This window comes from Nomascus leucogenys, unplaced genomic scaffold, assembly GCF_006542625.1.
Source record: "Nomascus leucogenys isolate Asia unplaced genomic scaffold, Asia_NLE_v1 000683F_127431_qpd_obj, whole genome shotgun sequence".
In the NCBI taxonomy this organism is placed as follows: domain Eukaryota; kingdom Metazoa; phylum Chordata; class Mammalia; order Primates; family Hylobatidae; genus Nomascus; species Nomascus leucogenys.
Genome location: NW_022096908.1, coordinates 1 through 59,568, shown reverse-complemented (window position 1 = coordinate 59,568; position 59,568 = coordinate 1). Strand labels below are relative to the sequence as shown.

Sequence of the window (59,568 nt, the reverse complement as noted above, 5' to 3'; positions counted from 1 at the left end):
AGGTTATTTGTGTTTTGTTATGTCTTTTTCATCTATTAGTTGTTATAAACAGGCACAGATTCTTAATTACTTCCTTAGATAAATCAGTAACGAAACTGCTGAGTTAAAAGTATGTACATTTTTCGGGCTTTAAATAAATCAGTTAAATTGTCCTCCGGAAAGGCTGTACCAATTTCTTTCCTACTAGGAGTGTTTAAGAATGCCCATTTGCCCAGCACCCAGCATAGATCAGTACAGACATACAATAAGCAATATCTCACTGTATTAATGGGCCTGTTTTTGCTACTGAAGTCACACTTTCTTTTTCATGGGGGGTGGTGGTGGGAGGAGAGGACATTTGTATTTCTTCTTTTGTGAATTACCTGTTGCCATTTATCCATTTTTCTACTGGTGTGTTTGCCTTTTTTTTTCTTGCTCTGTAAGAGTTCTCTATATATTAAGGGCATCCTGTTGTCGCTATATGCGGTGTAAATAAGTTTTTTCAACTTATTATTGCTGTACATGTCTAACTTCAATCCCTGGGAGAAGAGACAGATTTGAATCCTCCACGGCACATAGCTCAGTCTCTCTTCTGTGGCAGGCGCTCAACATATATGCCAAGATGGGCGAATTATTTTTGTCCAAGCTACTTTATGAAACTCATTCTGCCCCACTCCAGAAATGGAAGGGATCCGTCAAACGTTCAGACTCCCCTTGCTCACAGCAACATCAACACTGTCTCCTTGTTTCCTTCATTCATCTAACAAATGTTTACTGAGCCCCTGGTATGTGCCAGGTACTGTTCTTGGCACTAGGAAAACCATAATGGGCAAAATCTTTCATTCTAGTTGGGGACACAGATAATAAAGAAAACGAATAAAATATGTATGATGTTCAATTGTGATCAGTGCTATAAAGTACATCAAAGTACAGATGGGGAGACTGAATTTGTAGGCAGCATGGTCATGGTAGAACTCGCTGAGAAGGGGCGTGAAGGTGGAGGTAGAGGGTTTAGACAAGTGGATAGGTAGAGGAGAAGGCTTCTGAGCAGACTAAGCAACGCACAGAAAGGGCCCAAGGCAAGAGCAGGCCCGGTGCATTTAAGGGACAAGAAAGACGTCCGTGTGGCTGCAGTGCAGTGAGCAAATTCAGGAGGCAGGGGAGGGGCGCAGGTCGTGCATGGCTTTGCAGCCGTTGTCAGAACTCTGCTTTTCTTCTGAGTGAAATGGGAGGATTGGAGCAAAGAAGTGGTGTGGTCTGCCTTATGTTGTAAAAAGACAGCCCTGGCTGACACATTGGGACTAGACTGGGGTGGGGGCAGAGCTGGAAACAGGGAGACCTGTAGTAGTGCAGGTGAGAGATGATGGCATCGTGGACCATCTCGGTGGTAGCACTGGAGATGCTGAGGAGGGGCCACATTCTGGGCATAGTTTGATGGCAGTAGAGCCAGCAGAATTTCCCAGTGCAAAATGTGAGATAGGAATAAAGAACGGTGCCGCGGATTTCAGCTTGAGCAACTGAAGGATGCAATTGACATTAACTGAGATGGGGAAGATGCAGGTGGGGCAGGTCCAGAGGAAAAGATCAGAACTTTGATTTTAGAAATGTGGAGGCCGGGAGTGGTGCTCATGCCTGGAATCCCAGCACTTTGGGAGGCTGAGGCGGGTGGATCACTTGAGGTCAGGAGTTTGAGACCAGGCTGGCCGACACGGTGAAACTCCGTCTCTACTAAAAATACAAAAAAATTAGCCGAGCATGGTGGCGGCACCTGTAGTCCCAGCTACTCAGGAGGCTGAGGCAGGAGAATCACGTGAACCCAAGAGGCGGAGGTTGCAGTGAGCCGAGATCGTGCCACTGCACTCCAGCCTGGGCGACAGAGCGAGACTCCGTTCCATCTCAAAAAAAAAAAAAGAAAAGAAAGAAATGTTGAATGTGAGGTATGTATTTCATCAACATCCAAGTGGAGAGATTAAGAACTGAATTGAATACACAGTATACACTAATAATAATAGCTGTATATAAGGCTGGGCACAGTGGCTCATGCCTGTAATCCCAGCACTTTGCGAGTCTGAGGCAGGAGGATTGCTTGAGCTCAGGAGATCGAGATCAACCTGGTCAACATGGTAAAGCCCCTTCTTTACAAAAAAAAGTACAAAAATCAGTCAGGTGTGGTGGCGCACCTGTGGTCCCAGCTCCTCAGGAGGCTGAGGTGGGAGGATCACTGGAGCCTGGGAGGTGGAGGCTGCAGTAAGCCATGGTCGCACCACTGCACTGCAGTTTGGGTGAGAGTGAGACCCTGTCTCAATTTAAAAAAATAAATCGTTGTGTCTAAGTGATGGGATTATAGAAAAGTTTTTCTTTCTCCTCTTCCCACTTCTTACTTTGCTTGGTCTTTGGAATTTTTCAAAATTTTGAAATCATAAACAAGTTTTACTTTTATTTTAAGTTTATTTATTTATGAGACAGGGTCTTGCCCTTTCGCCCAGGCTGGAGGGCAGTTTCGGGATCTTGGGCACTGCAACCTCCGCCTCCCGGGTTCAAGCGATTCTCCCGCCTCAGACTCCCTGGTAGCTGGGATTACAGGCACCTGCCACCACGCCCAGCTAATTTTTGTGTTTTTAGTAGAGACGGGGTTTCACCATGTTGGCCAGGCTAGTCTCAAACTCCTGACCTCATGATCCACCGGCCTCGGCCTCCCAAAGTGCTGGTATTACAGGCATGAGCCACTGTGCCCGGCCAAGTTTTACTTTTATAATAAAAAGTAAACCATATTAATTTTTTAAAAAAATAATAGCATGTAAGTTATAACATATAAGAGGAATAATTGAGGCTTGTGTCCAGAACTTGAAATTTAAATTTAGGTCAATTCCACATTCTCTGCAATCCCACCGCAGGCCAGACGCTCTGCTAGTTCAGGGGATATTGAGATGAACAAAGGTGGTTCCTGCCCTGCCACAGTGCATTGTTCAACAGGCTCCAGGCCCATCCCAGTAAATGCTATCATCAAAGTCCTAACCAAGACCTGGGGGAGTAGGAGGAGGAGGTAGCAGTGAGACTATACACATCCCTGTACTGTAAAAATGGCGAAAGCATGCAGATCAGTAGCCTCTGGGCCACACCGAGTGAATTTTAATGCAGGACGGAAGCACACAGATGGGTGAGCAGGTCTCTCTTTACTGAAACACAGAATATGTGCCAAGGTGAGTCCAAGGACACCTCTGGGAACAGGTGAAGCCCCTCCCCACACATATACTCTGGTGGACGGGAGCGAGGGTCCTGTTGCCACATCTGGGGTCAGGGGCTTGGACCTGCTGCCCTTCCTGGGAACCTTGTGTACCTCTCAGCACCGTAACGCAGCTGCAGTCTGTCGGTGGGGGCCCAGGCCGGGGCAGCACCCTCTTTTGGTGTACAGGACATGCCTGGCTGCAGCTGATGTCCGTTAGCCTCTCCTGACGCGCAGTAAGGAGACCTGGAGGCGAGGCACGTGGGCATGGAGTTCCCGGCGGAGCTGGAGAGCAAGGGAGCCAGCTGTCCTTTCAGCCCATCTGGCCCATGAGCTCACCACAGGCAGAGGACAGGAAGGGACAGTGGGACAGAGTGCATGCGGAGGACGGCAACCCTTCCTGGGCCTCCTACATGCCCGACACAGGCTGGTGCCTCACACACATTATGTCATCTAGACCTCACAGCAACCTTGTAAAGCAGGTGTTACGATCCTCATTTTATAAGGGATGAAAGTCGCGTGGAATAACTTATCGAAGATCACACAGTTGGGAACTAGAATTCACACCCAGATCCAGCTGGTTCCGAAGCTCATTGTCTAATCCCTGAGCCCAAACTGTTGGGCTGTCCCCGGACACGAGAACTGACACCCAACCCCACATGGCCTGGTGCCTGCGCCTCAGCTGCTTGACCTGCTCCTGATCTCCCGGTTTCTTTCCGATTCCTGAAATCATTTCTGGTTTGGGGGCTTAGACCTGAGATTCAAAACTGGCTTCCCAGCCGGGTGCAGTGGCTCACACCAATAATCCCAGTGCTTTGGGAAACAGAGGTGGGTGGGTCACCTTAGGTCAGGTGTTCGAGACCAGCCTGACCAACATGGAGAAACCCCGTCTCTACTAAAAATACAAAAATTAGCCAGGAGTGGTGGTGGGCGCCTGTAATCCCAGCTACTAGGGAGGTTGAGGCAGGAGAATCGCTTGAATCTGGGAGGCAAAGGTTGCAGTGAGCCAAGATCGCGCCATTGCACTCCAGCCTGGATGACAGAGCGAGAATCTGTCTCAAGAAAAAGAAAAGAAAAAAAAAAGAAAAAGAAAACAAAACTGGCTTCCCAGCCAGGCGCAATGACTCATGCCTATAATCCCGGCACTTTGGGAGGCCGAGGCGGGTGGATCACAAGGTCAAGAGCTCAAGACTAGCCTGACCAACATGGTGAAACCTGAAACTCCATCTCTCCTAAAAATACAAAAATTAGCCGGGTATGGTGGTGCGGGCCTGTAATCCCAGCTACTCAGAAGGTTGAGGCAGGAGAATGGCTTGAACCTGGGAGGCGGAGGTTGCAGTGAGCCAAGATCGCACCATTGCACTCCAGGCTGGGCGACAGAGCGAGACTCAGTCTCAGAAAAGAAAAGAAAACAAAACAAAAACAACTGGCTTCCCCCTCCCACAAGGATTCACACTCGCTGCTTTGCTTATCACGTGCCGGGGCATTTGTCATTTATTTGGCCATCGGGTGTCAAACCCCCGTGCCATGTTTAGGGAACTCGTTACAGTGGGAGTCACGATGGGCCTTGCTGCCGCTAAGAGAACTCCAAGGACACAGATATCCCTTCTTCCCATCCCCTGGCACCTGGCTGTGGGCTCAAGGGAGTATAAGGGCTAAGCTCGGCCTATCGAATGTTCCTACTCAGGACTTTGGCTCTGGAGCAAAAAGTCCAGCGAGACAAAAAGGCAGCGAGAACCTGTGTGAACGGGTGCGCAGGCTGCGTGATGCCCATTGGCTGTGACGGCATCCAATAGTGACTGACCAGCAAGAGGGACAGTGTCCCAGCCAGCGTGATCCCATTGTCTGGCCCCCAGAGCCCCTGGGGGCCCTCCCGCCTATTTTCCAAGCCTGCTCTCCTGGCATTGCTTTGATTCTATGCACTCTGGGACGCTGCCAGCAAATCCCCCTTTTACTTATGACAGACAGAGGGTTTCTTTCGCCTGCAACAAAGGAGCCCACTCTCCACGGACATATCTTGCTTCCGTCTGCTAAGGGCAATCACTCCACCTGTCTAGCCTGGCTATGAACCCTACACCTGGCATAAGACCCCCAGCCAGCATCTCTGCCAGGTTTACCCTTGCAAGGGATGACAGGAAGCCTGAGCCACTTTTAAGCGGTGCGGCACCCATTGACTCTGAGAGGTGCTAAATGCAAGCTTCAGGTATCAGCAAGGGCGCTGTCAAAGAGGCAACCCACATTAGACCGTGCACTGGGCCTGTTTTCACGGTCACATCTGTGAGCAGAGCTTAGACACTTCCCATCATGCCCCATCTGCTACTTTGTACTGCACAGTAAGAGAACCACCGCCCCCTCAGCAAGGCCAGGCCCGTGACATCTGCACTGAGCTGACGCAGTCTAACCTCCAACAAGCCACACCATCCCCATCCCCAAAACCCTGACCCCGGAATTTCACCATCGGAAGTTCCGTCCAGTGGGTTTTAGGAGAATTTTCCCAGCCTGTGCAAATACATCCCAGTCATGGTCCTCATCTACAGTGCCCATCTCTGGGGATTTTTCTGCCCAGCCTCCCTATGTTCTTGGGGCCCATCCTTCCTCCTGTGGGATCCTGATTGGGTTGTCAGTCATGGTGACCCTTACAGGCCACGGAGACCTGCTCTTCCCCGGATGACATGAAAATTTGGGGAGAGGGAGCCGGGCGCGGTGGCTCATGCCTGTAATCCCAGCACTTTGGGAGGCCAAGACGGGCAGATCACGAGGTCAGGAGATCGAGACTATCCTGGCTAACACGGTGAAACCCCGTCTCTACTAAAAAAAATACAAAAAAAATAGCCGGGTGTGGTGGCGGGCGCCTGTAGTCCCAGCTACTGGGGAGGCTGAGGCAGGAGAATGGCGTGAACCTGGGAGGCGGAGCTTGCAATGAGCTGAGATTGTGCCACTGCACTCCAGCCTGGGCAACAGAGCGAGACTTTGTCTCAAAAAAAAAAAAAAAAAGAAAGAAACAGAAAAAAGAAAGGAAAAGAAAATTTGGGGAGAGGGAAGTGCCTTGTGAATCTACGGCTAACAAGGCTGCCTTTTCATACATATGAAGAAAGACTCAAGAATGAAGGGAGTAGAGCTAAGACAGCGAGAGAAAGAGAAAGCCCCCGTGATCGCGTTGAAGCTGCTGGATCCAGCCGTACTGAAGCTGAAGAGAAGCTTCTAGGTTCCTCAGACCTTGCTTTTTTTTTTTTTTTTTTTTTTTTGCATAAACTGCTCTGACTTGGGTTTCTGCCACTTGCAACCAAGAGTCCGGCCTACCCTCCCATCAATATCACTGACCTTCACCTCAGGGGCCAGAAGGCCAAGCTTCCCAGGACCAGAAGAAATTGGGGGCTCCGGCAGTCACGTGTTTACATTGCAGAGAAGGAAATGAAGAACTCGGAGAAGGCACAGAAGCAAAGCCAGGCAGAGACCCTCAGATTCAGCTCCTAATTATCCGTAAGAAACGAGACTCCCTTCCAAATGTGGTAGCTGCTCTTCTGTGTCCTGCGGGTCTTCCCGGCAGCCCCTGCAAACCTCACCCCTTCCTCTACTGCCCTGGCCTGGAAAGTGCCTGCTCACCTGCTGCATCAGCCTTTCTGCCACTCTGGGGTCAGTGAGGTCTTCCAGGGAGGCCACACTCAGTCGCAGGAGAAGGAAGCCTCCATTTTCACCTGCGAATGGAGAACAGTAGGATGAAAATCAGGGCTGGGCGCGGTGGCTCACACCTGTCATCCCAGTTACTCAGGAGGCTGAGGCAGGAGAGTTGCTTGAACTCGGGAGGTAGAGGTTACAGTCAGCCAAAATCAGGCCACTGCACTTCAGCCTGGAAAACAGAGCAAGACCCCGTCTCAATAAATAAATAAATAAATAAATAAATAAAATCAAAGAGACAAAACACAAGGCCACGAATATGAACTTAAAATACAAAGTAAATGAAAACCTTTTCTTCTGAGTTTATCATGTGCTCCAATTGCACGAAAAAGGAGGATGAAATATGGCCGGGCGCGGTGGCTCACGCCTGTCATCCTAGCACTTTGGGAGGCCGAGGCAGGTGGATCACCTGAGGTTGGGAGTTTGAGACCAGCCTGACGAACATGGAGAAACCCCGTCTCTACTAAAAATACAAAATGAGCCGGGCATGGTGGTGCATGCCTGTAATCCCAGCTACTCAGGAGGCGGAGGCAGGAGAATCGCCTGAACCTGGGAGGCGGAGGTTGTGGTGAGCTGAGATCACAGCATTACACTCCAGCCTGGGCAACAAGAGCGAAACTCTTTCTCAAAAAACAAAAAAAAAAACCAAAAAAAAAAAAAAAAAAAAGAGGAGGATGAAATAGACACATATATTTGCTTCCGTATGTACATTTCATGTGCAGAAAATGACACACAAGAGGCAACCCCACGGGTTACATGTGTGAAGAGAAGTGCCGGGTGGGGGCACGGCCAGGGCAGAAAGACATTTAATGGTGTACCTTTTTGTACCTTTCCATTTCCAATCATATGAGTGTCTTATCTAATCAACAAATAATAAGTATTTTTCTTTCCAGGGAAAAGAAGGAGCGATCAGACTGTCACTGTGTCTATGTCGAAAGGAAAGACGTGAGAGACTCCATTTTGAAAAAGACCTGTACTTTAAACAAGCTTTGCTGAGATGTTGTTAATTTGTAGCTTTGCCCCAACCTCGAGCTCACAGAAACATGTGTTGTATAAAATCAAGGTTTAAGGGATCTAGGGCTGTGCAGGACGTGCCTTGTTAACAAAATGTTTACAGGCAGTATACTTGGTAAAAGTCATCGCCATTCTCTAGTCTCAATAAACCAGGGGCACCATGCACTGTGGAAAGCCGCAGGGACCTCTGCCCTGGAAAGCGAGGTATTGTCCCAGGTTTCTCCCCATGTGATAGTCTGAAATATGGCCTCGTGGGATGAGAAAGACCTGACCGTCCCCCAGCCTGACACCCGTAAAGGGTCTGTGCTGAGGTGGATTAGTAAAAGAGGAAAGCCTCTTGCAGTTGAGAGAGAGGAAGGCCACTCTCTCCTGCCTGCCCCTGGGAACTGAATGTCTCGGTATGAAACCCGATCGCATATTTGCTCAATTCTGAGATAGAAAAACCGCCCTGTGGTGGGAGGCGAGACATGTTGGCAGCAATGCTGCCTTGTTATTCTTTACTCCACTGAGATGTTTGGGTGGAGAGAAACATAAATCTGGCCTACGTGCACGTCCAGGCATAGTACCTTCCCTTGAACTTAATTATGACATAGATTCTTTTGCTCACATGTTTTTTGCTGACCTCCTTATTATCACCCTGCTCTCCTACTACATTCCTTTTTGCTGAAATAATGAAAATAATAATCAATAAAAACTGAGGGAACTCAGAGGCCGGTGCTGGTGCAGGTCCTTGGTGTGCTGAGCGCCGGTCCCCTGGGCCCACTGTTGTTTCTCTATACTTTGTCTCTGTGTCTTATTTCTTTTCTGTCTCTTGTCCACCCAACTAGAAATACCCACAGCTGTGGAGGGGCAGGCCACCCCTTCACTTTCCAGGGCAGTTTAGCTACCATCTTTAACCCTGTCAGATGGGGTCGTGTTACCCACCTCATAAGGCTGTTTTGAAGGTTAAATAGAGGAGATAACATATGCAAAGCTGATGGCACACTGCCTGGCATCAGGTAACATATGCAAAGCTGGTGGCACACTGCCTGGCATCAGAGAGAATGTTCAGCTGGGGCCAATGCTTACTGGCTGTGAAATGTGTTTATATCACCCCTACCTACAATACAAAAGATATTCAATAATATCTTTCTGTACTGAGTGGTTGTGATTAATATTTGTATTCCCACCTCCCCCAGAAAGGTGGGAGCAAGCTGCGGATACACAGAGATGAGGCCCAAGTGCAGAGTGACAGGAAGTGGAGGTGGAGGCTACAGGCTGACCAGAAGCTGGACTGACCAAGCAGCCTCTGACAATGAACTTCTCCCCTTTGAAGTCCCTGTTGCCTCAAAGATGTAGCTTTAAACTCCCAAGACTTTGCCGTATTTATTTGTTTATTTTATCTTACTTTTTTTTTTGAGATGGAGTTTCACTCTGTCTCAGCTCACTGCAACCTCCACCTCCCGGGTTCAAGTGATTCTCCTGCCTCAGCCTCCCAAGTAGCTGGGATTACAGGCGCCCACCACTGTGCCCAGCTAATTTTCATATTTTTAGTAGAGACGGGGTTTCATCATGTTGGTCAGGCTGGTCTCAAACTCCTGACCTCAGGTGATCTGCCCACCTCTGCCTCTCAAAGTGCTGGGATTACAGGTGTAAGCCACCGCGCCCAGCCTGTATTAATTTATTTTAAGTCACTATCTATGGCATAAATCCCAGGAAATGCATCCAGCAGGCCCCACTTTCATGGGGTCCGAGCCCATCAGAGAGCAGCAGCTTGGGCCTGATGCCTGCCTGCTGCTCCTCTGTGTGGCTATGGCTGAAATAGAAGCTTCCAGAGCTGCTCAACAGTGCACTTCATGGAAGGTCAGAGCTGGACAGGACTTCAGCGCCCATTCCAACCCTCTCCAACTATGGGTGGGGAAACTGAGGCCCAGAGAGGGACAGGGACTTGCCCAAGGTCACTTGGGTTGTTAGAGGCAGAACCGAGACCGCAAACCATTTCTCCGGACTTCCATCTCCACCTCTTTCCATACACAACCCTCCATCTGCCTTTTCCTGATTTCGTCAAGAACCACTAGAAGATCATGAAGAGGTGACATCAGGAGCAGGCTCTGAATAGGCTCCAGATCCTTCCTTCCTCTCCACTCCTCAAGTGCGGTGACGTCCTGGAAACTCCGCATCCCAAATCCCCGAAGATCACCGGCAAGAACCACTTACCTGCACTCCCGTCTGCGGTCGGCCTCGTCCGAGCAGTGGTGGGCGTGGCTGTTGGGGGCTTCATCGGGGTTTTCGCTGAGGTCGTGGTCTTGGCTAAGGAGCTGTTCGTCCCTTGGCTGCTGCTGGTTGTAGTCGGAGGGACAGAAGGAAGAGGGTCCCTGCTGGTTGTAGTCGGAGGGACAGAAGGAAGAGCGTCCCTGCTGGTGGGGCAGGGCCCCTTGGTCGTGATGCCCGTGGTGGGTGTCTCTGAAGGGGTGAAGTTCTCGAGGGCGGCTTCCGAGGGGCTGTAGAAGGAAGCAGAGCTCCCAGCAAAGGAAGTGGTTTTGTCCACTGCTGACCCAGCCTCTATGGAGACCGGAGCTGCTCCTGAGACTCTGACGTAACTTGGTGTCTCAACAGAGAGGGCTGAGGTTTCTTCCAGGGGATTCCCGCTAACTGTGGCCAGAGCTCCACTGAGGGTTGTGGCCCTGGGTGCTGTCACTTCTCTTTCTGTGGCACTGTTGGTGGGGAGTGGGGTCCCAACCATGGCATCAGGTGCAGCTGACTCTGCGGTGCCGGCTGTGGACAGGGTCTCGGGAGAGGCTGTGGCCTCTGTGACGTGTGGTTTTGCGTCAGTGGAGTCAGGCAGAGCTGGTGGATGGGACGTGGGCGAGGCCTTCACCCCTTCCGTGGGGATGTGATCTGTGTCTGAGGCCCCAGGGATGCTGGAAGTCGTTGTTTCTATTTCTGTGATGCTGCAATTGATAACCTCGATGTGGGTGACGGTCACCAGGGCTTCAGCGAGCAGAGTGACGTCAGATCCCGGGGACCATGAGGGGGTGATGACCGGATGGGGGCCGTCGGAAGAGGCGCTGCTCTCTGAGGCCCGTGAGGGGGTGATGACCGGATGGGGGTCGTCGGAAGAGGCGCTGCTGTCTGAGGACAGGCCCTTAGCTTCTTTGGAGGTGTGAGCCAATGTCAATATGTCCATTGCGAGTGTCTTTGCCTCTTCAGAGCTGTCATCGGTGCAAAGGGTGTCAAAGATGGCTTCCTCGGGATCACTGCCTGTGACGGTCTGAACTGTGGTCATTCCGCCTCTCTCGGGGCTTCCACTGGCGGCTGATGTCTCCACAGAGGTGGCAATCAGCACCATGAAGTCGGGAGGTGTTTTTGTGAAAGTCCTGGTCTCTCTTGCAGGGGAAATCCCCTTGGCTCCCCTGGGCTCTGCTTCTGGAATGGGGCCGGCTGGGGTTGCGGCCCTAGAAGAGGTCTCAGCACTCAGCGTTTGAGTTTCCAGAGCGGCGTGACCCGGTGCTGGAGTCATAGCGGGCACTTCTGTGTCGTCTGTTGTCGTCGCAGTGTCTGCTCTGCGGGTGCTGGGGCCTGTGTTGGTTAAGACTGACTTGGTGAGCCTGGGTTCCAGTGGGCTTCACACAAGCTATCGCGTTTACACCCTGGGCACTTCTTGGGGGAGGGTGGGCAGGGGAGTGCCGTTACCTCATTTTTCATCTACATAAGCGAACAAGAAGGAGGGAGTCCTGGGAAGCCCAGGCCCAGCGGCAGCCACGGAGCTGGGGTTGCCATGACTAGCGTCCTCTGAAGCCCCGACAGCTCACTTGGGGCCAGCAAGCCCTGGGATCTGCTGGCTCTCGGCCTGCGTCTTTAAGAGGGGATGTGTGGGGCCAGCGTCCACCTTCCAGGGTGAGCCAAGGAGGCAGACCAGCGTCCAGGACTCGCAGAGCTTTCTGAACCTGTGTCCCCTTCCCCGGATACTTTTCTCATCCAACACATGCTTCCCCATGGAAGTAAAAACCCTTAAAAGACGAGAAAGGCCTATGATTTGCCTTTCGGGGTAGCTGGGTGGATTGAGGGGGAGGAACCTCCAGCGACAGGGTGGGCAGTGCTGCTGCCGAAGCGAGGGAGCTGGCAGAGTCCTTGGGGCTCTGGCAAGGGAAAGAGGGCACTCGCCACCCTGCCGAGGCCCCTCCTGAATGAGGGCTGAGGACTGCAGGGTTGGAGCCTGGGAACCACAGAAACTGTGGCCAGGCATTTTCCACAGGACACAGGGAGCCAGCTCAGGAAAAACCTAGCTTTCCAGAGAGCGGCTGCTGGCACTTCTGCCTAGAGCAGAGGGCTGCTCCCTTGCCTGGCCCTGAGGAGGGAGGAATGGGGGTCCCGAGGGAGGCTACGGTAGGATACTTTCCCCAGAGACAGGGTCTTGCTCTGTTGCCCAGGCAGGCCTTGAATTCCTGGGCTGAAGCGACCCTCCTGCCTCAGCCTCTTGCGTAGTTCACTACAAGATCTTTTCTGGCCTGAGAAAGGGGCCTCCCCTGTCTAGAGGGAGATGGGGCTCTCCCTGTGAGTAGGCCAAGGAGCCTCTTGGAGAGGGTTTCTAGATTTAGCAAATAAAAATACAGGGTACTCGGTTAAATTTGAACTTGCATTTCAGATAAATGACGAATAACTTTTTAGCATGAGTATTTCTCATGCAATATTGGCTACATACTTACACTTAAAAAGAAATTGTTACCTGAAATTCAAATGTAACTGGATGCCCTGTATTTTATCTGGTAATCCCAGTCTTGGAAGGAAAAGGATCAAATACGAACCCCCTAATTCTCTGAGCCTTCTTGGTCCAGCCCACACAGCTGGAAGCCCGAAGGTGGAGCTCTTGGAGTCTGACCTCTCCTGGCACACGGTTTGAGATGGTCTTTACCCGGCTCCACTGGTCCAAAAGTAGCCCATAGATCCAAAAGAGGCCTAGCACCTCTCCCCAGGGCGTCAGGATGGGGCCCCAGGTCCCCGGCTGCTTGTCCTGTGGACCTCAGGGAATGACGAGGCAGGAGTCAAGAGCCTCGGCTGCAGCTCCTGCTGTGCCGCCCACTACCGGCTCTGGGGTCAGATGATCTGCTGGTTCAAATCCTGACTCGGCCTCCTACTAGCCAGGCCAGTATCCAGACCCCTCCCAGCCTCCACGTCCTCACCTGAGAAAACAGGGTCACAATAGCTGCCTTGCCAAGGTGGTGAGGACAGTGGAGAAGGTGAAAGGGCTTATATTCCAAAGCCCACAAGGTGAGCATCCCTCCCCCATGGAGTCCTCTCCCGGGCCACTGGAAAGCACACACAGTGGATTTGACCATAGTGAGGAGTGCGGGCTGCACCCCCAGGCAGTGTCGGCGAGTCCTGGGCGCCTGCTCTCATCGCTGCTCCGGTGCGGCCCAGCTGCACACACAAATCTCACTTTTGTAGGAACTGTTTGTCTGCCTTCATAATACAGTTTCTGCTCCCCACTTCAAGGCCTGAGATCATTTCTCTGAGCCTTCTTGGTCCAGCCCACACAGCTAGAAGCCCAGAGTGGTGCCCTTGGAGCCTGACTTCCCCTGGCACATTTTCCGGCTTGTCCAGGAGCCCCGGGGTGTCCTTTCTGCTGTGAAACCTCCTCGTGCTCCCCAAGCCCACAGTCTCTCGGGTCCAGGGGGGTCTCCTCAAATATGGCAAAGCCCGGCCCAGCCCCTCGGTGGCTCCGGAACACTGCGGCTCTCCTGGTACAGTCTTCAAATCTGGTGGAGAGGAAAGCGTGTGGACTTGGGACCCTGAGCTGGAGAATCTGCTCTCCGCCCTGTGACCCTGGCCAAGTCTCTCAGCTCCAAGCCTGCATTCTGTACCTGTAAGGTGGAGCTCACGGGACACGTGCGGCGTAAACCAGGCCACGGTGAGCACAGGCAGGAGGCCGCGGAGTGCAGTGCTCAGGCCTGTGTGGAGTCAGATCCTGGCTCCGGAGTTCTTACTGGATCCCCAGAAGCACAGTGGCCTCATCCTTAAAGCAGTGGAGGTGGGGGATGGTAAGAACAGGGCGGATCTTGGAGGGCCATTGTGAGGGTTAAAAATATAATGTATGATAATGCTGTGTCAAAGTAGATTCCTCGGTCCTAACAAATGTGCCACTCTGGTGGGGGACGTCGATGATGGGGGAGGCTGTGAGTGGTGGGGATGGGAACTCCATACTCTCCACTCCAGTTTCTTTTTTTTTGAAACAGAGTTTCACTTTTGTTGCCCAGGCCAGAGTCCAATGGCAAGATCTCAGCTCACTGCAACCCCCACCTCCCAGGTTCAAGCAATTCTCCTGCGTCAGCCTCCCAAGTAGCTGGGATTACAGGCGCCTGCTACCACACCTGGCTAATTTTGTATTTTTAGTAGAGACGGGGTTTCTCCATGTTGGTCAGGCTGGTCTCCAACTCCCGACCTCAGGTGATCTGCCCGCCTCGGCCTCCCAAAATGCTGGGATTACAGGTGTGAGCCACTGCACCCGGCCTCTCCACTCGAGGTTTAGAGTGAACCTAGAACTGCTCTAAACAAATAAATAAATAAATCCTTTTTTAGTTTTTAATGTATGTGATGAGTTTGGCACAACTCCTATTAACGACAGGTCAGGGTTCGTTCCCGTCTTTCACAAAAGCCCTGCCTCTCAGCATCCACTCTTCCCAAGCAGTTTGTGGCAGTTGGACTTTTCACACGAAATCTGTATTTTGAAGGAAATCCATGCTAGGTAATACACTTGGAGGAGTCAGAATCTTGTTAAGCCACATTCTTCAGCTTTCTGCACAATGATCACCAGCTGGCACCTCCCTGCACCCCGGCTCTGTGCCCCACTTACTCTCCCACGTTCATAAGGACAAACTCTCAGCCACCCCTTACGATGGCAGCGTCATGGTTGATTAGTGTGTACTGCAGCGCCAGGCACCCTTACGCTCACACACACCGTCATGGTTGATTAGTGTTACTGCAGCGCCAGGCACGCTTACGCTCACACACACCGTCATGGTTGATTAGTGTGTACTGCAGCGCCAGGCACCCTTACGCTCACACACACCGTCATGGTTGATTAGTGAATACTGCAGCGCCAGGCACGCTTACACTCACACACACCGTCATTTGCACACTTTTTATCATCAATAATAGCACTTCACAGGTAGCCCTGTGGTTCCTTATAATCAACCCGAGAGAGCCTGCCCTTGCCCGTGAAGGGTGGCTCATACTGAAATTCCCTCCCAGAGCCCCACTAGGGGAGAGGCCCACCAGGCCCCTCTGGCTTCCTTACCTGCAGAGCTCCCAGGGACCCCAACCTCCCAGCAGAAGAAGAAAAGAAGCAGAGTCAGACCCCAGAGACAGCCCATCCTAGTTGGCCACTGCTGCCCCACAGAACTGCTGGCTGTCTCTCACGGGTACCTTTTCCTGCTTCCTCAAACCAGGGAGGAGGGAGGGGCAGCCTCCTGCCCAGGTGTGTGGCCAGGTGATCACAAATGTGCAGGCTGAGGGCTGGCAGGTTGAGGCTGTCAGCAGGCTGACCCCCCCTGCCTTCCTTGCCTAGTAAACACTGAAATTTGATTTGAAGATATGGAATCACTAGCTTTTTTTTTTTGACATGGAGTCTTGCTCTGTTGCCCAGGCTGGAGTGTACAGTAGTGAGATCTCAGCTCATTGAAACCTCTTCCTCCTGGGATCAAGCAATTCTCCTGCCTCAGCCTCCCGAGTAGCTGGGATTACAGGCATGTGCCACCACGCCCGGATAATTTTTATATTTTTAGTAGAGACGGGGTTTCACCATGTTGGCCAGGCTTGTCTCGAACTCCTGACCTCATGTGATCCGCCTGCCTTGGCCTCCCAAAGTGCTGGGATTACAGGCGTGAGCCACCACGCCCAGCCAAATCACTTCCACAGTGACACTGACCCCTCAGTCTTGTGCTGGGAAGGCCACAGGAGGTCACGTTTCACCACCACCCCCTCCTGTGCCTGGAGCTTGGGCTTTGAGTCAGACCCGGATTTCATTCCTGGTCCTGGGCATGATTAGCTCTATCACCGAGGGTGAATTTCAGAGCCAGGCTGAACCTTCACTTCCTGCTCTGTAAATGGATAAACGCTACCTCGCCGGGCTGTTGTCATGAGGATCTCATGCGATAGTAAAGCTCTCACACGGTGCCTGCTACACAGTTGATGCTCATCAAAAATATACACATCTTAGGTGCTCAGCAAATGAGCGAGAACCCTGACATCCACCCTGATCCTCAAGCGTTGGGGAGAAGAGACGGCTCCCCAGTGTGGGACAACTCCAACTGCTAATATCCTTCCATCTTCATCATCCTGTGATTCTGCATCCCAGTCAAAGCCAGGAACATCGGCCAGCTGAAGGCATGGGGCTGGGGAAGAGACTAGCTGGGAAGAGAGAAAAGATGAGGGCACTCATCTGGTCTCAGGGCCTAGGAAGAGAGGACGCGTGAGGGTGATGACTCAGCCAAGCTAGAGATGCAGCCATGAGAAGGGACATGTAGTTACTGAATATATTTCCAAACGCCCTAGAGAAGAATCTTACTCCCTCCGTGTGCCACGGACGTGAACTGTTATGGCCACTGGCCAGTGACCAGAGAAGGTAGCTTGGGAATTTCAGGGCAGGAGCGCTGATGAAGGCAGCTCTTGGGTAGAAGAAAGCCTGCTGGATCCGCATCAGGGAATCACAACATCTCAGAACTGGAAAGAACTTTAAAACCAGGCCCGGTGCAGTGGCTCACGCCTGTAACCCCAGCGCTTTGAGAGGCCAAGGTGGGCAGATCACTTGAGGCCAGGAGTTCGACACCAGCCTGAGCAACATGGTGAAACCCCATCTCTACTAAAAATACAAAAACTAGCTGGGTGTGGTGGCTCATGCCTGTAATCCCAGCACTTCAGGAGGCCAAAGTGGGCGGATCGCTTGAGGCCAGGAGTTCGACACCAGCCTGACCAACATGGTGAAACCCCATCTCTACTAAAAATACAAAAACTAGCCGGGTGTGGTGGCATGTGCCTGTAATCCCAGCTTCTTGGGAGGCTGAGTCAGGAGAATTGCTTGAACCTGGGAGGTGAAGTTTGCAGTTAGCTGAGATTGCTCCACTGCACTCCAGCCTGGGCGACAGAGCAAGACTCTGTCTGAAAAAAGAAAAGAAAAAGAAAATCAGAAGGTCCACGTTCCATTTCCAGCTCTCTCCTTAACACTGACCCAGGAGCTGCGTGAACGTACAAGTTATCTGCCCTCTCTGGGCCTCTGTCAACATGATCTACAGGGTCCTTTTGGCCCCGTGGTCTGGGGTTCTGCATTGGGTGTGTGACATTGTCTTCCAGAAATTTACTCTGCTCTGGGCTATGCTGCTGAGAAGAAGGAGGGAATGGGAGGGAATGGGAGGAGGAAGACTCCCCAGAAGAGGTTGAGGGGGGTCCATAGGGGACAAAACCCAGCACTTGGGGTGGGGATCTTGGACACCATTGATCTGTAGGCTGAGCCCCTTCCATCCTCCACTCAGCCCCAGCTCTTTGCTTATCAAATGAGACAAGGACCCCCTCGCTGGGAGGAGTCAGGTAGGGAGAGGAGGCCAGGGCCACAGCAGGGACTGTATTCTCTTAGACCCCATGTAGTAGCTGCGATCCACTGTGAGGCATATCCCAAGGGAAGATGGAGAAGAGACTAAACAAGAATGCAGCTCCTCTCAGCCACCCCAGCCCTCCTCCAGCCCCACCCCTGCAGGGATTGGGGCTTCCTCATTCCAGCAGCAGGTGAGTCCACCCCAGCCCACTGCAGATGAGGAAGTGAGGAATCCCTGGAAAGGAAGCCTGGCTGAAAGCTTCCCTGGGTTTGCTGAATTTTGGACCATTTTCCTCGGTATTTGGGAAATTTACAAGCCTGGCAGATGACTGTTAGCCCTGGGGCCATAACAGTCTTATGCAGAAAGTTCCTGGGCCATATTTTAGCCAAACTCAGCTCTCACCGTGAATGAGCATAGGAGGCTAGTTCATTAATTTAACAAACACATGGAATTCCTTCTATATGCCAGACATTGCTCCAGGCACTTGGAATACATCACTCAGTAAAAGAGATCCCGGCCTTCATGGAACAACTTTCCTAGTGAAGAGAGACAGCAAACTGTGAACCCTGAATATCTGAGACAGTTCTCAGTTAATTTAGAAAGTTTATTTTGCAAAGGTTGAGGACTCACATCCATGACACAGCCTCAGAAGGTCCTGGTGACACGTGCCAAGGTGGTCAGAGCATAGTTTGGTTTTACATGTTTTAGGGAGACATGAGACATCAATCCACATATGTAAGATGAACATTGGTTCAGTCTGGAAAGGTGGGACAACTCAAGCAGGGAGGGGGCTTCCAGGTCACAGGTGGGTGAGAGACAGATGGTTGCATTCTGTTGAGTTTCTCGTGAGCCTCTCCAAAGGAGGCAATTAGATATGCATCTATCTCAGTGAGCAGAGGGGTGACTTTGAATAGAACGGGAGGCAGGTTTGCCCTAAGCTGTTCCCAGATTGACTTTTCCCTTTAGCTGAGTGATTTTCAGGGACTCAAGATAGTTTCCTTTCACCTTTCCGCTTTTCTTTTTTAAACATGTTTTGGAGAAAGCATTGTAGAAGAAAATGAGTCTCTGGTCTCAGGTTTGTCTGGTCTCTCAGGGCTAGGATAGTTTATTCCTAGATAGGTAGGTCCTGAGTTATTAGGAAAGCTCATTTTTAGCAAGTTGAGAAAACTCAGGTCCTATGAAGAGAAAATAGGGGGAGGAGGGGAGAAAAACAACAAACAAAATAACGATCCTAGAAAATCGATATGGGCCACATTACTCTGAAGTCCATATATCAGTAGGCAGGTATGAAAGTAGCTTATATATGTAAATAGGCTGCTGTTATTTTCTTCTGAAGTTTAAGTTGTCTAGCTTCAGTTCACAGGGCTTCAAAAAGCACAGCTTAGCTTTCAGTGACTCCAAATTAGGAAAAATGGGAAAAAAGAAAGGGAAAAAATTGAAAACGTTATATTGAAGACTTGTAGCCAAGAAAAATTAGAATTTGATCCAAACTGTAGAAAATAATAAAAATGTAAAAACATTGGGCAAGACTAGAATCTAACAACAGGTGTACTATAGTTTTTAAAACATAGTTTTTCTCTCTCCAGTTTCTCATTTTTACTAAAGACAAATCATGGTAGGACTGATTTCCTTCATTATACTTGGCCTGATTATTTGTATACAGTGCAGCAAGAATAATTATTTTTTTACACAGGCTTTTAAACTGGCTTTGATGGAACTTTGTTCCATAGAAGGAATCTCAGAAAAGACTTGTTTAAAGCTAGGCCCTGCCATGGATTTGTACCATCAAATACCTATGAGTTGCATGAATTCCTCTCCTCTTGAGGTTCCAAGATAAAACTTGGGGCTCCTGGGCCTGTCAGAAAGTGACATTCTTTACTTACCACAGGTCAGGAACCCTGTTCAGGGACTGTGTAGACAGGGTATGCAGCCAGTTTTCCCAAGGGGCTTTTACTGGCTCCATAAAACAAGTTTAATTCCTTAAAGGAAAACACACCATTCCAGTCAAAGCCATGATAGAATAACCAGTTTCTCCAAATGTGTCCTGTTACAAATAAAAACAGATTATTATTGCACTTATGCAAATAACTATATTGCAATAAGTTAAGAATACTCACAAATAGTTTCCAAATTCAGGAGAAATCAGGTAGAGAAACAAATATGCTCCAATTTTTGTTCATAGGAGTATAATAACTTGTTAAAAGCTGTCAATAGCTCAAAAGAAAAGTTTCCTTGACTCTGAAAAAACAAAACAAAGAATCAACAACGTTTTAAGCAAAAAGTCAAAAAGATTACTTCAGTCCATGCAGTTAATTCCTGTTCTGCTTGATATTCATGAACATTTCAGCTCTCCATGAGTCCCAAAAGTTTGTCCTCTATTCTGATGTCACAATCTCCAAAGTTATCAGAAACCTGCATTCAAGAGCACCTTTTAGAGTTTTATAGCTGATTACAAAACCACCTTCTTTTTTTTTTTTGAGAGAGTCTCACTCTGTCACATAGGCTGGAGTGCAGTGGTGTGATCTCAGCATACTGAAACCTCTGCCACATGGGTTCAAGTGATTCTCCTGCCTCAGCCTCCCGAGTAGCTGGGATTACAGGCACCTGCCACCGTGTCTTGCTAATTTTTGTAGTTTTAGTAGAGACAGGGTTTCACCATCTTGGCCAGGCTGGTCTTGAACTCCTGACCTTATGATCCACCCACCTCGGCCTCCCAAAGTGCTGAAATTACAGGTGTGAGCCACTGCACCCAGCTATAAAACCACCTTCTAAAGAGGACCAAAACAAGACAATTGTCTGTGGATAACAAAAAGTTTTAGGGCAGCCATAGTCAAAGACACAATTGACAAGGAAATTTGTTACCTCTGTGGCACAAAATAATGTAACATAACAATTATTACCGATAATGTACACTAAGTCATATCAGAATTATAGGAGTTTCTGGTAATTTTAGAACACATACCAATCACATATTTATACAAATACAGTCCAAAGAAAGCCAAACACAATTTCATACTTGACAATGCTTTCTGTATAATTTTTATACCAAATAAGCCAAATTATGTCATTTTTGAACTTTAGGGAACCTAGTATCTTAAATGATTAGGACAGAAAAATACATAATTTATAATTTGATTTTGGAAAGTTTGTCAGATAGCAAAAGTTTAAAACACTTGATATCACAGGTCATTGTAAAATAAGTCACTCATTTGACCACAGTGATAGCTCAAGGATTTCAAAAAAAAGGCAAAAGCCTTCATTGTTTGGGAGAGGAGACTTAATTTTTCAAACAATAAACCCTCATTTAAAAAAACAGCAGGAAGCTAATTAAATTTGTTTTTCAAAATTTTATAAACAATCTGTAAAATTGTAATCGTGACCATAACATATAACTTCCATAAGCCTTTTATAACCTTTATTAAGGAGTCACTTAATGCTTCAAAAAAACGTTGTTAATCTGACACAGGGGCCCATGTGCTGGTCTTGTGTCAGTGTGCCTTTGACATTAATGATTAATTTACAGAGAAACTCAACTTATTTTCTCTCTCAAAATTGGCCCTTACAGTCTCACATGCCCGTGCTAGTCCCTGGGCCTTGAGGAGTTGAACAGCTTTAATTCTGTGCCTCAGGATGCAGTTCATTTTGACTGGCATCTTCTACTGGGCCTGAGGATGAGGTTTGAATTGCTGTCAGTGTTTGATTTTCTACTGGGCCTGAAGATGAGGCTTTAATTACTGTCAGTGTTTAAGATTTAGCAGGACTTGGTGCCCTTTTTAGACCCAGGAGTCAAAGCTCTGTAACTTCATGTCGGAAGGACTTGAAAAGCACATACACAAAGATACATGGATGAAATAACCTTAATTTAAGAAAAGTTTTTCAATCTCAGTTTTTTTCTTAAGTAAATCAAAATTTAATAATAATGGCAATTATTTCAATAAACCATAAAACCTGTTAGGCCAGTTACCAAAAGGCAAAAGAAAAGACCTTCTGCATTGCACAGAATATTATGATGAAAGAAAACATTTCCTTCAGACCTTTCAGAGAATATTGTTAGCATCAGGCCACAACAAACAGAACTTGAGGAAAAAAACTTAGCTGAAAATGAGTTGAAGGAGAGCATTACTATTTTTCACCCTTTCAAAGGAGAGAGAAAATAAAAAATGGTGAGATGCAATAAAAGTTGAACTTTGGGTTAAAAATATTACAGTCTCTTATAATTTATTAAGAGTAAATAAATCCCTTAAGAAAATTTCATTGTTTTAACCAATTATTTAGTGTATAAGTGTTTTTTTTTTTACATCAAGCCCTATCTCTAGAAAGACCATTATAATTTCCCTTTAATTATAGACAACTTAATCATATAAAAGTTTTTTGGTTTTTTTTTTTTTTAAAATCCTCTTGTGATTTACACAGACTGTTCATGATATGCTTGGATTTTCTGGTCTGTCCTGAACAGCCCTCTTTCTTAAACAACCAGTCATTTTATTTTAGGACTATGTTTACTATACAAGATTCTTTCTCATATAAAATTATGTCTCTTTAAGCTTTCTTACTAAAAAGAAAAAAACCTCTTTATTTTTATAACTTTATTTACATCTCTCTTATTTCCTGTTTCCTTTTACCTTGTTTTATACATAACCTTTAAATAAACCTTGAATTAGACAAATATTGTTCGCCTTTTTAAAAAGGATACACATTTTCTTAGAAAGAATTTTTCTACAATATATTTTTATTGGAAAATACTCAAATAATGAAATATCTATAATTTAATTTAATATAACTTTAGATTCCAAATTATGATGAGTTTGTCTACAAGTATTTGTCCCATTACATTTGCCTAGTTATTTTATTTTAATTGTTTACCCAGATTGTTTATGAAAACTGCAATAGTCATCATTTAAAGTTATGGAACTGCCATTACAAAATCATAACTGAGACAGTGAGAAAGATCTGACCTAACCGACTCCATCTTGCTTCTAACCTCCAAGCCGTCCTTGTTAATTCCTGGGCATAGGCCAAACTAACTTTAGGAGAAAGTAGTTTATAGTTTAGCTTGGAAACAAAGTGGGTAACAGTCCTTTCCCAAAACAAACCTTACTCCCTGTGGACTAGACTGCCTAAAGCCACAAGATTAGAAGTTATGACAATCTTACCAAATTTACGATGTAGCTGTTTTCATTAAACCCATATCAACATCCTAATTATTAAAAATTACATAAGCAAAGATCATCCTGTCTTGGGCTGGGTTTATAATTTTGTAACCTCTGTGCCAAATTTTGACACCTTATATTATTTGGCAAGTATAAGTATAAAATTTCTTGATTAATATATGCAAACAAAAATGTATGCTGGCAATTCTTAAGATATTTCTAATATTACTTTACCAATAATTTTAAAGCTAGCTTACTTATTAAAGATTTTACTTAAGTTATGTAAACTTGAAAAAGCATTTGACTAGTCTTTTCTTTTTCCTGACGACGTATTTGATTCAAGCACTTTTCTTTTTCTTTTTTTGAGACGGAGTCTCATTCTGTCACCCAGGCTGGAGTGCAGTGGCATGATCTCAGCTCACTGCAACCTTCACCTCCCAGGTTCAAGCAATTCTTCTGTCTCAGCCTCCTGATTACCTGGGACTACACGCATATGCCACCACACCTGGCTAATTTTTGTATTTTTAGTAGAGACAGGGTTTTGCCATGTTGGCCAGGCTGGTCTTGAACTCCTGACCTCAGGAGATCTGCTCGCCTCAGCCTCCCAAAGTGCTGGGATTACAGGCATGAGCCACTGCACCCAGCCAAGTGCTTTTATTTTCTTAAGCCAATTAATTAGAGCTCTTTTATATATTTTCAGTAGTGAAACATTGTGTACACAAAAACACATAAATACATAGATGTATTAGGTATGCTGACAGAAGTTCATCTTATAGATTCATAAAGAGCTTTTTTCTTACACCTTCAAATTCTTTTTTACTTTTTTTTGAGACAAAGTCTCACTCTGTTGCCCAGGCTGGAGTGCAATGGCTTGATCTTGACTCACCGCAACCTCTGCCTCCTGGCTTCAAGCGATTCTCCTGCCTCAGCCTCCTGAGTAGCTGGGATTATAGGCACCTGCCACCACACCTGGATAATTTTTTTGTATTTTTAGTAGAGACGGGGTTTCACCATGTTGGCCAGGATGGTTTTGAACTCCTGACCTCAAGAGATCTTTGCAGCTCAGCCTCCCAATGTGCTAGGATTACAGATGTGAGCCACCATGCCCAGCCACACCTTCAAATTCTTGATAACCTGTTTTACTACTCTAAGCAGTTGTCAGCTAAATAGCCTTGAATTTGCATTTATCGAATAGCAAAATTTACATCATAACGTATGGAGAGAAAAATTCTGGTGTGCTGGAGGGAAATTAAAACAGATTTAATTGCCAATTAAACATAAAATTATAGAAATTATAAAGGCCTTTTAAATATATACACACACACAAAGATCCTATAGCTTTTACTTCAGAAATTTAGCCATGAAAGCCGGGCGCGGTGACTCACGCCTGTAATCCCAGCACCTTGGGAGGCCGAGGCAGGCAGATCACCTGAGGTCAGGAGTTCGAGACCAGCCTGACCAACATGGAGAAAGCCCATCTCTACTAAAAACACAAAAAATTAGCCAGGTGTGGTGATGTGCGCCTGTAATCCCAGCTACTCGGGAGGCTGAGGCAAGAGAATCACTTGAACCAGGGAGGTGGAGATTGTGGTGACCCAAGATCACGCCATTGCACAACAATGTTACCTGGGCAACAAGAGTGAAACTCTGTCTCAAAAAAAAAAAAAAAAAAGAAAGAAAGAGAAAGAAAAGAAAAAAAAGAAATTTAGCCATGAAATAAATACAAATTCACCAGTTTACAAACAGAAAAACTGTCAGATCCAAACAGTGTTTTTTATCTTCACAGAAAAATAACAGCAAATTTAAAGCAGGCAGAGAAGAAAATGGAGAAAGAGGACTCAGGAACTCTATAGTTTGCAGGTCAACCTTAGGGCTCTTTTTTTTAATGTAAATGTGCACAAAGACCATATTCCTTCCACTTTACATAAACTCTGGCAAGTAGAGGCGCCATGAACCCTATGGAGTACTCGGCTGGGAGGAGCAAACACCGTTTCTCTTCAGAGCTGAGAAAACTCAATCTCTCATTTACCTATGACAACAACAGTTCAGTGCCTCATGCAAATACACACAGACAAGCCAAACTGAGATTCATTTTGGGAGAAAAAGCAATAGAGAAGACGCTTTAGAATGCATCTCTGAACTAGAATTAGGATCCTTAAATCACAGCTTCCTAGAAGAGAAAAAAAAAACAAACAGCCAAGACCATTCCCTGTAGACTGTGCTCAGCCACCCCTTCTCTGTAGTTCTCGTCTGCCATTACACACGCCAAGGTCAAATCCTCTCCCAGTGCAGGGTCATCTCCGGTTCCCCCAAAGCCAAAGCAGTCAGGTCTTGCCGTACAGGAAGACAGAGCTTTAGATCTAGGAAGAATCCGCCCATCACTCTTGAAACTCCACAAAGAAAACAGAGCACCCCGGAAGGGGTGAGTGGCCCCTTTGTTCTGAATCCTTTAAAGGGGCTCGAGTCATTAGAAGCCTTCTCTAGATTTTTTTGGTACTGCAGATGGCAAAGGCGGGAGGAGGTATAGGGAGGAAGAAAAGTAAGTGAAAGAGCATTTGTTGTTTTTTTGTTTGTTTTTAAAGACAGAAAGCAAACACAGAAACCAAGCACATGATTTGTTGGTTTTTTTGGTTTAGTTTTTTTCTTCTTTTGCAGCTGCAAGGAATTTTAACCAAATTAGAGAGGCTTTGTTACCCATAATTTGGAATTCTCACTTGGATTTGACCAAGTCAGGTAGAGTTGGTCAAATCTGATGAGAGAAAGACCAGAACAAACAACAACAGAAAAAGCCAAACGATGTGACCACAGACTGCTCTAATGGGAAGAAGAAATTCAGACCAGGTGGTTGTTAATCTTTATCCAAGACAAAGCCCCAATTTGGCTACTTACCTAGGGATGGGTCTCAGGCTGAAGACTGCTCTCTACCATCCTTGAAGCAGGAAAAAAACTCGAACTTGTCTTCCCTACTGGGAGCAAGCTCAAACTCCATGAAAGAGTTGTCAGCCTTCCATCATCACGGACCCAAGAAATCTTGCCTTCGTTCTTGGAAGCAAATAAAACTCCAAAAGAAGGGGAGAAGGAGTTGTACATCAAATAAACTTTAAATCATGACCAAGTTTTGAGAGACCAGGGACTCTCTGGAGGGGGTGCTCCCAGACCTCAGCAAATTGTCCTATTGGTTAGAGCCCTAAGGTTAGCTCATGCTGCTACCAAGCACCAATAGATCTGTCAAAGGTCAGGGGCATCCCCACTCAGAATCCCTCCATGGTTACCAAAACGTGAACCCCCCAAATCTGAGACAGGTCTCAGTTAATTTAGAAAGTTTATTTTTCCAAGGTTGAGGATGCCCACCTGTGACACAGCCTCAGGAGTTCCTGACGACATGTGCCAAGGTGGTCAGAGCACAGCTTGATTTCATACGTTTTAGGGAGACATGAGACATCAATCAACATGTGTAAGATGAACATTGGTTCAGTCTGAAAAAGGCAGGGCAATGCCAAGCAAAGGTGGGACAACTGGAAGCCAGGAGAAAGCTTCCAGGTCACAGGTGGGTGAGAGACAAAGGTAGCATTCTTTTGAGTTTCTGATGGGCCTTTCCAAAGAAGGCAATCAGATCTGCATCTATCTCAGTGAGCAGGGGGTGATTTTGAATAGAATGGGGGCAGGTTGGCCCTAAGCCATTCCCAGCTTGACTTTCCCTTTAGCTTAGTGATTTTGGGGGCCCAAGATTTATTTTCCTTTCACAAAACAATAAACATAATAAATAAGTGAATTATAGAAAGGTGAAAACTATGGGGAAAAAAAAGAAAAACAGGGAGAAAGAATCCTGAGCACTGACGTGGGGAGGGCAGGTGCCAGCTGCAGTACTAAATACTGGCGTGGGGAAGGCAGGTGCCAGCTGCAGTACTAAATACTGGCATGGGGAGGGCAGGTGCCAGCTGCAGTACTAAATACTGGCGTAGGGAGGGCAGGTGCCAGCTGCAGTGCGTGGGGAGGGCAGGTGCCAGCTGCAATACTAAAGAGCGGGGAGAGATTTTTCTGTGAGCAACTTCGAGTCACTGCTCACATCTCATGCCAATGTATTAATCCCAAGTCAAGGGTCAGATGAGGCACCTAGATCTCTCCAGTTGCCAACACGGCTCTTCCAAGTGTACTTTACTTCCTTTCGTTCCTGCTCTAAAACTTTGTTTATGTATTTATTTTTGAGACAGAGTCTTGCTCTGTCGCCTAGGCTGGAGTGCAGTGGTGCAATCCCAGTTCACTGCAACCTCTGCCTCTGGGATTCAAGCGATTCTCCTGCCTCAGCTTCCTGAGCAGCTGGGATAACAGGCGTGCACCACTGTGCTTGGCTAATTTTTTTTTTTTTTTTATTAGAGATGGAGTTTCACCATATTAGCCAGGATGGTCCCGTACTTCTGACCTCAGGTGATCCGCCTGCTTTAGCCTCCCAAAGTGCTGGGATTACAGGTGTGAGCCACCATGCCCGGCCCTTGCCAACTTTTGTTTTTTTGAGACAGAGTTTCATTCTTGTTGTGCAGGCTGGAGTGCAATGGCCCAATCTTGGCTCACTGCAACCTCTGCCTCCCAGGTTTCTAGGATATAATAAATTCCTCTTCAAAGGTTTTAGCCTGTAAATTGTTAACTACAATGAGTTCTGAGATCCTCTCCAAAGAATCAATGTATCAGTATGTTCAGCTCTTCATTTTAAAGTTTAACTTCCTCGTTTTCTTCATCTCTTTGCCCCTAGTTTCAGTAAACAACCCCATCCTAGCCTCCATCACCTGCTCCATCCTGAGTCACTCCCGGTCACCTGCTCTGACCTGAGTCATCCTGAGTCAACAGGGTTTCACCACGTTGGCCAGATTGGTCTCAAATTCCTGACCTCATGCGATCCGCCCACCTCAGCCTCCCAAAGTGCTGGGATTACAGGTGTAAGCCATCGTGCCCGGCCAGTTTTCACTTTAAAATGATCTTTAATACCAACTCTTGGGGTCTGAATGGGTCCCCACCGGTTTCAAATGTTGAGCGTGCACAGATTATGTGGATGAGAACTCACCAGGTGGGCTTACTGAAGGAGACGTGGTAAGAATCGCCTACATTTGCCAGGCCCCGAGGACAGGCCCTCTCCACACCGAGGCTTATTTCCTTGGGTTGCAGAAGAGGAAACGCCAGGGAGCCCAGTATTCTTTGGTTCATTCACTTCTTTTTTATGTTGTAACCTACACACTGTAAACTATGCCCAGCTTAAGTAGCGTATACCCTGATGAATTTTTACTTACGTATGTATCCCCAGGATGTATCCGACACTCAGGTCAAGATACAGAACGTGCTCAGCACCTCAACAGGTGCCCTTGTGTTCCCTTCCAGTCAAGCCCCCACTTGCCGCCACAGAATGGAACATTTTTTTTTTTTTAGAGGCAGGGTCTCGCTCTGTCTCCAAAGCTGGAGTGCAGCGGTGCCATCATGGTTCACTGTAGCCTCCGCCTCCTGGGTTCGAGCGATCCTCCCATTTCAGTGTAACCACCATTCTTATCTCTATCACCATAGATTAGCTCTGCATGTCTTTGAACTTCATATAAATGGAATCATGCATATATAGGCTCTTTTGTGTCTGGATTCTCTCTGTTAACACTGTGTCTGTGAGACTCACTCATGCTGTGTGTACTGTTATGCTTCATCCTTTTTTGTTGTTGCATAGTATTCCATTGTCTAAATATACCACAATTTATTTGTCCATTTTCCAATTGCTGGGCATTTGGATTGTTTGGTTTTTCACTATTTTGAATAAAGCTGCTATGAACATTCCTGTGTATGTCCTGGGTATACAGACGGTCCCGGCTTACAATGATTTGACTTAAAATTTTTGGACTTTATGATGGGCTTATCAGGGCATTAAATGTGTTTCTGACTTACAGTATTTTTGACTTACCACGTGTTTATTGGGACGTAACCCCTTCCTAAGATGAGGAACATCTGTATACATCCAGAATCCTGTGGAGCAACTCATAACCCATGAGGAATGGGAGGAGACAGACAGATTCATCCCAGGACAAATGGTTCTCACTACATCTCATAAAGTTTCTTAGAAGATCTTACAGTATCGCGCAACCAGCCAGCCACAGCAGGGGCCGACAGGATAACACGTCTTTGCACAGGCTCTCCCTCTGTCCCTGTCACCCTCCCCTTTTCCTAACCTTGTTCCTTGGGATTATGTTTTGAAATAACTTATTCAGAGAAATGAAGCTAAAGCTGACCCATTAGCCAATAGCTGGGTTTTGTGATGACAGGGCTTCTGGGCTATAATCATTTACTGAGAAGCCAGTGTTCCCGAGGGGATAACGGCTCATTCCATTTGGCTGCAGCATAGGAGTGGGTGCAGGGCATTAGCAGAAGATAACGCCAGAAACGCCTGTTGATGACTTTCTGTGCCAAGCATAGGCATTTAGCCTTTATTTCTGATGGGAAGCCAGTGCCAGTGGTGGGTGTGAGCAGGGAACCAGCAATCCTCAAGCTCTGCTTGGACGGAGGCCAGTCAGGGAGGAGTTAGGGCAGGAGGACGGGTCAGGGATGAGTTAGGGCAGGGGGACCGGTCAGGGAGGAGTTAGGGCAGGAGGCCAGTCAGGAGGAGTCAGGGCAGGGGGACCGGTCAGGGAGGAGTTAGGGCAGGAGGCCGGGTCAGGGAGGAGTCAGGGCAGGGGGACGGGTCAGGGAGGAGTTAGGGCAGGGGGACGGGTCAGGGAGGAGTTAGGGCAGGAGGCCAGTCAGCGAGGAGTTAGGGCAGGGGCACGGGTCAGGGAGGAGTTAGGGCAGGGGGACCGGTCAGGGAGGAGTTAGGGCAGGAGGCCAGTCAGGGATGAGTCAGGGCAGGGGGCCCGGTCAGGGAGGAGTTAGGGCAGGGGGCCGGGTCAGGGAGGAGTCAGGGCAGGGGGACGGGTCAGGGAGGAGTTAGGGCAGGGGGACGGGTCAGGGAGGAGTTAGGGCAGGAGGCCAGTCAGCGAGGAGTTAGGGCAGGGGCACGGGTCAGGGAGGAGTTAGGGCAGGGGGACCGGTCAGGGAGGAGTTAGGGCAGGAGGACGGGTCAGGGAGGAGTCAGGGCAGGGGGACCGGTCAGGGAGGAGTTAGGGCAGGGGGACCAGTTAGGAGGCCGTGACCTAGGACTTCAGCAGTGGTACTAGAAAGGGGATGGATATGAATGATATGGCAAAGTAAAACTAGAGAGATGGCCGGGCACAGTGGCTCACTCTTGTAATCCCAGCACTTTGGGAGGCCAAGGCGGGTGGATCACGAGGTCAGGAGATCAAGACCAGCCTGGCCAACATGGTGAAACCCTATCTCTACTAAAAATAAAAAAAAAAAAAAAAAAAAAAAATAGCCAGGCGTGGTGGCGGGCACCTGTAATCCCAGCTACTCCAGAGGCTGAGGCAGGAGAATTTCCTTGAACCAGGGAGTCGGAGGTTGCAGTGAGCTGAGATTGCACCACTGCACTCCAGCCTGGGCAATAGAGTGAGACTCTGTCTCAATAACAAAACAAACAAACAAAAAACTAGAGAGACTTGGCACTTTGCAGAGAGAAGCAAAAGATGACAATGGTGGCAGTTTATTATACAACAGTTTGCCCTTTTGTCATGGCAATACTATGTATATATGGGAGATCATTCCTTATCAGGACTTACAGACCTAAAGCATAGGTTTTCATGGCTAGTACGGATGTAATTTATGTGTCTAGTTCCTATACATGGACATTTATACTGATTCCAATCTTTTCCCATTTCATACAGCGCAGAAATAAACATCATCACGCCTACATCTTTGCATACGTGGGAATGATTCCACAGGATAAATGCCTAGAAGTAGAACTGCAAAACAAGGGCTTCATAAAACATATGATAACCACATATAAATGGTGAGGGTGGTTAGTTTCTCCTTTTTTTATGGTTAAAGTCTTTTATCCCTAATTTTTCTTTTTTGTTGTTGTTGTTAAAGTCTCTTGGTTTCTCTTATTTTATTTTCTAAAATAACAAGGAAGTAATGATTACAAAGACACTTTTTGTACAACCCTACAATCCCAGGAAGATCTACAGTTTGCTCAGGTTGGTACAGCAAGTTGCTCTCTGGACCTGCCATTGAAACAGTCACCACAATAAATAAAGAAAATTCCAAGAGTCCTGCATTTGGGAAGTTTACTATCAATGGCTAGGTCTACACTTGGTGGTATTGTGAGGGCATGGGTCCAGACTTATGATTCTGACAATTAAGGGAAAAGGAATTGTCTTTATGCTCTGTGTATTTGTGTATGTGTGTGGCATGGGTGGGGGGTGGGTAGTGGGGAGGAGGTGAAAGGTCCCTGAAGTAAAGAGGATGCACAGGACCCTTTTATTTTAGTCCCTAAAAATTGGCTTCATAACCGTTCACAGGCCACATCCCTTTTATGGGCCCTAGTTTCCTTACAAAACATAAAAGGTTTGTGTTGGAAGGGGAAATGAGTATTTAAAGTGATGGAGGAGAGGAGCTCAAGACGGCTGAGATCTGGGCCTGTCCAACATTGAGAAATTTGGGAGGGGAGCCAGCAAAGGAGCCTGGGGAGCAGCAGTTCCGGAGAAAAAGGAGAATGTGACGTCCAGAGAGCCAAGAGAAAAAGTAGTTGAAGGAGTGCTCAGCACTTGGCATCTGAGCTGAATGCTGCGGCAGGCCCACTGGCCACAAACAATAGGGAGCTGGTGGAAGCCTTGACGAGGACCATTTCAAAAAACTGGTGGGCTTAAAATCCAGAAGAAAGTTTGTTTAAACAGTTAATGAACAAATCATTTTGACGCCTTTTATAAACCACACAAGCTTATTCCAAACCCGTTACTGGCCTGATTTAAGTCCCTTTCCCATCTGATCCTCAGAGATTCTAAGGGACTCAGCCTATCCATGACTCTTCCTCCTGCTTCTCACCTCCCAAGATTGCCCTAAGGATGTGAAAGTGCTTTCAAACAAAGATGCCCAAGAAAGAAGGGAGGCAAATGTGCAAGAATTAGTTTGTATGACTCTATTACTGTATTTCACCTTGCAGTCTCTAGTTTCCTTCGTGCTCCCTCAATATCCAACTCTTAATAAATTCATGGCTCCCGGTGAGCATTCATCAATTCTGATTCCACGCCTTTAGCCCTTTCCGTCCCCGCCCAACTCTCGCTCCTGGCCAGATCTCTAACCTGCAAGGCTAATTCTGAATTCCAAACCAGAAGCAAGAGGGCGGGGCCCCGTGAGAGGCGCGGGATTGCGCCAGGCCGTTCCCGCTGCACTGTGCGCATGCGCTGGTACTCCGCGGACCGTTCGTGCTGCCCTCCTAGAAAGCGTGAAGTGGTTGTTTCCTGGACGGACTGAGTACGGGTGCCTGTCAGGCTCTTGCGGAAGTCCGTGCGCCATTGGGAGGGCCTCGGCCGCGGCTCTGTGCCCTTGCTGCTGAGGGCCTCTTCCTGGGTCATTCCTGGACCGGGAGCCGGGCTGGGGCTCACACGGGGGCTCCGGCGTGGACGACTCGGCGCCTGCGTGACCTCCCCGCCGGCAGAATGTGGCGACTACGTCGGGCCGCTGTGGCCTGGTAAGTGCAGGCTCTAATCTGGCCCCGTTAATTCTGGGGCCTCTTGAGAGTGGGGCTGTCTTATCTCTGTCTCCAAAATGTGCAGATGACTCTCAGGCCAGGCCGAGGGCAGTTGGAGAATTCCCACATGTTCTTGAGGACCCAGAATGACAGGAGCCCTGGCTGGGCTGACGTCCGGAGCCGGCTTCAATACTGGCCCTTTTCTCTGGCCCTACCCAACCCGAAAATTCTGGACGCCTGTCAATCTTGGCCCGTCTCTATTGTCCTTTTGTCTCTGCCCTTTACACCCTTGTGTCTTCAGTGTTCTGTCTGTCTCTGGTTGCCTTTTTTGCCTTTTTTCCTGTCCTCTCCCTGCCAGGTTTGGCTCTGTCCATGAATCACCTCTCTCCACATTTCTCCTAACTCTCGCTGTCTTTTTCTTCCATTTCCGCGCCATATGTACATTGCATCTTCAGGTACCTGGGCTCTTCTCTCGGGTAAAGGGGCGTCCGTCTCTTTCCCTAGCCCGCTGATAGGAGTCAGAACTAGAGCAATGACGCACACGGTGTCAGAGATGGTGATTCGAGATGCCCCTTTCAATAGCAGCTTTTTTCTGTGTTTAGGGAGAGAGACTAGCTTTTTGATGCAAGGTCGTGAACGTGGCACCACCTTTCTAATGTCAATCATTGTTGCCCTGGGGTGGTTTAATTCTAAATACAAAATCATAGAAATCTTTTCATTTTTGTGCGTTACTATATGCATTGTAATGAGATTAAATTGGATTTTATAGGACATTTTGTTCTAGTATCATTAGATACCTTCAAGCTTAGCTCATTGTTGCAGGCATTTGATAGGAAGTAATAGGCATCAAGCAAAATTGGAAAAACGTGGTTTTCCTGAATTAACTTCTAAGCACTTGTTTTGAATTTTTTCCAGACGTTTTTAAGTGGTGTAGATAATTTATCGTGTTTATAAGGAATGGAATGCATTTGTTAGTTTGTTTTTGTTTTGTTTTGAGACGGAGTCTTGCTCTGTCGTCCAGGCTGGAGTGCAGTGGCGCGATCTCGGCTCACTGCAACCTCCGCCTCCCGGGTTCAAGCAATTCTCCTGTCTCCGCCTCCGGAGTAGCTGGAATTACAGGCACGCGCCAGAACGCCTCGCTAATTTTTTGTATTTTTAGTAGAGAGGGGGTTTCACCATTTTGGCCAGGCTGGTCTCGAACTCCTGACCTCATGTGATCCACCCTCCTCAGCTTCCCAAAGTGTTGGGATTACAGCCGTGAGCCACTGCGCCCGGCCCAATTTGTTTTCTATAGGTTAACTGGAGTCCAAAATGCAGAACTAGATGAGATAACAATAGTTAACGCTGTTAGTCAATTAGAATTATTGCACAGGTATTTTTAATCTCATGGAATTTTAGTCTTGGAGTAAGTTCACAGCCCTTGGTATTAAAGTAAGTTATTTACAACCCTTGCATTTCTACTTCTCAATATTTAGTGAGGAAACATATCTGATTTTCTTTAAATAAAAAGAGAAGAGACTGCAGAAGATAGCATTCTCTGTTGGAGCGATTAAGATGTGTAGGAAGAACTACAAAGATGGAGTTTTAAAACAAACTGATTTATAAGTGGTATTTATTTAATTGGCTGTCATTGGGCTAAATTATTTCTAAAGTTACCGTGGATGCCATTGAGTCATGGCTTAAAAATGTCTCCTGGTGATGGCACAGTTTAGCTACCTAAAGAAGTAGAGATGTAGGAAGCCAGCAGCCCCATGCTCTGGAGTTTTCCTTTTGCTCTAGTTCCTTTGCATGTTGTGAAAGAATACAGTTAAATTCCTGCTCCCTAACAGATGAGAGCACAAGCATTTCTTTGGACGTACATATATAAATACATGCTCACGGACATGTGAAAATATCAATACTAACATTTGGGTGCAATAAATAATTGTGTAAAATTATTTTTTAAAGAATTACGTATTAGGAAATGATGTATTGATTAAAAGTGATGGTCAATGAACAAGAGAGTACATGATTTCTGGGGGAAACCTATTTTGCATCATATTTGATTTTTAGTTTTGACTGAATATTGAAGTCTATATTCAAAATTCTTTTCCTTTAGAACTGTAAAGGCATTGCTACATTTTCTTCTAATGTAATTGTTGCTGCTGAGAATTCTTATGACAATCTGATTTTTTCGTCTTCGTGATTATCTTGTTTTTCCCTTCACGGAACCTGTTGGGGTCTTGACTTTATCCTTTATCCTACGTTTCTCAAGGCTTGGATCAGGTGTGGGTTTGGTTTTGTTTTCTTTTGCTACTCGTTTGACTTGGCACACTCAGTGGGCCTTTCCCTTTATCTTTCTTCATTTCTGAGAAGTTTTTTTCTCTTATTTTTCATTATCTTCCTTTCATTTTTCCTGTGCTTTTTCTTTCTAGACATCTCTTAGGGGGATAGTGGTCTCTTAGATTGATCTGTTATGTCCGTGATTTCCACAGTAAGATTTGTACTCGTCGTCTGTTAAAAGGAAAAGCATACATATACCCTATGTATATATGCACACTTTTTTATTTTTAAGTTATATATGTATCTGTACTAATTATTTACATTGTAAGTCAACCCTAACATAATCTTAAAGGATAAAATACAAAACGTACTGCATTTAGAAGCTTCAGTACTTTCTTCCGGAATCCCAGTAGATCTTTTGTTCATCCCACGGGATGCATTCCACCCCCATCCTCCCACTCCCTTTGGATACCACATTACCACAGCTCTGCATCACTTAACTTTCCTTTTATGTTCTTCACCTCTTTTTTTGCATTTTATGTCCTGGGGAATTTCCTTAATTCATTTTATGGTGTTACTGTTGATTTTTTTAAATATTGGCCATTGCAACTTTTCTTTCCTTTTCTTTTCTTTTCTTTTCCTCTTCTCTTCTCTTCTCTTTCTTTTCTTTTCTTTCACACAGGGTCTTGGCATATTGTCCAGGCTGGCCTTGAACCCTTGGGGTCAGGTAATCCTCTCACCTTGGCCTCCCAAAATGCCAGGATTACAGGCGTGCGCCACTGCATTCAGCGGCAACTTAATTTTTTTTTTTTATTTTTCCTTTTAGAGGGCACCTAGCACTGAGCATTGCAACTTTTCATTCCCATGAACTTTTAAGAACATTTGTTAAACTCTTAAAGACATGTTTAATTCTGTACACTTTCTATTGTTCTTTGATTGCTGTTTTTGAATAACAACAAGGAGTACGCCTTAGCATTTTGATGGTATCCTCTTAATAGTCGCAATAATAGTCCCCTCGGTGCTCTGTATACTCTCAAGTCTTAAATGTTTTGTATGCAGCTGTACATTGACAGTTGAATGGTCTCGCTCCAACTGGATCAGCAAGAACATAAAGAATCGTTTAACTGGTACAGGCTGCGGCTTGTGAATTCCCTATTAACACCAAAGAAGACATGTGAGACTCCATACTGAAACTAAAGACGACTTGTGATTCCCACACTGAGACCAAATAAGTCTTTATGATGGTGACAGAGAGAGGTGTCAATGCCTAAAGTTTTGGTCAATCTCTCTAAATTGAGGGGCTGAACAAAAGGGGGAACTTAACTGTATTAGACATAATTTTGAGAAACATGGGTATGTGGATGGTAATGGAGGAAATGGGTGTAGATGAGATTGCCTAGGGAGAGTGAGAAGTAGGTTAGGTCTAAGCCTTGATGAGTTCCCAACATTTCCAAGGTAGTTGAGGGTACTGAAAATGAGTGGCCAGTGAGATAGAGGTAAAACTAGAGACTGCCCAGGGAAGAGGAACTTTCAACAATGAAGAGGTGTCAACGTTGTCACGTATTGCTGAGAGGTCAGATAAAACCAGAATTGAGCAAAATGGCCATTGGAAGCCTATGGTGGCCTCAGTAAGAGCTGTTTCACTGAAGTGATAGAAATGGAAATCAGGCTGGGCACAGTGGCTCATGCCTGTAATACCAGCACTTTGGGATGCTGAGGTGGGCAGATCACCTGAGGTTAGGAGTTCGAGACCAGCCTGGCCAACATAGTGAAACCCTGTCTCTACTAAAAATACAAAAATTAGCCGGGTGTGGTGGCAGGCACCTGTGATCCCAGCTACTCAGGAGGCTGAGGCAGGAGAATCGCTTGAGCCCCGGAGGCGGAGGTTGCAGTGAGCAGAGATCGAGCCACTGCACTACAGCCTGGGCGACAGAGCAAGACTTCGTTTCAAAAAAAAAAAAAAAAAAAAAATGGAAATCAGGATGGTTTGGCTTTTATTTTAATAAAATAGCTAGAGCAGGGAAATGGGGTACTTTTTTTTCCCTTTTTAGATGAGACATAGCCAGGTGTGGTGGCTCACACCTGTAATCCCAGCACTTTGAAAGGGAGGGTCGCTTGAGCTCAGGAGTTTGAGACCAGCCTGGGCAACATAGCAAGACCTTGTCTCTAGTAAAATTAAAAAAAAATTAACTGGGCATGCTGGCACGCACCTCTAGTCCCAGCCATTTGTGAAGTTGAGGCAGGAGGATCACACTTGAGCCCAGATAGGCGGGGCTGCAGTGAGCCCTGATAATGCCATTGCACTCCACCTTGGGCAACAGAGCAAGACTTCGTCTCAAAAATAAATAATAAATATGGGAGGAGAGATTTTGACTTTAGATTCCTCAAAGGGCAGGAGGAAAGAGAATTCCAAACAGCGATTCACCTTTAATGGGAGGAAGATCGCTTAATTTTACGTGAGGGAGAAGAGGATTGGTGGAGATACAGTAGGTGAACAGTTTTTATATGAGGAAGTTGAACATGTATCATTCTAATAGCTTCCATTCTCTGTGAAGTAGAGGGCAAGGTCATCTACTGAGAGTTGGGGGAGGTCAAGAGAGATAAGGGGAGATTAGAAGAGCTTGGAGAACAAGAAATACTCCTAGCAGAGAATGGAAGAATGAATTGCTAAGAGAGATGAAGTAGGATTAAGTAGTTTTGAGCGCCCTGTTGAGATGTGCTTCCAGTTGGGTGTGATTTTCTCCAGTAGTGCTTTATTTCCCTGGGTACAGGCGGAGAGAAAAACAATAAGGCTCATGTAAGGTTTGTATTTTGTTGGACAAGTGAAACAAAAAAGTGAGAGGACGAGAGAGTTTAGAATATTTGCAAAAGAGTTATTGAAACGATGAACCACGTAATCTAAGGTGGTAAGTGGGTGAATAGATAAGGAGGATGTGAATAGGTAAGGAGAAGAAAGAAATATCAGATTATTGATTATTGACAGTGACTCTCTAATACAGCTATTATGCCATTTTAACCGATCAAGAAACTAAGGCTTTAGGAAATTCATAATTTGCCCTAACTGCGCAGCTAGTAAGCAGTGGAAATGTGATTGGAACCAGAGTTCTTCTGACTCAATAGACTAAATGGATGTAAGGATGTAGTTGAAAGAAGGGTGAGCTAAATGTTGTGGAACCTTGAGCTCTTTCTCTGGTTGATATGCCTCTCTGTAAGTGATAACATGGGTCACACTGGATAAAACCTTGTGGTGATTGGTGACTTTCCTTTGTCCTTCCTCCTGTGCCTAGTCTGGCGAATATCTGCCTTTCCCTTTCCTTTCTCATTGCTGCCACCTAACTTTAGGCTCTTCCCCTTACATCTAGGTAACTGAAATAAGATCACCTTTTTGTTCCCCTTCTGATTTACTTTGACCTAACATTATCTTTACTATTTTCTTTAAATTACTGTTTCATTAGTCTTATTCTACTCAGGAACTCTGTAGTTCCCCATTGCCTACGAAAAAAAGTTGAGCCTCAGCCTTATATTCAGTGACTCTTCAATTGGATATTCAGTCCAGTTTTACTCCTCCTGTGAGCCTTCTATGCCAGCTCCTTGGGTCTCTTGCCCTTTCATTGTCTCATCTCTGCACCCTTCTTTCTCTTTTTTATTCTTTTTTTTTTTGTACTTTTTTGGTTTTCTTTTTGGCTTCTTTTTTTGTTTTATTTATTAAACCTCCATCACACTTCATCCTATAGAGTTTTGAACCACAGCAAGGTGCAGTATCATCCTGGGGCTCTGGAGGAAGTGGCAGGGAGTCCAAAATGTCACCTTAGCTTCTTATCTGGGGCCACATGTATTTCTGCATCTGCTGCTTCCCACACTCTTGCCCACAAGTGTCGCTTGTGGAAGTAATTTGAGATTTACTGTCTGGCTGAGCCTAGTTTCAATCTCTTTTCCACCATTTGCTAATCATTCTACCTCGGGCAAAACATAGTATTAAAAGAAAACTTCAGACAAGTTAAATATGATGGAGTTTAATTGAGCAAAGAAAAAAAATGATTCACAAATTGGGCAGTCTTCAGAATCAGCACAGATTCAGAGAGACTCCAGGGGTGCCTCATGGTCAGAACAAATTTATAGACAGAAAAGGTAAAGTGACCTACAGGAATCAGAACTGAGACATAGAAACAGTGAGATTGGTTACAGCTCGGCGTTTGCCTTATTTGAATGCAGTTTGAACACTCAGCAGTCTATGAGTGGTTGAAGTGTGGCCGCTGGGATTGGCCAACACTCAGCTGTTATTACAGATGCATACTACTAAGTTAGGTTCTTGATTTTGTCTGCCTATTAAGCTAGGTTACAGTTCATCCACAAGGACTCAAATATAAAAGTACGGAGTCCTTTTCAGGCCATATTTAGTTCGCTTTAACAATTCCCCCCTTTTGTTCAGCCCCTCAATTTAGAGAGATTGACCAAAACTTTAGGCATTGACACCACTCTCTGTCACCATCATAAAGACTTATTTGGTCTCAGTGTGGAACTCACAAGTCGTCTTTAGTTTCAGTATGGAGTCTCACACGTCTTCTTTGGTGTTAATAGGGAATTCACAAGTCGCGGCTTTGTACCAGCTAAATGATTCTTTATGTTCTTGCTGATCCAGTTGGAGCGAGACCATTCAACTGTCAATGTATAGCTGCATACAAAACATTTAAGACTTGAGAGTATACAGCGCGCCAAGGGGACTGTTATTATGACTGTCAAGAGGACACCATCAAAATGCTAAGGTGTACTCCTTAATAAAAGTTCTTATGAAATGAACTGAACCGAATTAGCCAAGTTAAGGTTCAGACAATAAAAGCAGTTCAGCAGTATTAGGTTCTGATTGGTCAGAGTCTTCATTTGGAGTATGATAGTGATTAAGGATCATAGTTCGCTGTAAAGTAGCTTGACTTAAAGAGGTACTCATTTTCATTATTACCTTAGTAATACAAGTCATAATAACTTGGAAACCTGCTAGAAGAAGTATAAAGATTAGAAACCCTTGGAAAACCCAAGCTTGCCATTCACCACTTAGGATGCCTGCAAACCAACTGTTAGTTGCTCCTATAAACATATCATGGGTTCCTTTCTCTTGAGAGATTTCTTTATTGTACTTGGTGGCAGTGTCTAAGGAAACAGCAGTATCAGCCACCTTTTAAATTAAGCTTTCTGTACTAACAGAATCAGGGAGAGATAAGTACAAAATTCAGTTTTGTTTAACACCAAACATAGGCCTCCAGCTTGAGCAAAAAGAAGATCTAAGACTGCATGATCTTCCATTAAGTGTTTTTGTTGAATATGTATGTTGTCATGTGCCTTTCTGAGAGTAGCTTCTACCCATCTGAAACCCTGGGAGGTCTGATTGGCTACAAAATCCAAGAATTTTCCCAATATACAAATTAGCTTTAAATTCCATACAAATGGTACTTCACTACCACCAAGAGTGAGCCCCCAGGAACCCCACTGGAATCTTTCCCTGGTAGAAACTAGCTTATCCTCGTCTATTTCGAGGCTAGTGCCAATTTCAGTTATTGATCATTTTGGCCTCCAATTATAAAGGCTATCATGAGAATTTTCAGGGGAAGCAATTTGAGAGGCAGGAGTGGGCCAGGCCAGATAACAAGAACGGAACCAACCAAGGAGGCAGAACAGAATATGCGGATTCTCCACAGACCCAATAGAGACCCTCAGGGGTTGGAAAAGGGGGCCACCTAGTTGTATTTGAGCAGGGATCATTCAGGTTTGTTCGACCATGAATCTGTGTAGCTCCTGAATAACATCCAGTGAGAAATTTACTTTCCTGTGGCCCCTTTATAGTGTGTTGTAAGGGTGTATAACCACATCTAGTAAAAAGAGACCCTACTGGATATAATCCGGTTACATTATACAAGCAATCACTCATACTAACATAAGTAATCCCCAGATCTTGAGTACGTGATGCCTGCAAGCACAATATACGTTTTGCAGGCATCACTTGGATTGGTTTTTTATATTTGGTGTGATCGATTTATCAGTTGAAAAAGTGTTGTTTTTAGTGAGTGTAGGAAAGCAAGTACTAGTGATGTTTAGAGTATCAAGAATAGCTTTTTATTCCCTTGGAGTTTCAGGGTGACTCACTGGGAAACGTGGAGGGGCACTGGCACCCGTGGAATCATTTCCTGATTTTTTGACATTAGCCCACAAACCCAACAGTTACCCTGGTTTTGTGCTAGAGCATAAGCTCGAGCTGAAGCCATCCACTGATTATGGTCCCACGGATTTTCATGTAAGGAAAAGGAAAGGATTAGGGCAAAAAATAAGGAAAACAGAAGAACACACAAGGCTTTCATGGTGGTAGAGAAGTCTTGATCTGTGATCTAGGGAAAGCTGTCTGCTTCTGGGAAGAGATTTCCCTGGTCAGCTTTACCTTAAAGTCTCCAACGGGTATATAGTTCCAGGATTCTGAGGGGGCCCTTTTGAGTTGTGAGATGTAGACCCACGGTTCAAAGCCCTGAAGCTTCTCTGCACTGTGGGTGGTGAGAAGGACTTGATATGGTCCCATCCAACGAGGTTCAAGAGTGATCTTCCTCTGATGTCATTTCCAGAAGGCCCAGTCTCCAGGTTCCAGACCATGGAGGGTTTGATTGTCCTCAGTTGGTGGATCTCAAAATGCTTCCTTTACCTGGTGGAAGTATACTTTGGCATAATACATTAAAGCCTTGCAGTATTTAGTCATATCAGAGTTTAACAGAGCAGGAGAAGCATGAGATGCTATTATTAGGGACATGGGCCTCCCAGTGACTATTTCATAAGGGGTCAATTTATGTTTTCCAGCAGGAGTGAATCTGATTGCCGTTAAAGCCAAAAGGTAGTACTTTGGCCAAGGCAACTCAGTTGATTCAGTTAACTTGGCCAGTTTCAGTTTTCAAATGCCATTTGTTCTTTCAAGCTTTCCTGAAGACTGAGGGTAATAAGGACAATGGTAATGCCACTGTGTCAGTAACACCTTATTTAACTGCTTTATAACTTGCCCAGTAAAATGAGTTCCTCTATCACTGGAGATTTTTAGAGGGATCCCCCACAAAGGAAAAACATTTTCTAATAATTTCTTAGCTATGGTCACAGCATCAGCTTTCCTACATGGGAAGGCCTTTATCCAACCAGGAAACATGCAAACTATTACAAGAACATACTGAAACCCCATTGAGGGGGGTAACTGAATGAAGTCCATCTGTAAATGTTCAAATGGTCCATCAGGTGGTGGAAATATACTGCCTCAAGTTTTTCTGGGATTATGAGTTTGCCCAGTCAAACATTGATTATAAACCATTTTAGCAATTTCAGAATAGTCACCCCACCAGTATTTTTTCATAATTTGGATCACTTTGTCTGTTCCATGATGAGCTGTGGAGAGCTTTCAATAATGGAAGCTTCAAAGATTCAGGAAGGACCAGGCGGCCGTCCGGGCCCTCTGTGAGTCTTTGCTTCACATTAAATTTACATCCTTTTAGATACCAATTTTGTTTTTCCAAATCAGATGCGTTGCACTGTTTATTAAATAGGTCTTCATAAGGAAATTCGCTTGGATTAATCTTACGGAGTTCATTCAGATTGCATATCTTGATGGTTTCAGCACTAGCTGATTTGGCATAAAAATCTGCTAAAGCATTTCCCTGATATTTGGGTTCATTTCTACAAGTGTGAGCTTCAGTCTTAATAACAGCAATCTGCATTTGTAACAGGATAGCAGAAAGGAGCTCATCTGTTTGGAGTCCATTTTTGATGGGGATCCCACTAGACGTGAGAAACCTTCGTAGTTTCCATATCATGCCAAGATCACGTACTACTCCAAAGCATATGTACTATCCATAAATACTTACTGACTTTTCCTTAGCTATGTGACATGTTCAGGTAAGGGCAGAAAGTTCTGCAGGTTGGGCTGACTTGACTTGAAGAGTTCCCTTCTCTATTAACTCATTTTGGGTGGTAACAGCATATCCTGCCTGATATTTTTTTTCCTCAGTTTTTGGCATAGGACCCATCAACAAAAAGTATTAATTCAGGATTATCCAGTGGAGTATCTTGTATATCAACACGAGGGGCCACTATTTCTGATACTACACTTATACGGTTGTGGTCTTCACCATCAGGCAGAGATAACAGAGTAGCAGGATTAAGTAGATTACAGCCTTTTAGATGAAGATGAGAAGGAGATAGGAGAAGTAATTCATAAGATGTTAGTCTACTCCCTGAAAAATGCTGGGTTTGATTGGAATTTAATAGACTTTCCACAGCGTGTGGGACTTGCACATTAAGTTCATTTCTTACAACCAGATCTGATGAAGCTTCTATCAGCTTGGCGGCTGCTGCTACTGCTTTTAAACAACTAGGATATGCCTTAGAGGCTGGGCCTAATTGCAGGCTATAGTATGCAGTGGTCCTATGTTTAGCACCGTGTTCCTGATTGTTACATTCATGAACAAACAAAGTGAAAGGTTTAGTGTAATTTGGAAGTCCTAAAGCTGGGGGCTGTTGTAAGGCCAACTTCATTTGGCTGAAAGCCTGCTCATGACTGTCTTCCCAAGGTAAAGGCTCTGGTACAGCGTTTTTAGTGAGCTCATACAGTGGTGAAGCTATTAAGGAAAAACTTGGAACTCAGGATCTGCAATATCCTGCAAGCCTAAGAAAGCCTTTTGTCTTTTGGTTGCAGGTCGAGGAAAACTTTAAATAGGTTTTATCCTCTCAGGTAAGAGGGAAATCCCTTCAGCAGCCAAGTCATGTCCCAAATAGTGGACTTTTTCTTTTGAAAATTGAAGTTTTCGCCAGGCGTGGTGGCTAATGCCTGTAATCCCAGCACTTTGGGAGGCCGAGGCAGGCGGATCACCTGAGGTCGGGAGTTCAAGGACAGCCTGACCAACATGGAGAAACCCTGTCTCTACTAAAAATACAAAATTAGCCAGGCATGGTGGCGCATGCCTGTAATCCCAGCTACTCGGGAGGCTGAGGCAGGAGAATCGCTTGAACCCCGGAGGCAGAGGTTGCGGTGAGTCAATATCGTGCCATTGCACTCCAGCCTGGGGCAACAAGAGTGAAACTCCATCTCAAAAAAAAAGAAAAAATTGAAGTTTTTCCATTGAAGCCTTGTGACCTTTATATGCAAGTTGCGCACTCCAGCCTGGGGCAACAAGAGTGAAACTCCATCTCAAAAAAAAAGAAAAAATTGAAGTTTTTCCATTGAAGCCTTGTGACCTTTATATGCAAGTTGCTGTGAAAGGTAAACCGAGTCAATTTCCGAGCACTCTTTAATAGGAGAGCATAACAATAAGTTATCTACATACTGAATGAGAGTAGAACTTTGAGGAAACTGTAGTGTCATTAACTCCTGATGCAGTGCCTGGGGAAAATATGAAGGGGCTTCAGTAAACCCTTGTGGCATTACACTCCAGGTGTACTGCTGATTTTTCCAAGTAAAGGCAAACAAGTATTGACTTTCTTTATGGAATGCTAGAGAAGGCTGAGCCAAGATCTATTACTGTGGACAACTTGGAATCAGTGGGTACATTAGGTTATAAAGTATTAGGATTTGGGACTACAGGAAATCTTGGTATTACAATTTTATTAATTGCCTGTAAATCTGGAACAAATCTCCAGCCTCATCCCTTTTGTTTTTTAACTGGTAGGATTGGAGTGTTACAGGGGCTGGTGCATGGAATTATGAGTCCTTGTTTAATTAAATCTTCTACCGTTGGTGAGAGCCCTTGAATTGCTTCAGGTTTTAGTGGATATTGTGGTAATTAGGCAAAGGTTTAGAATGATCTGTTTGTACTTTTATAGGTTCTACACTTTTAATTCTTCCTATATCAGTTGGGGAAGAGGCCCATAAACATTTAGGTGTTTTCGAAAGATCAGGGGTATTACAAAATACCCCTTGAGTTTCGATCTTATCAATTTCTGCCTGTAGACAGCATAACAATTCTGGTTCAGGAGAATCAGGAAAACTCTTAAGATTATTTCTGTTTCTGAGGAAAATTTTAGGTGCCCTTTTAGCTTTGAAAGTAAATCTTGCCCTACCAAGTTTACTGGAGCAGTATCACATAGTAAAAAAACTGTGTTTTTCTGAAAGGGGACTCAGAGTTAATTGGATGGGTTCAGATATGGGAACCTCTTGAACTTGATTTGAAACCCCTGTCACAGAAATGACCTTTTTACTCCGAGGGATTTGTTGGCTTATTAAAGTGGGGTTTATGGTAGATTGAGTAGCGTTGGTATCCATAAGTACTATACACAACTCCCTGTTTATTTTAACCTCTGTTTTCCCATGTTTCTTTAACGGTATTACGGGGAGCAATCCACTGGAGAATCCCTTGGAGCCTCCTTAAAGTTGATTATTGTCAGGAGGACTAAGGTCTCCTGGGCTCCCTCTAGTGGTGAAACAGTTTGGCCTAGAGGGAGGTTTATCAGCGGACAATCCCTTTTCCAGTGCCCCAGTTGTTTGCAATACAGGCAGACATCTTGGGGTAAAGAACTTCTTGTTCTAGGACCTGTTGATTTGATTTTTTTAAATATAATTTTAAAAATATCTTCCAAAGTGTGACTTAAAAAAATTTTTTTTTATGATACTTTAAGTTTTAGGGTACATGTGCACAACGTGCAGGTTTGTTACATATGTATACATGTGCCATGTTGGTGTGCTGCACCCATTAACTCGTCATTTACATCAGGTATATCTCCTAATGCTATCCCTCCCCCCTCCCCCCACCCCACAACAGGCCCCAGTGTGTGATGTTCCCCTTCCTGTGTCCAAGTGTTCTCATTGTTCACTTCCCACCTATGAGTGAGAACATGCGGTGTTTGGTTTTTTGTCCTTGCAATAGTTTACTGAGAATGATGGTTTCCAGCTTCATCCATGTCTCTACAAAGGATATGAACTCATCATTTTTTATGGCTGCATAGTATTCCATGGTGTATATGTGCCACATTTTCTTAATCCAGTCTATCATTGATGGAATTTGGGTTGGTTCCAAGTCTTTGCTATTGTGAATAGTGCCGCAAGAAACATACGTGTGCACGTGTCTTTATAGCAGCATGATTTATAATCCTCTGGGTATATACCCAGTAATGGGATGGCTGGGTCAAATGGTATTTCTAGTTCTAGATCCCTGAAGGATCACCACACTGACTTCCACAATGGTTGAACTAGTTTACAGTCCCACCAACAGTGTAAAAGTGTTCCTATTTCTCCACATCCTCTCCAGCATCTGTTGTTTCCTGACTTTTTAATCATGGCCATTCTAAGTGATGTGAGATGGTATCTCATTGTGGTTTTGATTTGCATTTCTCTGATGGCCAGTGATGAGCATTTTTTCATGTCTTTTGGCTGCATAAATGTCTTCTTTTGAGAAGTGTCTGTTCATATCCTTTGCTCACTTGTTGATGGGGTTGTTTGTTTTTCTCTTGTAAATTTGTTTGAGTTCATTGTAGATTCTGGATATTAGCCCTTTGTCAGATGAGAAGTTTGCAAAAATTTTCTCCTGTTCTGTAGGTTGCCTGTTCACTCTGATGGTATTTTCTTTTGCTGTTCAGAAGCTCTTTAGTTTAATTAGATCCCATTTGTCAATTTCGGCTTTTGTTGCCATTGCTTTTGGTGTTTTAGACATGAAGTCCTTGTCCATGCCTATGTCCTGAATGGTATTGCCTAGGTCTTCTTCTAGGGTTTTTATGGTTTTGGGTCTAACATGTAAGTCTTTAATCTATCTTGAATTAATTTTTGTATAAGGTGTAAGGAAGGGATCTAGTTTCAGCTTTCTACATATGGCTAGCCAGTTTTCCCAGCACCATTTATTAAATAGGGAATCGTTTCCCCATTTCTTGTTTTTGTCAGGTTTGTCAACGATCAGATGGTTGTAGATACACGGCATTATTTCTGAGGGCTCTGTTCTGTTCTATTGGTCTATGTCTCTGTTTTGGTACCACTACCATGCTGTTTTGGCTACTGTAGCCTTGTAGTATAGTTTGAAGTCAGGTAGCATGATGCCTCCAGCTTTGTTCTTTTGGCTTAGGATTGACTTGGCAATGCGGGCTCTTTTTTGGTTCCATATGAACTTTAAAGTAGTTTTTTCCAATTCTGTGAAGAAAGTCATTGGTAGCTTGATGGGGATGGCATTGAATCTATAAATTACCCTGGGCAGTTTGGCCATTTTCACGATATTGATTCTTCTGACCCATGAGCATGGAATGTTCTTCCATTTGTTTGTATCCTCTTTTATTTTGTTGAGCAGTGGTTTGTAGTTCTCCTTGAAGAGGTCCTTCACATCCCTTGTACGTTGGATTCCTAAGTATTTTATTCTCTTTGAAGCAATTGTGAATGGGAGTTCACTGATGATTTGGCTCTCTGTTTGTCTGTTATTGGTGTATAAGAATGCTCTCTTTTCTTCTTTGTTAGTCTTGCTAGTGGTCTATCAATTTTGTTGATCTCTTCAAAAAACCAGCTCCTGGATTCATTGATTTTTTGAAGGGTTTTTTGTGTCTCTATCTCCTTCAGTTCTGCTCTAATCTTAGTTATTTCTTGCCTTCTGCTGGCTGTTGAATGTGTTTGCTTTTGCTTCTTTGGTTCTTTTAATTGTGACATTAGGGTGTCAATTTTAGATCTTTCCTGCTTTCTCTTGTGGGCATTTAGTGCTATAAATTTCCTTCTACACACTGCTTTGAATGTGTCCCAGAGATTCTGGTATGTTGTGTCTTTGTTCTCGTTGGTTCAAAGAACATCTTTACTTCTGCCTTCATTTCGTTATGTACCCAGTAGTCATTCAGGAGCAGGTTGTTCAGTTTGCATGTAGTTGAGCGGTTTTGAGTGCGTTTCTTAATCCTGAGTTCTAGTTTGATTGCACTGTGGTCTGAGAGACAGTTTGTTATAATTTCTATTCTTTTACATTCGCTGAGGAGTGCTTTATTTCCAACTATGTGGTCAATTTTGGAATAAGTGTAGTGTGGTGCTAAGAAGAATGTATATTCTGTTGGTTTGGGGTGGAGAGTTCTGTAGATGTCTATTAGGTCCGCTTGGTGCAGAGCTGAGTTCAATTCCTGGATATCTTTGTTAACTTTCTGTCTCGTTGATCTGTCTAATGTTGACAGTGGGGTGTTAAAGTCTCCCATTATAATTGTGTGGGAGTCTAAGTCTCTTTGTGGCTCTCTAAGGCCTTGCTTTATGAATCTGGGTACTCCTGTATTGGGTGCATATATATTTAGGATAGTTAGCTCTTCTTGTTGAATTGATCCCTTTACCATTATGTAATGGCCTTCTCTGTCTCTTTTGATCTTTGTTGGTTTAAAGTCTGTTTTATCAGAGACTAGGATTGCAACCCCTGCCTTTTTTTGTTTTCCATTTGCTTGGTAGATCTTCCTCCATCCCTTTATTTTGAGCCTATGTGTGTCTCTGTACGTGAGATGGGTTTCCTGAATACAGCACACTGATGGGTCTTGACTCTTTATCCAATTTGCCAGTCTGTGTCTTTTAATTGGAGCATTTAGCCCATTTACATTTAAGGTTAATATTGTTATGTGTGAATTTGATCCTGTCATTATGATGTTAGGTGGTTATTTTGTTCATTAGTTGATGCAGTTTCTTCCTAGCCTCGATGGTCTTTACAATTTGGCATGTTTTTGCAGTGGCTGGTACCGATTGTTCCTTTCCATGTTTAGTGCTTCCTTCAGGAGCTCTTTTAGGGCAGGCCTGGTGGTGACAAAATCTCTCAGCATTTGCTTGTGTGTAAAGTATTTTATTTCTCCTTCACTTATGAAGCTTAGTTTGGCTGGATATGAAATTCTGGGTTGAAAATTCTTTTCTTTAAGAATGTTGAATATTGGCCCCCACTCTCTCCTGGCTTATAGAGTTTCTGCCAAGAGATCAGCTGTTAGTCTGATGGGCTTCCCTTTGTGGGTAACCCGACCTTTCTCTCTGGCTGCCCTTAACATTTTTCCTTCATTTCAGCTTTGGTGAATCTGACAATTATGTGTCTTGGAGTTGCTCTTCTTGAGGAGTATCTTTGTGGCGTTCTCTGTATTTCCTGAATTTGAATGTTGGCCTGCCTTGCTAGATTGGGGAAGTTCTCCTGGATAATATCCTGCAGAGTGTTTTCCAACTTGGTTCCATTCTCCCTGTCACTTTCAGGTACACCAATCAGACGTAGATTTGGTCTTTTCACATAGTCCCATATTTCTTGGAGGCTTTGTTCATTTCTTTTTATTCTTTTTCTCTAAACTTCTCTTCTCGCTTCATTTCATTCATTTGATCTTCCATCACTGATACCCTTTCTTCCAGTTGATCGAATCAGCTACTGAAGCTTGTGCATCCGTCACATAGTTCTCGTGCCTTGGTTTTCAGCTCCATCAGGTCCTTTAAGGACTTCTGTGCATTGGTTATTCTAGTTAGCCATTCATCGAAATTTTTTTCAAGGTTTTTAACTTCTTTGCCATGGGTTCGAACTTCCTCCTTTAGCTCAGAGAAGTTTGATCGTCTGAAGCCTTCTTCTCTCAACTCGTCAAAGTCATTCTCTGTCCAGCTTTGTTCTGTTGCTGGTGAGGAGCTACGTTCCTTTGGAGGAGGAGAGGTGCTCTGATTTATAGAATTTTCAGTTTTTCTGCTCTGTTTTTTCCCCATCTTTGTGGTTTTATCTACCTTTGGTCTTTGATGATGGTGATGTACAGATGGGTTTTCTTGTGGATGTCCTTTCTGTTTGTTAGTTTTCCTTCTAACAGTCAGGACCCTCAGCTGCAGGTCTGTTGGAGTTTGCTGGAGGTCCACTCCAGACCATGTTTGCCTGGGTATCAGCAGCGGAACAGTGAATATTGGTGAACAGCAAATGTTGCTGCCTGATCTTCCTCTGGAAATTTTGTCTCAGAGGGGTACCCGGCCATGTGAGGTGTCAGTCTGCCCCTACTGGGGGTACCTCCCAGTTAGGCTACTTGGGGGTCAGGGACCCACTTGAGGAGGCAGTCTGTCCGTTCTCAGAGCTCAAGCTGTGTGCTGGGAGAACCACTACTCTCTTCCAAGCTGTCAGACAGGGACATTTAAGTCTGCAGAGTTTCTGCTGCCTTTTGTTCGGCTATGCCCTGCCCCTAGAGGTGGAGTCTACAGAGGCAGGCAGCCTCCTTGAGCTGTGGTGGGCTCCACCCAGTTCAAGCTTCTCAGCCGCTTTGTTTACCTGCTCAAGCCTCAGCAATGGCGGGCACCCCTCCCCCAGCCTTGCTGCCACCTTGCAGTTTGATCTCAGACTGCTGTGCTAGCAATGAGCGAGGCTCTGCGGGCATAGGACCCACTGAGCCAGGCACGGGATATAGTCTCCTGATGTGCATTTGCTAAGACCATCGGAAAAGCGCAGTATTAGGGTAGGAGTGACCGGATTTTCCAGGTGCCATCTGTCACCCTTTCCTAGTCACCCCTTTCCTTGGCTAGGAAAGGGAATTCCCTGACCCCTTGTGCTTCCCGGTGAGGCGATGCCTCGCCCTGCTTTGGCTCATGCTCAGTGCACTGCACCCGTGTCCTGCACCCACTGTCCGACAGTCCCCGGTGAGATGAACCCAGTACCTCAGTTGGAAATGCAGAAATCACCCGTCTTCTGCGTTGCTCAAGCTGGGAGCTGTAGACTGGAGCTGTTCCTATTTGGCCATCTTGGAACCGCCCATTGTGATTTAAAATGAGAACAAGATGGTCCCTTTGGTTCCTCGTCCCTGTAACTGTTGCAATTGAAGGGGCATAAGCTTGTTAGTCTTTTGAGTTTTTTCTTGCTCTAGAGTCCTCTCAAAATGCTCAGCTAGGTTGGGCACGATGGCTCACACCTGTAATCCCAGCACTTTGGGAGGCCAAGGTGGGAGGATGACGAGGTCAGGAGATGGAGACCATCCTGGCTAAGATGGTGAAATCCCATGTCTACTAAAAATACAAAAATTAGCCAGGCATGGTGGCACACGCCTGTAGTCCCAGCTACTCGGGAGGCTGAGGCAAGAGAATCGCCTGAACCTGGGAGGCGGAGGTTGCAGTGAGCCGAGATTGCGCCACTACACTCTAGGCTGGGTGACAGAGCAGGACTCCACCTCAAAAAAAAAAAAAAAAAAAAGTTCAGCTAAGGCCACCAATTCAGTCACATCTCTAACTTCCCATTGCAACTTATGTTTTTTAGTTAAACTGCTAAGTTCAGGATGGAGTCCATTTATAAGTAAAGCAGTTAATGCTGTTCAGCCCCTGCAGGGAATGCTCCTTGCTGTACTTTGAGCCCGGAATGTTTCACAAATATTTCTAAGCGACTTCTGTAATCTGAAACTGGTTTTTTTTTTTTTTTTTTTTTTTTTTTTTTGCTTACAAGATTGTATGATGGACCCATTTTTTGTGGAAAAATTTTAGGAACTGAATGTAAAAGGTTTTCAGCGATTTTTCTAGCTATTTTTGGTCCTTCTCATGAGGAGCTCTTGGAGGGGCCTTTAAAATATCCTCCTCAGGTTTGTCCCATTCTGCTGCTGCCATCCATTTCCAAGCTTCACCAGCCCCCAGTATCATATGAATAAATTGGTAAATTCATGAAGTCCTGGATCGTAAGCTCCTATTAGGATTCTAAATTCCTCAGTAAATTTTTGAGACTTTTCCCTTGGACCAGGGAAGTACTTCACCATAGGGCTAAGCTCAGTTTTGGACCATGGAGTGAAAGTAGTTACCGCAGGCAGGCCTGGCTGATCAGGTCTCACTTTGTAAGACATCTGTCTAACTTCCTTTTTTTTTTTTTTTTTAATCGTCTCCAGGGCGAAAGTGTAATTTAACAAAAAGGTTAGCGGACTCAGTATGTAGGTAGAGACGGACAAAGAAGGAACAGTCCAAGTTAGATCAAAGTACAGTCCTCTTTCTTCATGTCCTTGGTCTGTTGCTTAAGCTTTTCATTTGGTTTTTGCAAATAATCTTTTAAGGAGGCACTTTTAATTCACTTAGTCTTTTGGAGGCTTTTGCGTATCCATGAGAGAATACATCCCACTGTATTTGTGGGGGCTTTGATCCCCTTTTTCTAATATGCCTTGCAAACAAACTATTTTATCCAAATTAAAACTTCTCCATTGTGGCCATCTTAATTCTAAGTTTTCTTTAGTGACGTTAACCCATTTTTCTAAAAATGCACACATTCTGGGCCCATAATTTTTATACATAAAGTTAGCTGGAGTCCCTGAAGATAGAGTCCTAGAATCCTTGGATTGAGATGATCCCATTATTAAATAAGGTACCTATCAGAGGTCTGAGGCCTCTAACTGAATCCAATCCAGTTAATTATCGAATCCAATTTGATCTTGGATCCAGTCCAGGCTAAGTATTGCTCGAGTAAACTCGGAGAGCTCAAAACACAAGTTAGTGGAGCTCGGAATCCGAGAGAAAACTCACCCACGACCTCCAGTTACAATCAAGAGACCAGTGAGTGCAACGGGTTCAGCGGGTACCTCGCCAGGTCACCTGGTGTTCCTGGGGGTTGCCGGAGTTTTTCTTCAAATCCCACTTCTGACACCAGATCTGTTAAAGAAAACTTCAGACAAGTTAAATTTGATGGAGTTTAATTGAGCAAAGAAAATAAACACTTTGCAAATCAGGCAGCCTCCAGAATTGAATGCAGTTTGAACACTTAGCAGTCTATTAGTGCTTGAAGTATGGCCACTGGGATTGGCCAACACTCAGCTGTTATTACAGATGCCTACTACTCAGGTTTTCGATTTTGTCTGCCTATTATGCTAGGTTATGGTTCGTCCACAAGAATGCAAATATAGAACTATGGAGTCCTTCTCATGCCATATTTAGTTCGCTTTAACAATACTTAAAAAAAAAAACAAACAAATTTGTAAAATAAGGATACTTAACCTTACTGGGTGTTTCTGAGAGTTAACATTTATATAGTTACACTATAGTGAAAACAGCTAGTGTAATGTCTGGTATGTATAGGAACACAAGAGATACCGCTTTCCCCATATCCCCATACCATTCTTCACAGCATTGCTCCTGTCTTCCTTGATTCCTCCTCCTTCTTCTGTGTTTTTGTTTTTGTTTTTGTTTTTTGGAGATGGAGTCTCACTCTGTTGCCCAGGCTGGAGTGCAGTGGTGCGATCTCAGCTCACTGCAACCTCTGCCTCCTGGGTTCAAGCAATTCTCCTGCCTCAGCCTCCTGAATAGCTGGGATTACAGGCACACACCACCACACTCAGCTAATTTTTGTATTTTTAGTAGGGATGGGGTTTCACCATGTTGGCCAGGCTGTTCTTGAACTCCTGACCTCAGGTGATCTGCCCGCCTCAGGCTCCCAAAGTGCTGGGATTACAGGTGTGAGCCACCATTCCCAGCCTCCTCCTCCTTAAGAAGTTTCCAGTCCCATGTAATTAAAGGAATTAATATTTATTAACTACTTAGAATCAAGACCGGCCCTGATTATTAGTAAGCAGCTAATAGTAAGCAAGCAACTATGTATGCAACTATGAGTGTATGTTAAGATATGGTTGTTGTAACCTTTCATTCTCTTCAGGAAGAAGTGGGTGGAGCTCTACAGTCAATGTGTACATTTAAATTCTGTTCTCTTTTGAGTTTTTTTGCTACTTTCATTTTTCTGGGGATCCAGGTGCTTGAGTTGGGATTAACTTCCTTAATTCCCACCCCTGTGCTGTCAGGATCGGGAGACATAGATGAAGGTGTTCTAAACTGCTAGAAATTTTTGTTTTTGAAAGCAGAAGTTTGCATGCATTTTTGTTTTCAACTTTTACTTACAGTGAATAGTAGTTAATAAAATAAGTCCCTGCCTTTTGTCTCTTGGTTTCAATTCCTGAGACCAGGATCACAGCCCACGTATTAGAGTGGAGTCCCACTGCTTTCGTTTGAATCCTGCCTTTATTTCTTACATCAGTGTGACTTTGGGCAAGTTATTTAAGTCTTTGCACCACATTTTCCTCATCTGTGAAATGGGATAATACTAGTACTTTCTCCATGGGATTCTTAGCAGGATTAAATGAGATAGCACATACTGTAACCGTGTCTGGCACATGGTCAGTGGTTAGTAAATGTGAACTCTTGTGTGACATTGTGGTTAGTCACGTACGGGGGTGTGTGTGTTTCCTTTAGTGTATCGCTCTTTTTATGGCATTTCCTTTGTACTGTTACCCTATCTGATCTTTCTTCCATATTGATTTTTCTTTCAGTGAGGTCTGCCAGTCTTTAGTGAAACACAGCTCTGGAATAAAAGGAAGTTTACCACTACAAAAACTACATCTGGTTTCACGAAGCATTTATCATTCACATCATCCTACCTTAAAGCTTCAACGACCCCAATTAAGGACATCCTTTCAGCAGTTCTCTTCTCTGACAAACCTTCCTTTACGTAAACTGAAATTCTCTCCAATTAAATATGGCTACCAGCCTCGCAGGAATTTTTGGCCAGCAAGATTAGCTACGAGACTCTTAAAACTTCGCTATCTCATACTAGGATCGGCTGTTGGGGGTGGCTACACAGCCAAAAGGTGAACTTAGCATTCCTACTGGTTTTCCAATTATTATGTCATGATTAAGTTTCTATAGCATAAAATCATTTTCTTTTGTGTAGTGGAATACAATTGGATGTTTAAACATTTATTTTGTGTCTCTGCCATGGACTAGATTGTTTTAATGATGCTAATAGGAAGATGCCTTTAGAATCTTAGTTATAATTACAGGAAATTAAAATGGCCTACTGGAAGGAGCACAGGGCTGGGAATAGGAACACCTAGGTTTGATTTTGAGCTTTGACATTTAGTAGCACAGATGTGAAAGTCAGGTGGCATTCTCACACAAGCACTTCTTGGCAGGTCTGGGACCAGAGGCAAGACGTCCTGTCTCCCAGTCTGTCTTCCTTCTACCCCACAGTACTATTTAGAGCAAAATTATGAAGCCTGTTTGAAATAGGAGTATATTCTGAATTTTTACATTTTCCATGTTTAACAGAGGAGTGTTAACGTGTTTTATATGCTCGTTTGCTGAGGCCACTTACATTTGTTTCTTAAAAGTTTTGTACATAATACATTATTCTTAGTAGATAAATGTGTTTTAATTAAGTAATTTTTCTTTACATGTTTATTTGGCATACGGACCATCTGATTGACACACTTTCTTACCTTTTAGACTTTTGATCAGTGGAAAGATATGATACCGGACCTTAGTGAATATAAATGGATTGTGCCTGACATTGTGTGGGAAATTGATGAGTATATCGATTTTGGTTTGTATCATGAACATTAAAATACTTTTTTTGGTCATCTCGAGGAAAGAGAAATAGTTTATTGAGATAGCTTCTTAACTTATGAACCTAATATATCATAATTTCATTTTAATGATATAAGTAATAGAATATCAATGAAAAAATCTGTACAGAAGAAATACCCAGTAGCCCATCATTTTACCATAGCTGCCACTAACCGTTTGGAGCATTTTCTTTTAATTATACTTACTATATGTGGTTAGTATCTTTTTAACTTATCGGTTGATTGAGACAGGATTTTGCTCTGTCACTCAGGCTGAAGTGCAGTCTTGGAATCATAACTCACTGCAGCCCTGAACTGGGCTTAAGCCGTACTTCCGACTCAGCCTCCCAAGTAGCCGGGACTACATGTGTGTGCCACCATGCCCGACTGATTTTTTAATTTCTTGTAGAGATGGGGTCTCACTGTGTTGCCCATGCTAGTCTCAAATTCCTTAGCTCAAACCTCTCACCTCAGCCTCTCAAAGCGCTGAGATTACAAGTGTGAGCCACTATGCCTGGCTTGAGTTTTTTTCTTTTAATTTTTTTCTTTTCATGAATACTACCACAGAATAATATTTTAGTTCCCTTTTTAAAAATTATGTAATCATGGTGGATATACACTTTGAATTTTGTCTTTTGCTACCTAACATATTTTGTCAGCATTTCCATGCTGCCAAGTAGCCTTTCTATTAATAATATCATTTTCTGCGTTATGTAATGTTGCCCAGAGCATATTTATTGTGACCCACCTAACTAGCTCCTTTTGATTGGATACCTTGGTTATCTCTACTTTTTGTAGCCAAGTTCTTAAAAGTCTGTTAGTACCCACAGTAATTTCTTCTGTTAGTTGGCCACTGCCCTCCCTTTTTCAATAGGTGGATGAGAAAAAAGTATATTGGATAGCTATGATTGCCAGTACTTCATGGTGATCTTTAAGAAATATATTCTCCTCAAATTTTTAAAAAAACTTTGTCAGGTTTCTTAGTTTAGGTGTATGTGGAGGTGGAATTAATCGTTACTTGCACTTATTCACAGAATTTTTTTTTTTTTTTTTTTTTGAGACGGAGTCTCGCTCTGTCACGCAGGCTGGAGTGCAGTGGCGCGATCTCGGCTCACTGCAAGCTCCGCCTCCCGGCTTCACGCCATTCTCCTGCCTCAGCCTCCCGAGTAGCTGGGACTACAGGCGCCAGCTACCACGCCCGGCTAATTTTTTTGTATTTTTAGTAGAGACGGGGTTTCACCGTGGTCTCGATGTCCTGACCTCGTGATCCGCCCGCCTTGGCCTCCCGAAGTGCTAGAATTTATAAAGATAAAACTGTTCCATGTTGATGAATGTATTTGCAAAAAAAGCACACTTTCAAATTGTTCTTCTGATATTAATGAGGAGAGCTTTCAACTTGATGTATTTGCCAGTACCGCAGCATAGTGGCTGAGAGCCTGTATTCTGGAGCTAGACTGCCTGGGCTGGAACCCGGGCTCCTCCACTTCCTTGCTGTGTACCTTAGTCTCTCATCTGTAAATGGGGTTGATAATAGTAGCTGTCTTGTAGGGTTGTCATGAGGATTAAACAAGTTAATACTTTAGCCCTTTATAAGAATAGTATCTGACATATTTTCTTAGTTTCATACTCTATATGTTTTGATCTTTTCCAGAGAAAATTAGAAAAGCCCTTCCTAATTCAGAAGACCTTGTAAAGTTAGCACCAGACTTTGACAAGATTGTTGAAAGCCTCAGCTTATTGAAGGACTTTTTTACCTCAGGTAAGGAAGAAGCTGTTTGATCTAATTAAAAAATTTAAGAACCATGGAGGAAAAATACATGGATTATTTGTTTATTCCCATTTTTTTTAAATTAACATATTTAGTACCAATGAAAAACAGGACATTTTTTAAAAAGATAAACACAACATTTTGTTACACAATGGTTTTAATCTTTGTTTAGCCCAGTGAAATGGCAATTCATAAGCACTTAAACATACTTGGCTTTTAGTGAGGGGAAAAAATATCATTTGTTCTTGACAAGTAGATGAGACTTCCTATGTATTTGCTTTTCATAAGTGGTTGGACCAATTCGATGGTTTTAAAACAGATTTAAGTATGATAGACCATAATGAGTAGCATTTATTAAGTTTAATCCTGGCGTATTTGCCCAATTATTGCCCTATTGTAATATGAAATCTGAGATTCAGACATCTTTGTTTGCTCATTTCTGTTAAATTTTACATTTCTGTTCCCCTTTTGCTGATTTTTCACAGGTCACAAATTGGTTAGTGAAGTCATAGGAGCTTCTGACCTACTTCTCTTGTTAGGTGTGTAAACGGACATTTTTGCTGACCTTAACATGCCTTTTAAATGCTTCTAATAAACTAGTTGCAAATAAAATTGCAGACCAAATTTATTTATTTATTTTTTTATTAATTTTTTTTGTACACAAAAACAATAAACATTTTCTAAAAATACATACAAACAAAAAGATGCGTATCAAACATATTAGGAAGGTTACACATGGGAAGTCGGGGAATAGAAATGGGGGGTGGGAGTTAAAATAAATGAGAGAGGGACTTTATATGGTCAGTGATAATAACTCAATCCTCTATTTGACAAAAGGAGAGGGAGAAGGAAGAGGAAGGAAAAAGAAAGTGGGATAAAGGATCAGAAAGGGAGGTAAATAGAAAAAATTAGAGTATGACTCCAGGGTAGACCTGTTTTGTTGTCACTGAGTTGGTTGGTTGGTTGGTCTGGCCACCCCGTCTGGGAAGTGAGGAGCACCTCTGCCCTGCCGCTCCGTCTGGGAGGTCTACCACGGAGGCCGGAAGCAATGTGGGGGCTGGACGTGGTGGCTCACGCCTGTGGTCCCGGCACTCTGGGGGGCGAGGCGGGTTGATCACTTCGGGCTAGGAGTTCGAGACCAGTCTGGCCAACTTGGCGAAACATGAAAAATGCAGACCAAATTTATAATGCTGCTTATGCTGAATTTTAAAACCCCAGAACTACATTAGGCAAACTCATTATCCTTTAGGTGGAAATAATAAAATAATTATTTTGTGATAAAACTAAAATTCTTAAATATGTATGTGTATTATAAGATTAAAGCTATTAAAAGAAAATTTACTTAGCAAAAATATTTTCTTGAAATAGATCTAATTGTTTTTGATAATTGAAATGAAAAGTAATTTTAGTTTGTCTCATCTGCCCTGTCATGGTTGACATTTAAATTTGTTTTCCGGCCGGGTGCGGTGGCTCACGCCTGTAATCCCAGCATTTTGGGAGGCCAAGGCAGGCGGATCATGAGGTCAGGAGATTGAGACCATCCTGGCTAACACGGTGAAACCCCGTCTCTACTAAAAATACAAAAAATTAGCCGGGCGTGGTGGCACGTGCCTGTAGTCCTAGCTACTCGGAGGCTGAGGCAGGAGAATCGCTTGAACCCAGGAGGCGGAGGTTGCAGTGAGCCAAGATTGTGCCACTGCACTCCAGCCTGGGTGACAGAGGGAGACTCTGCCTCAAAAAAAAAAAAAAAAAAAATTGTTTTCCTAGTATACGTGGTCTGTAATGCCAGTGGTATGTGGCTGAACTATAAGTACTCTCATGTAAAATAATCCTTACCAAAGATTGTCTTATTTTTTTTTGTAATTTTCAGTTATATGTTTTTAATTGTTAGGTTAGACATATGCTGTGATTGCTATAGTTAGTATTTTTTTATTTTCTGCACAGGTTATCAGTCATGTTCCTTAAAATAAGAATAAAGGCGATTTGATTCTTTGAATCTGAGTTGCTCTAAAAATCCATTCACCTTTTCATTGACTCGATGTAATTTGAAATTCAGCTTAGACTCTTGACCTCACTGGAGAATGTGAAGGGTTGCATATTTATCTTTAAGGTTCTCCGGGAGAAACGGCGTTTAGAGCAACAGATCATGGATCTGAAAGTGACAAGCATTTTAGAAAGGTAAGTTTAAAAGAGAATTGTTCATGTAGGTAGTTTTGAAAGATTTTTTAAAGTTTTTACTTCTTTGGAAGATTTTTAAATGATAACATCTCAGAAGCAAATACAAAAACATCCAAGTAGAGATATTGTTACTAATCTTAGTGCAAAGTACAAGGTTTTACTTGGCAGTTCTGGAAACATAATTGAGAAGCCCATTTCTTTCACATATGTTCTGTGAAACATTAGTTTCGAGGGTTGTCCCCAAGAAAGAGTTGTGTTGTTAAAGTGTGGGGGGAGAAAGGCTCGTTTAGACAAAGCAAGCGGACTTCTTTTCTTTCCCTAGGACTTCTCATACTGTAATATACTCATGCACATTGTGAATTTCCAAGGAGTCAAAGCATACAGTGGTTTCCCAAATTATTTATCAACAGAACCCTTTTGCTCATGGAACATCGTATAGGGACTAGATTTCACTTGGGGAAACTAGAAAGGGAATAGGAATTGGGTTATTAGGAAATAAATCAATTCCCTGATATTGATAGTTAACAAAGTTATGTATGGGGTTATTTATGGTATGTGATTTTCAATACATATTCATTAACAAAATCCATATGAAAGTTATAGGAGAATTGCTGAGGTAGAATAACATACTTTGCTCTGTATTTATAATACTCATGTATTTACCTGACGTTTTCTGAGTCCACTTTTTTCATTCTTTTGGAATTGGTAAAATAACTGATTCCTTGAAAGTTTTTTTCTAAATAACACCTAGATAAATAGATTTATAGAAAAAATATTGTATGAATGTTTTAACATTCATGTAATATGGAACATGTAATTTTTATACTGGAGGTTATTATAGTTTTATTACATCAAGGAAATAATTTTATGTTTATTTTGGAAGCAGGAAGAAGAAATAA

General features: G+C 44.5%; 2 protein-coding genes across 3 annotated transcripts; one reads left to right on the top strand and one right to left on the bottom strand.

Moving 5' to 3' along the window:
* Nucleotides 1-3,418: 3,418 nt before the first annotated feature.
* Nucleotides 3,419-15,240, bottom strand: LOC100581909 (mucin-20). The gene is made up of 4 exons (XM_030808859.1): nt 15,165-15,240; nt 10,088-11,449; nt 6,806-6,897; nt 3,419-3,487 (listed from the first exon to the last, which is right to left on the bottom strand). Exons 1-4 carry the CDS (start codon nt 15,238-15,240, stop codon nt 3,419-3,421), a joined length of 1,599 nt encoding a protein of 532 aa, XP_030664719.1.
* A 39,368-nt stretch (nt 15,241-54,608) lies between these two features.
* On the top strand, nt 54,609-58,733 carry LOC115834087 (dynamin-like 120 kDa protein, mitochondrial). Of its 2 annotated transcripts, XM_030808860.1 has the most exons (4): nt 54,609-54,701; nt 56,375-56,482; nt 56,977-57,030; nt 58,602-58,733. In XM_030808860.1, the coding sequence occupies exons 1-4, from the start codon at nt 54,626-54,628 to the stop codon at nt 58,700-58,702; spliced, it is 339 nt and encodes a 112-aa protein (XP_030664720.1). In that variant the 5' UTR covers nt 54,609-54,625; the 3' UTR covers nt 58,703-58,733. The 2 variants fall into 2 exon arrangements, 1 of the variants encoding a protein (XP_030664720.1); XR_004029193.1 differs by lacking the exon at nt 56,977-57,030.
* The last annotated feature ends 835 nt before the right edge of the window (nt 58,734-59,568 follow it).

What these genes read in the sequence shown, in the direction of transcription:
- LOC100581909 (XM_030808859.1), bottom strand. Translation starts at nt 15,240, where the DNA reads ATGGGCTGTCTCTGGGGTCTGACTCTGCTTCTTTTCTTCTTCTGCTGG. An exon ending in GACCGCAGACGGGAGTGCAG is followed by an intron (nt 6,898 to 10,087) that starts GTAAGTGGTTCT and finishes CTCCATTCGCAG; the next exon opens with GTGAAAATGGAGGCTTCCTT. An exon ending in CAGAAAGGCTGATGCAGCAG is followed by an intron (nt 3,488 to 6,805) that starts GTGAGCAGGCAC and finishes CTTGCTCTCCAG; the next exon opens with CTCCGCCGGGAACTCCATGC.
- LOC115834087 (XM_030808860.1), top strand. Translation starts at nt 54,626, where the DNA reads ATGATACCGGACCTTAGTGAATATAAATGGATTGTGCCTGACATTGTG. An exon ending in TGATGAGTATATCGATTTTG is followed by an intron (nt 54,702 to 56,374) that starts GTTTGTATCATG and finishes GATCTTTTCCAG; the next exon opens with AGAAAATTAGAAAAGCCCTT. An exon ending in TGACCTACTTCTCTTGTTAG is followed by an intron (nt 57,031 to 58,601) that starts GTGTGTAAACGG and finishes TTTATCTTTAAG; the next exon opens with GTTCTCCGGGAGAAACGGCG.